Source organism: Lactuca saligna, chromosome 1 (genome assembly GCF_052625555.1).
Source record: "Lactuca saligna cultivar CGN05327 chromosome 1, ASM5262555v1, whole genome shotgun sequence".
NCBI lineage: Eukaryota > Viridiplantae > Streptophyta > Magnoliopsida > Asterales > Asteraceae > Lactuca > Lactuca saligna.
Window position 1 is genome coordinate 34,679,992 of NC_136417.1, and position 72,089 is coordinate 34,752,080.

The following is a 72,089-nucleotide window of genomic DNA, read 5'->3' on the forward strand; positions in this document are numbered from 1 at the left end:
TGATTCAAGTAAAAAGTTGATTACCCGAAACGACAAATAATGAGTAATCGATATGGTGATAAACAAAACGTGTTTTGTTTATACTCAAAGGTTTGAGGCCATATGGGATTAGTATTATTCTTGTGTTTCACTTTACATGTTTTGACTTCCAGAATAATTGAGTTTATTAAGAATAATCGAATTATTCAAACGGGCCACGGTCGTTCATATGTTGGAAGTAGATATGAATGAAGACTGTCGTGAATTGGTGTGTGGATTGTCTAGAAGAGTATTAGACATAAGCAAATGTTTGCTGCAACGTTCATGAGTGCTTATGAATATGATTTGAGCATTGGATTAAACCCACGCTCACTTGGATCACTATCTCGAGTGATTAGTGAGATGATAACATCTTATATTCTTGAAACCGAGATGTGTGAGTTGTATCTTGCGAATCGGTTGCACATTGATAATATGTAAACGCACTAGTAACTTGGTGTTATAAAACATATTGTTGTGTGTGATTTGGTTAGTGAGTGCAAGCAAGCATTGTATCAAAGTTTATCCGTTCCTTTTATCCAAGGTAGGATAAAAGCGATATCTTTGGGCCCCTCGATGGTTTAGTGATGACATACGTAAATGCTCGGCCGGGCTAGGGCTAATTTGATTTGTTCAGTTAGTCTGTCGTCATAAATCGGAAATCGAGATGTAGTACAAAGAGAATGATTAGAAATCATATCTCATATGATATCTAGAATGGAGGAATATATGATCCCTTATCTAAGGACACGCATATCTGATATGATCAGAGTTGACAGCGGCTTTGGAAAGCTACGATTGCAGATCAGGATCTGAATTCATACGCAAAATAGTTGTTAGACTTATCCAAGTGGGAGACTGTTGGATTAGTGTCTAAGTCCATAACTATTTTGGTATGTACTTGACCCGATGGTGCATGGTCCTTTTGGGTTGCCTTCACCAAAGCAACTTGATTGGAGAAATGAATAAAGAGAGAGAGGATAATATGATTTATTAATATGTTATAAGAATAATATATTAAAGGAGAAATCATATTTGTTTAATTAATATTGGTCAATAATTAATTAAGAATTAGTTTTGTGATCAAATGTAATTAATTAAACTAGAGGGGCTGATTTGTAATTATGTGATAGTTACAAAATAAGGTAAGGATTATCTTATTTATATGGTGGACGAATTTAAGGTTGGAAAGCCTTAGAATTCGAGTATGATAAGGATTCAAGGATTATCTTATTGGTTGCTTAATGGATAATCAACTAGATAAGGATAATGACTGAAACCCTATCTCTACACCTATATAAACACCCCTAGGGTCATGAATTCGTGTATCCCTTCCCAAGAGGTCCTAGATACGAATTCTAACCTCTCACCTCTCTCTTTATACCTTCTCCATTTGCTTATGGTGTTTGTGAGCCATTAGAGGAGTGACACTTGTGACTCTAAGCATTCCAAAGTCAATCCAAGGTGGAGTTGTGATTGTTATTGCTACATAACAATCAAGGTATGTTCTTAAACCTAATTACATATTAATATGATTACTTGTATGCTATAATTAGGGTTTATAGTCTTGGATTCAAAGCATGTACAATAGAGAAACCTAGATCCGAGCATTAGGGTTTGTATGATCACATAGGATGTCTTATGACCAAAACCCATCAAAGGGGACATGTGATAGCATATGCTTTGAGGCAGTTGAAGCCTCATGAGTTGAGATACCCCACCCATGACCTGGAATTGGGGGCTGTAGTGTTTGTCCTCAAGATCTGGTGGCATTATCTTTATGGGGTTCGGTGTACCATCTACACGGACCACAAGAGTCTGAAGTACTTGATGGATCAGCCAAATCTGAATATGCGACAGAGGAGATGGTTGGACGTGGTGAAGGATTACGATTGTGAGATCCTGTACCACCCGGGCAAAGCTAATGTGGTGGCTAATGCGTTGAGCCGTAGGGCGGAAAGCGCCCCGATCCGAGATATTTGTATGAGGTTGACGGTGATGACCCCGATTTTGGATACCATTCGAGGAGCTCAGGCTGAGGCTGCGAAACCAGAAAATCAGAAGAGGGAGCGAGTTGTGGGTCAGGTATCAGGATTTGTTATGGATGGTCGAGGGCTTATGGCTTTTTAGGGTCGGATTTGGGTACCGTTCTTGGGCGGTACACGTACTATTTTGATGGAGGAAGTGCATCGATCGAAATTCTCGATTCATCCCGGGGCTACAAAAATGTATTTGGATCTAAGGAAGGAGTATTGGTGGCCCTGTATGAAAAGCGATGTCGCATGGTTCGTTGAGAGATGTCTGACTTGTCGGCAGGTTAAGGCCAAGCACCAGCGTCCGCACGGTAAATTGCAGCCGCTAGATATTCCCGAATGGAAGTGGGAATAGATTACCATGGATTTTATCACCAAATTGCCGCGGACTGCAAGGGGAGTCGATGCGATTTGGGTGATCGTGGATAGATTGACAAAGAGCGCTCATTTTCTAGCCATCAGCGAGAGCTCTTCCGCGGAGAAGTTGGCGGAATTATACGTGAGGGAGGTGGTATCGCGGCATGGGGTGCCGATCTCGATTATCTCTGATCGTGATGTGCGTTTCACTTCCAGGTTCTGGAAGAAGTTTCATGAGGAGTTGGGTACTAGACTGCATTTTAGTACCGCATATCATCCTCAGACAGACGGTCAGAGTGAGCGGACGATTCAGACGCTCGAGGACATGCTCCGGGCATATGTGTTGGATTTCGGGGGTAGCTAGGATGCATATTTACCCTTGACGGAGTTTTCCTACAACAACAGCCATCATTCGAGCATTGGTATGCCACCCTTTGAGCTGTTGTATGGGCGGAGGTGTCACACCCCCATCTGTTGAGGTGAGGTGGGGCAGCGGGTGATAGGTAGCACGGAGATCGTACTCCAGACGACCGAGCAGATTCAGCAGGTCAGGCAGAGGTTGTTGACCGCTTAGAGCCGACAGAAGAGTTATGCAGACAGACGTCGGTCTGAGCTTGAGTTTCAGGTTGGCAATCTTGTACTCCTGAAGGTCTCTCCTTGGAAAGGAGTGATTCGATTCAGGAAGAGGGGCAAGTTGGGGCCCCGATATATTGGTCCTTTCCGTGTGATCGCGAGGGTAGGCCGGGTAGCCTACCGTTTGGATTTGCCAGCAGAGTTGGGACAGATTCACGACACTTTTCATGTGTCGCAGCTGAGGAAGTGTATATCCGACAAATCGGTAGTGGTTCCATTAGAGGATATTCAGGTAGATGCGAGCCTGAATTATGCCGAGAGACTAGTGGCCATCAGAGATCGGAAGATCAAGGTTTTGAGGAACAAGAAGGTACCCCTGGTGTTGGTTCAGTGGCAGCATCGAAAGGGATCAGAGATGACCTGGGAGCCGGAGCGTGAGATGCGTGAGTAGCATCCGGAGCTATTTGCAGAGCGAGACTTCGAGGGCGAAGTCTAGTTCTAGTGGGGGAGAATTGTAACAGCCCGGATTTCCAGGTATCTTTTATTTGCATATTTTTGGTGTTTTGTGAGGGGACTCGGCGAGTTGGAGCTTGAACTCGCCGAGTAGGGTCGCGGTTCTGGACGCGGGTTCGCGCCTGGACTCGGCAAGTCCAAGGGATGGACTCGGCGAGTCCGCGCTGTTTGGTGAAACCCTAATTTTTCGGTCCTAAGCTCTATTTAAAGGACCTTATGGCCCTTCATTGCGGCCACCTTGATCCTTGAGAGCACCAAAGCAGCTGAGAGCTGCTGTGAGTGAGATAAGAGGCTATTGTTCACCAAATTTGTGTGTTTTTGCAAGAAAGGAAGGGGGAAAGTCAAGCTAGAAGAGTTGGGAGCTTGGATCTACTTCCATTTCGCCAAGGGAAGCTTCTTGAGGTATCTTTTAGAGCTTATTTCCGTGTTTATGTTGATATGGTCAAATATAGGGTTTCTTATTGCCTTATTTGCCTTGTAATTGAAGTGTGAGAGGTCCCATGGAGACATGGTACCTAGATCTGGACCTTAGCAGGTCCAGAAAGTCCCAAATGATATGCTTTATGTCCTTCCTTTTGGGTTGGAGGCTAGGGTTGCCATATTAGTGGTCATTTCTCCAAAAAGAACCTTGTAAGCGTTGCATGGTGGCCAAGACTGTGACTTTACGTGATAAAAGAGCTTAGGAGGGCCAGATCTATGAGTTTATGGAGCGGATCTGACCTCAGAAGCAAGTTTGAGTCGATGCATGGCATGGACTCACCGAGTCTGAAGAACAGACTCGGCGAGTAGCATGAAGATTGTCCTTAACCACTTAGTGAGTGGTCCTGCCGAGTTATGGTTGACTCAATGAGTCACGGGGAGAGAGAGAGGGACTGTCAGTAGGACTGAGTCGAGCTGGAACTCGCTGAGTTGTCCTTGCGACTCGGCGAGTTGAGTCGCGGTGGCCCTGCGATTCATGACCAGGTGGAACTCGTCGAGTCGGGGGAGCACTCGATGTGTCAAAGGGGAAATCTTTGCGAGTTGGTGAAAACGCTTAGACTCGCCGAGTCGCTCTAGTTCACTCACCGAGTCCGGTCAATTTGACCGTTGACTGTTGACCAGAGTTGACCAGTGTTGACTTGATAGGGATAGTCAACCTTAGTGGTAAAAGTATTAATTAGATATATACGATGTTATATGGGGATTATAGCTCGGGGGTTCGAGCACGAGTGATTTCCAGGGTTCGTGAGTTATCGAGACATACGAGGTGAGTTTTCTCACTATACTGTACCCGGAAGGGTTTGACTGTGTGACCGGAAGGTCGGATATGCTATGAGATATATGTGATATGTGTGATAAGTTATTCGTTATATGTACCATGTATGTTATGCTTGATATGGGCCGGAAGGCGAATATGTTTATGGGCCGGAAGGCGAATATGTTTATGGGCCGGAAGGCGAATATGTTATGGGTCAGAAGGCGTAGTGCTGTGGACCGCAAGGTTGATGTGGGTAGGACCAGAAGGTTTACACAGTCGGGACGGAAGTCCCCTGAGACACATGGACCGGAAGGTCAGGGCCTGGAAAGGCGTATGTGCGTAGGTTGTATTTTGGGGAACTCACTAAGCATTTATGCTTACAGTTGTTGTGTGATGTGTTTCAGGTACTAGTGAGGACCGTGAGAAGGCACCGGCGTGATCGTACACATTATCGGAAAAACGTTTTATGATCTTTGGGATGTAATCTATTATGACAATGTTGTTTACATTTGGGATTTGAAATATTAATCAATGTTTTTGGTGTTTACAAAAATGAAAAATTGGTTTCAAATTTTACGTTGTTACATTTATGCTAAAGGCCAAAGTGCGGACCAGTTATATGTTGAAGGCAAAAAGGGGCGGGCCAGCTTTGAGCTGAAGGCCAAATGGCGGACCACCTTTACGTTGAAGGCTGTTATGTGTATGCATTGTATATGTATTGTGGTATATGATATTTTGGGGGAACACACTAAGCCTAACGCTTACCCATTTGTTATAATTTTTTTCAGGTACTTCGTAAGAAGGGCAATGTTTGACTGTACACACGCACATTCGCAACATGTTTCCGCATAATGTAATTATAACTCTGATATATTTTAATAAATAAAAATGAAAAATTTGGGCTGAAAATCGGGACGCTACATGGTGGCTTGGGAGGTTGCCACTAAACCAAAGGAATTTGGTGGTTTAGGTGCAGGGTGCCTTGATTCGATTAACTTGGCATTTCTTGCCAAATGGTGGTGGAGGTTAAAAACCGGTATGCTTCTTTTTGGTTTTCTTTCATCAAATTCAAATCTATTCATGAAATCATAACATTAAACTTATTGATGGTAATTTGATGGATAAAAAATATATAAAAGGTGTTTGGTTGACAATTTCTCAAATTAACAATGATTTTGAAATTAGAGGTATTCGGCTTTATAGGATTTTTAAGAGGGAGGTGGGAAAAGGGGACAATACTTTCTTTTAGAAAGATTGTTGGTATAGCAATATGTACCCAAGGTTCTAAAAAGCACTCCATGGCTTCCCCATGACTTCAAGGCTTATACTTGATGCGATGCTTTAATGAAATGTCGCCTTAAGTCATACATTTAGATAAAAATGAATAATTGTAGAATATGTATATAAAATTATTAATTATATACAAAATTGCCGCCTTAAGTTACGTCTTACAAATGACGTGGCTCGCCACGACTCGTAAAAGCTTAAAGCTTGACATTGCCGCCAAGTCACGCCTAACATTATTTAGAACCTTGTATTTACCGGAATATTTATGTAATTGTTTTGTGGAGGATAGAATTAAAACAATTAATGGGAAGATTATGCATTATAATTGGGAGTGGTCGAGTCAACTTAGGAATGGGAAGAAATCTCAACAATTTTCTTATCTTCAAAATCAGGTGTTTGTCTTCACCTTTTGCAATAAACCTCATATATGGATTTGGAAGGGAGATAATGGATATAATTTCTCCGTTAAGCTGTTAGAGAACTGATGGCGAAGCAGTTTAGGAGTGGGAGTTTGGATTCGTTCAAATGGGTTAAATGGATTCCCTTAAAGATCAATTGTTTTGTGTGGTGACTTCTCCAAAATAGGATTCTGACTTCAGCAAACATAACTGGGCGTGGGATTAGTGTGTCGTCTACGTTATGCCCTTTTTCTTGTAATGTTGAGGATGACACATATCATGTTTTCTTCTCTTGCCCCTCTTTTACCTCAATTATATAGTTATATGGTAGTGGTTATTGAGTTGGTCTTCCTTTTTTGGGAGGCAACCTAATTCGTGTGATGATGTTATTGGTTTACTCAAGATGAATGCTTTTAATAAGAAGATGAATAAGTTGTTGTCCTTGATTTACACAACGCTTTGAATGACCTGGAAGGAGAGAAATGCTATTATTTTAGGAACAAAAGGCAGATGATCATGATTACGACTATGATATTAGCTTAAATACTTCTAACCGGATCAAATGTATGTCGGCATGATTTGTCTTCCTCCCTAGTTTAACTTAAACTGTTTCTTGTAAGTCGCTTGAGCTTATTGCTTAAGTGTTGTTTTTTTTTTTGTTCTAATGAAGCCGCTTGTTCCAAAAAAACCAAACACCCTTGTTGTCAAACATCTTTGACAAAACCCTGTATATCCTCTCTTCCATTATTGAAATCGATGATTCGATTCGTATATATGAAGGAACCATGTAACCCCCTACAAATAGAGTTCACAGATGTCCCTTCATTAAAACACCTCTGGTGAAACCCACATTAATCTAGTTGGGTCTAAACGATGTAGTTTTTGGTTTTTTAGGGTTTATTGTAACTTCTCTTTTTAGGGTTTTCTTTCCCTCATTTATAATTTTTATATAATCAGTCTCAAACCTACAAAATCAATTTAGAATATAATGTGAGAAGTTACAAATTATTTTTTATGATCTGTAAATTTTTTTTATTTTTTATTTTTGTTAACCACCAATTCACCATTCAATTTTTTTCATAGCTTTTTGGGTCTATTCTATTACCTTTTTGTGTTGCTGAAGTAATATGGTATCACACGTGTCCAATTAAAAAGATATCAAATGTCCATTTGAAATTTATTATATAACATGTAGAAAAAATTGCAAATATAAGGAGTGTCCATTGGACACTCCTTACACCAAGGTAGATTAGCCCTTGCTTGAAGATGAAGATGACAGTGACGCTGATTTATTCAGCATATCAAAACAATCATTTGTTAACTTCGACGATCAGTTTTTTTGCCACTCGTGTCCCACATGAAACTAGAGATATTTTTCTATTCATTTTTTTAATGGCTTTAATTTTGTGGAATAAGAATTAAGAAAGGCGGATCTTTGTTCAAAACCCATTTTTTCTGTTTCCTTTTTCGGCAAGAGAGATGAACTTTGGATTCAACAACCCAAATCAGAGTTTATCGGAGATGTTGAAGATTTTTGTTATGAACCTTTAAGACTTTTCTCTACAAATTTCAAGGTTAATTTTTTTTTTCCTGAGATAGAAATGAGTTTATATGGTTTTGGTTAATGAGTTATCACGACTCTTTGTTTCTGAGATTTTTCTCGATCTTCAGAAAAACGATGCCAAAATTTCCGATGTTTTTATACCATATTTAATTTAGGTAGAAATAAAGGGGATGTTGGATTTGATTTAATTTTCATTTTCGATAGAAAAATTAAAAACATCGTTTATTTCCAGATTCGGGAGACAATGGTGACAGTTTTGCCGGAGAAGATGTAGATTGTGGTAGAGGGGATAAGCTGGGGGCAGGGTTGATATGGGCGGGTCATGGGCCATTATTATATAATATTTAAATATTAAAAAAAAGAGAAAATATTAAATATCATTAAAGATAATGTAATTATTTTAAGCTTATTAGTGCTCCAGACAGAAACAAAAATAAACTACAAGGGTACCCCGGATGAAAAAAGAAGATAAAGATTAGACATAAGCCAAACGAGAGGGACAATTTGTGTAATTTACCATTATTAAATTATTAAATACTGCTATAATCCATAAACGTTGTATTAGTCAATAAGATTCTTTTATCAAGTGAACTATTGGATATTAGCATTAAAAAAGCAAAGGTAAGTGGAGCTGTGGAGTGGAGAATACGGGCCCATCTGGTGTGTATCCTCGCCGGCCGCCCATCGCCATCGTTTAAAGGGGCTGTGACAATATAGTAGCAATCGTTTGCAGAAAGCATAATATTGTGATGAACTTGAAAGGGTTGAATCATCCCAATATTCTCACTTCTCGGTTTACGTGAGGTAAGATGAACTCGAATATATAATATTTTTTTTTGTCTTACATTGCAATTTTGAATTAGCAGATTAATAAGATTAATCTAGGGCTTAATATTTTGAGAGTGTTTAAGACTTCAAGTGTGTTTTATGCTTGTATGGTTAATGGTCTATACAGTTCACAGTTGCCTTAATTTTTATGAAATGGAGATATGGAATTTTGTTTGTAATTGAAATATGGGAGTATTCTGTACTGTGTACACGTCAAGCGCAACACCATCGAAATTGAAATGTAATTTTTCAATTTCAAATTGAAATGGAATAACATTTTTTTTGCGATTTTTAAGGCAGCTGTCCAGTTACATCAACTCTATTGAAATTGAAATGGATTTTGTAAATTTTCAATTTCCGGGCATCTATGCCTTGCTATTTGCTAATTTGATATTTGTCATTTGTTTTATATGTGAGACAGTGGCAGTGAAATATTTTGAGGAATATAGAAATGAAGGGCTTGGCTCTTGTATGAAAAAAGCTAGACGAACTTTTTTCTATTCACAAATTGGGGGATTTTTTTTTTTTTTCCTTCTTCTCCTGTCACGAATCACTAAAACATCTTGTGTCATTCAAAAATTCTCCTCCCTCCAAATTCATTTGTTGCTCTGATTTCTACTTGATAAACACAAACACCATGTCTTCATCCTTTTCCAAACACTTTGCCCGCTTACAAATCCCACTGAAAGATATAGATTCCGCCACCAACAGCTTTTCTGATACAAATCTGATTGGAGAGAGTGCATTGAGAAAGGTTTACAAAGGAAGACTCTTGCGGTCTGAACAACAGATTGATATTGTCGCGAAGAGGCTACTTGGTAAAGATGAATACAAGAAGGCTGTATTGCAGGTGGAGATTTCGACTCTTTCTAGTCTTAAGCATGAAAATCTGGTCTCTGTTGTTGGGTTCTGTGATGAGAAAGATGAGAAGATCATCATATACAAGCATGAGGCCAACGGAAGTCTTGAAAAACATCTGAAAGACCCGTCTCTTACATGGATGCAAAGATTGGAAATATGTGTTGGCGTTGCACGTGCATTAAGTTACATCCATTATGATAAGGAACGCAATTTTAGCCTCATACATTGTAACATCAAGAGCTCCAAAATTTTACTAGATGTCAACTGGAATACCAAGTTATCTGGTTTTGAATTTTCCAAGATAATAACAGCAGCTCGAAGAAACCGACTTAACCTTGCAAATCTTAATGGCACGAAAAGGTATATAGACCCAAGTTATAAAAAGACTGGATTCGTATCTCACAAAACGGACGTGTACTCGTTTGGGGTTGTATTATTTGAGGTGCTCTGTGGAAGGAGAGCATACATTCCTTCACAACAATATGGGCAAGAGGACACCGGCGGAAAACTGGAGGAGATTGTAGGGGAGGACTGGGGCTCACCTCAGTTCACAGAGGAATCGCCTTCATTGTCCAAACACCATTCCGGTGTGACAAAACAGGATGCTGTGGAGGCGGGGCCGGGTCAAGACGATACATCAGACAACTTTTTTATGCCGCCGTCGGTGGTGGATATTGGCAGGCGAGATACATCACAAACCTTTCCTATGCAGCTGTCGTTTGGGGGAATGGTGCACATGAGGCCAGAGTCGTCAGATTTTGTGAGGATGTAGTTTGTGGGAAATACTTTTAAGAAATTTTACCCCTTGGCCTTCGCAAGTCAGGAGCAAGAGTTGTTAGCTCCATTGGCCATATCCCATTATGAAAAAGGAAAGCTAGAGGATATGATCGATCGAGATCTCTGGAAGCAAATGGAAAAAGATTCGTTCAAAATCTATTCAGAAACAGCCTATAGCTGCTTAAACGAGGAGCGAGCAGAACGTCCACACATAGATCAAATCATCATAAGACTTGAGAAAGCCTTGGATCTGCAAATGAAACATGAAAAGAGCGTACGGCCATTGTTTTTACTTCCTTTTTGTTTCATCTGTCTAGCAGATCAATCTGCATATACATTCTTTTATATCCCAATTCACTGGTTGCAGTTAATAATAAAGCCAAAATTAGAAGTTGCTGCTGAGGTTGAAGGTCCATCAACCACTAATTTCAAGGTAATTACTTTCATTTGAAGTTATTTCTTTGGTAACTAGAAGATATCCTAAAATAATTTCAAAATGATTTACAACTAGGGTGATATTACCCACGCTTTCTGGGGGTCGTAATCTATAAATTTTCTATTTGGTAGGGACCATTGTTGTATTTCTTTTTAAAAAAACACATGGACCATTTCTATAAAAAAAAAAAAAAAAAAATCTGAAACAGGACGTTTTCTGTAAATTACAAGGATAGTTTTTGTAATTTATTTTCTAAATAAGGACCAAACCTGCAAACATATTAAAGTCTTAAATACATGATTTTTTTTTTTTGCACAAGGACCTTTTCTATACATTACAGGGCCAATTTTTGTAATTTATTTTCTGCACCAAACTACCAATATATGAAACTGTTGTGGCCAAAGTATGATATGTAAAAGTATACTATTCATTTGGCAACTCAAATAGTATATATATTAATAATATGGAAAAATGAAATTCAAAATATTATGTACAAGGAATGCAATTTGGTTGCTAGTGAAGTCCCAAAAATTATTATGGGAATGAAAAAAATTACAAATAAGCATTTTGTCATAGGCCATTACTATAAGTGATTATTTACTTATTGTCCTTTGGGACAATAATAAGCATTTTTAATTGTTTAAATAACATATAAGAGTAAATTATAGAAATCGTTCCAGTGGTTTAGTGAAATTCACAATATAAGTCCAAGTTTCAAAAATCATGCACCATGCGTCCTCATGTGTTTTTTTCTTTTACAATTGGTCCTTCAGTTTATAAATTCCATTAGAAAACTCTGCTAAATGCATGTAAAATGACCAATAAACCCCTTATTTTGTCTATTCTATCAATTTTCTTAATCATTTTAGAATATTAAGGGGTTCAACACCCACCAACCCCAGCCCTTTGCCCGCCATCTTCTGCCGATCACTTCAAATCCATGTCATCTCACGATTTTTAATATATAAATTGATTCCAAATAATAAAATGCATTTCATTTCAATTAATCAATATAGGAACTAGAACAAACATGTGGGCACACACACACATACATCTACAGTTTATCGGCTTTTTCGGTTTTGGTGCTGCCTAAATTGATCCAAGGTACCACATAAGCTAACAAGTCTTTTCTGAAAAAAAAAAGTATTAAATAAGCAATCCCAAACACCTATACATATTCTTCTAAGACATGTATTCTTAAATTATTGGTGTTTTCTACACAATGATATTTTGCCAGTAAATAATTTTTTGTCATAAAAGTTTTGATTTCAAACTTCTATTTAAACGCTTCAAACCACTATCAGGCGACCTAGTGGTGATCACTTGGGTTATTAAGCCCTCCAAACTAGAGTGGTCTATGTTCAAGTTTCACAACCCTTCAACACTGAAGTGGTCGGTTGTTTAAAAAATAAAATAAAATAACACTAAGAATACTTGGGCGGCGTCTTTTTAGTTTTAGTGATATAGGTCTAAAGACACTCATTTCCCTTGGCGTACAATGCTGTAGTTTTGGTTTCAAATTTGTATTTAAAAACACATCTTCTTTTAAATTTCATTCTCAGACTTAGTACTCTCCTAATTTCCCTTGTCACACATTAATTTAACACTCATTTCCCTTGGCATATATATAATGTTGCAGTGGAAGGGCATGGAACACTTGATGATTGGATATAATGATATAGAGGTGGCCACACAGAAATTTACTGAAAACCGCATTGGGTACGGTGCATTTGGTGATGTCTACAAAGCAGAGCTTGAACATTTTGATAGTGAAAAATATTCCTCGGCGGTAGAAGAAAAGGATTTAAGTAGTCTGCCCAAGATATGCAGCACTGTAGCTGTAAAACGCCTCTTCAAAAGAACAGGCACACAAGCAGACACATCGTTTGCTGCAGAAATTAAGACTCTTACAAGTTGTAAGCATCCCAACATAGTCTCTCTTCTTGGATTTTGTGAGGAAGATTCTAATAAGATGCTCCTGGTCTACGAGTATGTTCCCAAGGGAAGCCTTGATGACAATTTGCGAAGTAAAGATAACATGATTAATCTTAAATGGGCAATGCGTCTGCAAATCTGTCTTGATATTGCAGAGGGACTAAATTACCTTCACACCCAAAAAAGGATAATACACCGAGACATAAAGAGTGCCAACATTCTGCTGGACCATAAGTGGAGGGCAAAGATTGCCGACTTTGGGCTCTCCAAAATCATTCCCGAGAGTCAAAAGGCCAGTTATCTCCATACAAAAGTTTCAGGTACACCAACGTATTTGGATCCAGAATATAAGAACACAAAGATTTTGAAAGCAGCATCAGATATCTATTCTTTGGGAGTTGTTCTATTTGAGATTGTATCCGGAACTTTGGCCTATGATACAAGATACACCAAGGAAAATCCCTTGGGGATTGCACACTTCGCCCGACAACACTTCAATAAGGGAACACTAACGTCAATGTTAGATCCTATTGTAAAGGAAGAGATTGATGAAAACAATTTTACTTTAAGTAAAGGGCCCAATCAAGGTTCTTTGAATACATTCCTAAATATCGCGCATAAATGTTTGGCAGAGACTCAAGCCGACCGTCCGAAAATTGGATATGTCATAAGTAAAATCAAGGATGCAATGATTCTTCAAGTAAGTAAATTTTCTCTTAATATACAGTAATATATGATCCTTCATGCTTTAGGCTCCTCAGCTCCTGTAGTGTTACACTAAAAAGATAGAATGTAAGCTTAACTACCGAAGCTTGCAAATCGAATCAGAGAATGTTGACTCTTGTAGTATGTGATTAGGTTTAGTGCGTTGTAAGAATTCAGTAATTCCCGAATAGAAGAAGACAATATTAAAACTCGATGATAAGAAGATTACAGGGTTAACATATTTGGCTGTGACTAGGGGTGGGAAATAGATAATTAAAAAAAAAACTATCTAATAACCCTATTATAAAAACTAAATAAACAATGTTTCCAAAATGAGGCCCTACCCTCTCTTTGTTATGAATCATACTTGATAAGTATGCAAGTTAATAGATAATAAGTATTTTATATTTTAGGAAGTTATCTTGTTTCCGTTTTTAATTTTGGCAATTAGAATCTTTTATTATTTGAGTTGATTTTAGAGCCTTTGTTTCCTGATTTGGGTCTTTTGTTTATCCCTATTTAAAGGGCAGTCATTCATAAAATAAGATAGGCTGGAATTTGAAAAAAATAATAGAGTAATATTAGGTTAATAGCTTAGTTTAGTCTCCTACAAACAGGAGGCTAGGTTGCAGGGGAGTTCACGGCTTTTTCAGGCACTAGCACCGGTCCTGTCACGAGATCTAGATCCCGGGTCATAACAAATTTGGTATCAGAGCCGCTCGTGATGTCGACACAACAGGAAGAGCTGATGAAGAAATTGGAAGCGTTCATGATCCAACAAACACAAAGCAACAATGATTTGAAGACAAGTACCAATGATTTAAAGGCGGCTATGACAGCCTTGCAGATCAAGCAAGCAGTGATGGAAGAGAGATTGCAAACCCTAACCCAAAACAAATCCAACAGACAAGAAGAAGATGAGAGCGTGGACAAGATGTTTGAGTCTGATAGATTTGATGACCCATCAGAACAGGTGCGTGGAAGAGGACATGGCGCCACCTTTGGTGCCAATCCAAATAGTAAGTTTTCGTACCAAGGAGGCTTCGCTGGAAGAGGTAAGGGTTTGATCCAGGAAGGTGCAGGAAGAGGATCAAGCAAGGCTTTTGAGTCATGGCGGACAGGTGAACCCCAACCTTTCAAACACTGTTGGGACTCCTTCAAACCAGAAGGGTCAAGCAAAAGGGATCAGGGGGGACCAAAAAACTGGGGAGGGATGGAAGATATGGGATACCGTGGGGGAAGAATACCAAGATGGAGTTTCCCACATATGATGGGAAGGGTAATCCAGTCGAATGGCTTCAAAGATGTGAAGACTTCTTTGAAGAACAACAGACCCCTACTGAAGCTTGGGTTAGGCAGGCCACCTTTTCACTACAAGGTCGGGCTAGTGGGTGGTACCATAACCTACGAAGAATGAAGACCCGCTTGAATTGGTTTGAGTTCTCAGAAGAGTGCAAAATTAGGTTTGGACCCCCAATGAGCATGAACCCGTTAGGCGAGTTAACTTGATTAAGGCAAACAGGCACGGTAGAGGACTATTATGAAGGATTTGAGTTGCTGCTAGGGCAACGGGTGTGACTCTGGAGCAAAGTATTTGGCATTTTTGTGCAGGTTTGTCTAATGCTATCCGTTATGAAGTAGAGTTTGCTAGACCCACCACACTATACTATGCTATGAACCTAGCCAGACAGATTGAGTTCAAACTCACGGAGGAGGGACGACCAAGGAGTTTTGTAGCACCTCTATTAACCGGGAATCAACCCTCGATAGGAAGCAAAAACCGAGAGTCAGCAGGTGGTGGAGCCGAAACAGTGAAATCTGAAGTGCGGAACCCGGTTTTGAAACGGCTTACGGCTACAGAGATGGCGGAAAGGTGAGCAAAAGGATTATGCTTTAACTGTGATGAGATGTTCTAGATCGGCCATAAGTGTGCGAAACTGTTTGGTATCATGTTGGAGGATGAAGAAGATGTTACGTGGGATGATCGTGCTGTTTTTACCAACACGTACCCAGGTTTTGAGCTTGTGGACAAGATCAATGCAAAGGAAGGGAGTAATGTTATGAATCATACTTGATAAGTATCCAAGTTAATAGATAATAAGTATTTTATATTCTAGGAAGTTATCTTGTTTCCGTTTTTAATTTTGGCAATTAGAATCTTTTATTATTTGAGTCGATTTTAGAGTCTTTGTTTCCTGATTTAGGTCGTTTGTTTATCCCTATTTAAAGGGCAGTCATTCATGAAATTAGATAGGCTGGAATTTGAAAAAATCAATAGAGTAGTATTAGGTTAATTAATAGCTTAGTTTAGTCTCCTACAAATAGGAGGCTAGGTTGCAGGGGAGTTCACGGTTTTTTCAGGCACTAGCACTGGTCCTTTTTTTTATTTTTTTATTTTTTTTATAGCTGTGTGTGTCTCTCTCGTATTCACAATCCGTACCTACAAAACAAAGACACAGGTTTGCTTGCTAAAGGCTTATGAAAGTAGTGTTAGTAGATAAGTTATAGTCCAACCCGGTTCTTATATGTTAGCCCAAGCATCGTATTTGGTGTATATATATTGTTGTATCATGTACATTCATGATTCAAGGAAATATACCAACTATTATGGTATTAGAGCTGGTCAATCAAATCTCCTAGAATCTCTATAATCAAATCTCCTGGAATCTCTATAATCAAATCTTTGTCAAACTCATTATGAAATGTATGCCAAGTTGGCAAACACACGTTTTTACCTTTTTCCGCTTCAAATATACTATTGTTGATGCTCCGTTTGATTTAATGATTTAATCCATTCCGATCTATGGACACCCTCCATTGCTAGATTAAGCGGCCTAAAATACATCATTTTTCTAGACCATAATTCACATTACTTGTGGGTCTATCCTTTAGGATGCTACGTTGATGACATATCAAAATTCATACATTTTCGAGCCTTTGTCCTTACACAAATTGACAAAGAAATCCGTACTTTCAAATTTGACCATGGGGGAGTGTTTGACAACACTCTTCACCAAAACCATGCAGACCATGCTTATTTTTGTCGCTTCCCAACAACCGCCAATTCACCGGCCGAATGTCAAAAATGCATTCCTTCACGGCCACCTCTTCGAGACATTTTCATGCATCAACAACCCGGTTTCACAAATCCGGCTTTCCCACACCATGTTTGCAAATTACAAAAGTCTCTAAAGGCCTAAAACAGGCCCCACATGCTTTGCTTTGGCCAAAACAAAACCGGCCCTTCTCTCTTCATTCTACGCCGGAGGCAACAGCTTGCATGTCTACTTTTATATGTAGATGATATGTTCCTCACGGATTCTGTCAAGTCTCTCATGTTATGACTTACGATTATTTCACACCTCAGTGCCGAGTTTTCCATGAAGGACTTGTGGCCATTGATGTACTTATTAACCAAAATATACACCTTCTGTATATTTCCGATCTTATATTTACTGTGTAATTAATGTAAATTAGTACTTCCTTATTTAGCCTAGATTTTCCCCAATTTCCTCCTGTAATCTCTCTGTACATTGGGTATTTAATCCCCTCCTTTATCAGTGAAAGGCATCGATTCTTTTGTAATTATATGGTATCAGAGCCAAGTGCTCCTTACCCCAAAATCTCTCCCTGCCGTCTCAGCTACAGCTGGACATCTTTACTTTGTTTCTGATCATCCTCTCTATTCACGATGTCAGACAATCAAGACCCAACTCCTGTCAAATCTCTCCATCCCGTCTACACGGTCACGAACATACAGAACAAGATTCGCACCCTTGATGGTACCAAGGTATCATACTCTTCATGGGTTCGCTTGTTCAAACTTCATGCTAGAGGTTACAGAGTCCTTACCCATATCGATGGTTCCGACCCTCCATCCAAGACTGACCCGACCTATGAAAACTGGTCAGAGATTGATGCCATCGTCCTCCAATGGATTTATGGAACGATTTCAGATGATCTCCTTGCGCGAGTACTTGAACCGGACTCTACAGCATATGAAGCCTGGTTCAAAATTCAGAATATCTTCCTCAACAACAAAGGATCTCGTGCTGCTGCTCTTGAACACGAGTTCACAAACCTTACCCTTCGAGCAATGTCGTCCCTTGAAGCTTATTGCCAACGTCTCAAAGATCTGGCAAGTCAACTGAATGACGTCGATTGCCCTGTCAACGAGAAACGTTTGGTTCTTCAACTTATCCGTGGGTTGCCATCTGAATTTGACACAGTCGGCGCCTACATCAATCAAACCCTACCTCCATGGGATACCGCGTGCTCCATGCTTCAACTTGAAACCCAGCGACAACGTGCTCGAGACTCGCACTCATCCATAGAGATCGTTGCTGCTGTTGAACACAACCCACCAGCAAACTCTAGTTCCCGACGTGGCGAATCTGGAAACAGAGGCCGCCCTAACCAGCAGCGCAACACAAATCGTCGAGCACCTGTCTCTGCATCTCCTTCTCGACCTGGTTATACGTCTTCTGGTCGGACAACACAAACCCAGTCAAATAATCGCAGAAGCCCTATGTCCAATCAAACACGCCCTACCTGGGCCGGATACCCACCATCATTCTAGGCCCACCCATATTGGGCTTCACTACCACCTTGTCCATATCCCACTCAAGTTGGATGGGCTTCTCCCTGGCCTACCTCTTCTGCCCAGCAGCAACCACGACACCCACCAGTTGAAGCCAATCTTACAGAAGTAAACCCACTTGAACCTTCGGAACTCGGGGCTGCCTTTTCAGCTATGACTCTGAACCAAGAAAATGATTGGTACATGGACACCGGATCTACATCTCATCTCACAGCCAACGAAGGTAAAATCTCGGTCCATAGTTTGTCTTCTATTAAATCTGTGTTTGTAGCAAATGGAAATCAAGTACCAGTTATTGGATCAGGTCATACAACATCACCCCATCCATCCAAACCTATTCATCTGAAAGATATACTCCACACACCTCATACCGTTAAAGACCTTATATCCGTTCGTAAATTTTGTCGTGATAATTCATTTTCTGTTGAATTTGACTCCTTTGGTTTTTCTATAAAGGATTACAAGACCAAGAAGCACCTCTCTAGACACGAAAGCTCTGGCGATCTCTACCCCTTAACCAAACAAGTCAACGCTCCAGCTTCATCCTTTTATGTTTCTTCTAGTTCGCCTCTTTGGCATTTTAGACTCGGTCATCCGGGTCATCATGTAATAAATTTTCTGAGTCAAAATAAAAATATTTCTTGCAATAAAAATGATCGTTTATCAGTTTGTCATTCTTGCCAACTTGCTAAACACAAACGCCTACCATTCAAACATTCCACATCTTTTACTCTCAAACCATTTGATCTAGTTCACGTTGACCTTTGGACCTCACCCATCCACAGCAAAACTAATTTTAAATACTACCTCATCATCATTGACGATTTCAGCCATTTTACATGGGTGTTTCCCTTAAAATACAAATCAGAAACTTTTCCCAAAATCAAAGCCTTCTACAAATATATCCACACTCAATTCAATATCAACCTCAAAACTTTCCAATGTGACAAGGGCGGTGAATTCGACAATCACCACTTCCATAATTTCGCTTCCACCACCGGTCTTCACATTCGATTCTCGTGCCCACACACCTCTCAACAAAATGGCACAGCAGAACGAATGATCCGTCGCATAAACGAAATCATGTTGTCCTTACTTACCCATGCTTCTTTACCACCTTCCTTTTGGGTCGAGGCCCTTCATACCGCTACCTACTTGCACAACATACTTCCTACTCCATTACTTGACAACCGAACTCCTACCTCCGTCCTCTACCTCAAACATCCAACTTACGACCACCTACGAACCTTTGGTTGTGCCTGCTTTCCCAACCTAACCGCCACCCGCAAACACAAACTCGCACCTCGGTCTACACCTTGTCTTTTTCTAGGTTACCCAGCCCAATACCGAGGATATAGATGCCTTGACATGTCCACGGGTAAAGTCATTCTCTCCCGACATGTAACCTTTGATGAAACTTCTTTTCCTTATGCATCTGACACACTAAACCCACCACACAATTACTCTTTCCTTGAAACAGAACCCTCTCCTCTCCTCTTCCACCCAGCAACCACATCAATCTCCGCTCCCACCGAAACCACTTTTTCCTCTGCCTCTTCCAACCAAACCCCCGACACTACTTCGTCCCCACCTACCCCTGCCCCACCCTCATACTACCCATTTACTTACTCCCGGTGAACCCAACCAACCCCTCCACCTCCGCCACCCCCACCTACATCCTGTCATCCCATGACCACCCGCTCCAAAGCTGGAATCACCAAACCAAACCCACCACTCAACCTTCACACCAACACCAACACCAACACCTCCACCATTTCAACTCTTCCCAAATCCCACAAACATGCCATATCTGATCCAAACTGGTACTCCGCCATGATCGATGAACATAGAGCTCTAATAGATAACAACACATGGGAACTTGTACCTCGTCCCCCCGAGGCTCATGTCATACGTTGTATGTGGATATACCGGCACAAATTTCATGCAAACGGGACTCTTGCACGATATAAAGCACGCTTAGTCGTTAATGGAAAATGCCAACAAGTCGGAGTAGACTGCAATGAAACATTCAGTCCCGTAGTAAAACCTTCCACAATCCGTATAGTTCTTAGTCTTGCCGTTTCCCGATCATGGCCTATACACCAACTAGATGTAAAGAATGCATTCTTACATGGGAATCTCAACGAGACTGTGTATATGTTCCAACCCCCTGGTTTCACGGACACACAACACCCAACACATGTTTGTCGGTTACGAAAATCTTTATACGGGCTTAAACAAGCCCCGAGAGCTTGGTATCATCGCTTTGCAACATTCATTCACACATGTGGTTTTAAAAGTACCAAAAGTGATACCTCTCTTTTTGTCTTCCAACGAGGCACAAAAATGGCATATCTTCTTCTTTATGTGGATGACATCGTCTTGACCGCTTCTGATGACACAACTCTTCGACACTTCATCACTCTATTATCCAAAGAGTTTGCTATGTCGGACCTTGGGCCTCTTCATCACTTCCTCGGCATCCAAGTGAAACATCAAAATGGAGGATTATTTCTTACCCAAGAACAATATGTGGATGATATTCTTCACCGGGCGAACATGCAACAATGTAAACCTTGTGCCACTCCTGTTGACACTAACTCTAAACTCAGCACAACTGTCGGCGACCTAATGCAAGACACGACTCTATATCGCAGCCTCGCTGGAGCATTACAGTACTTAACCTTCACTCGCCCCGACATTGCGTATGCTGTCCAACAAGTATGCCTCTTTATGCATGCCCCTCGCGATCCACATTTTAACTTTCTGAAACGTATTCTACGATACCTCCAAGGCACCCGTAATCATGGACTCCATATTTCTCCCTCCAAATCTACAAAACTCACTGCATACTCCGACGCAGATTGGGGGGGATGTCCCGACTCTCGACGGTCCACATCCGGCTATTGTGTATTTCTCGGTGATAATCTCATTTCATGGTCGTCCAAACGACAACCAACTATCTCCCGGTCCAGTGCCGAAGCCGAGTACAAAGGCGTTGCCAACGCCGCAGCTGAAACTACATGGCTACGCAACTTACTCCTCGAGCTCCATCTTCCGCTTCGCCAGGCAACGATTATTTATTGTGACAACATTTCAGCTGTATATCTTACTCAAAACCCGGTTCAGCACCAACGCACGAAGCATATTGAGATTGACATCCATTTCGTTCGCGAAAAAGTTCGCATGGGTTCCCTTCGCGTTCTACATGTCCCTGCTGATTACCAATACGCAGATATATTTACCAAGGGATTACCCCGTCAGCTATTCACCCGCTTCCGTTCCAGTCTCTCTATTCGGCCAGCCAACCATTCGACTGCGGGGGAGTATTAACCAAAATATACACCTTCTGTATATTTCCGATCTTATATTTACTGTGTAATTAATGTAAATTAGTACTTCCTTATTTAGCCTAGATTTTCCCCAATTTCCTCCTGTAATCTCTCTGTACATTGGGTATTTAATCCTCTCCTTTATCAGTGAAAGGCATCGATTCTTTTGTAATTATAGTACTTTCTCGGAATCTCGGCGAGCAAATATAGAAAATTGTAACCCGTGCAAGAATCCGGTTGATCCAGCTGTCAGATTGATAAGCTGGAAAACCAGTTTCCCACCCTTTTCACTACTCCAGTCTTGCGGGGGCATTGTAGTACGTAACATTTACTGGACCGCTTTTGCTGTTTAGCAAGTGTGTGTTTACATGCACAATCCCTAGGAATGAAACCTTCACGCACTCAAGTGCATCCAACGCTACATCCCAGACACTCTAGACCACAAACTTCCATTACTTCCTTGGCTCTAACAAATTACTCGTTGACAATCTAGTATTGTGGTTCGCCAAACGACAACACACCATTTCCAGAGCGTTGAGGCCAAGTATCGGGGCTTAGCCAAAGCTGTGGTTGAAACTGCATGGCTTCACAATCTCCTGCGAGAACTTCATCTCTCAACTTGTTATGCTGCTATTATCTCCTGTGACGATGTTGATGCCATATACATGTCAGCAAATCTGGTTCAACATCAGCGAATCAAACACATCAAGCTTGATATAAACTTGATCAGAGACAAGGTTGACATCGGTCATGTTCGCGCCCTTCATATATATCCCGTCCAGATATCAGTATGCTGACATATTCACCAAAGGGCTTCCATCTCCTTAATTTGTTCACACATAGTTTCGTATCAGTTTGATTGTTACTTCTATATCCCCCTCAAACTGCTGGGGCATCTTAGTAGACAGCTTATAATCCGTCAAAGTTCTTGTAGGTTAGCGCATGTATATCCCAAGCTTTGTATTTGGTGTATATATATATATATATATATATATATATATATATATATATATATATATATATATATATATATATATTGTTGTATCATGTACATTCATGATTCAAGGAAATATACCAAATATTAATCAGAAGAATCCTTTAATTTTTATTGCTAAACTAATTTAGTTACTTTGATTTCAAAATATTTCAGTTTGGGACGAAACATATCTAAACACATTAGTGCAAGCAATAACCATACATAGAACCAAAATAGATTTTGATACGAATTAATTCCAATTTGTTTTGAGTTTTTAAATTCATTGGGGTCCCAATATTATTTATAGGAAAACCACAGGGATAATCTCAAGATTTCACTTGAAGACATAAACTTGGCCACTAATAACTTCAGTGATAACAACCTCATTGGAAGAGGAGGATCTGCGAGAGTTTACAGAGGGGAAGTTACTCGCGCTAACCGATGTCATACAGTTGCTGCAAAACGATTGAATAGCGATGGTGGTCAACACAAAAATGAATTTATGACGGAACTTGAAATTCTTCAGGATTATAAACATGAGAGTGTCATTAGTCTTGTAGGCTTTTGCTACGAAATTGTCGAAAATATTATTGTTTATGAATTTGCATCTAGAGGAAGTCTAGTTATGCACTTGAAGGACTATGCCCTTACATGGATGAAACGGCTTCAGATAAGCATTGATATTGCCAGCGGGTTGGATTTCCTTCATGGATCTGGAGGTGATAGACAAGAGGTGGTGATACATAGAGACATCAAAAGCTCAAGCATTCTACTCACTGATGATTGGAAAGCAAAAATTTGTGATTTTGGGCTTTCATTAATAAGTCCAATAAATAGTGAAATGGACTTTGTCACCGACAATGCTTGTGGCGCAATAAATTATCGTGACCCAGTGTACTTGAAACTCGGCTACTTAACAGCGCACTCTGACATCTACTCGTTTGGTGTAGTTTTAATTGAGATCTTATGTGGAAGATTAGTACATGAAGACAACAGTATCCAAATTGCAGATCTAACAGATTTGTATAAAAATCATTATGAAAATGGAACACTAAATGAGATCGTGTTTGGAGGTATAAAGGAACAAGTTGTGCCAGAATCATTGATTACATTTCAAAATCTTGCTTATGAATGCTTATATCATGAAAGAGAAAAGCGACCAACAACACATGACGTGCTACTACGACTGAAGAAAGCATTGGAATTTCAAGTAAGATTACGTTTTATTTGGAATTTCTTTTCATTTATTGTGTTGACAATGTGTAAATAAATAGGTATAAAGGCATAACTAAATTAAAAGTTTGTATGAATATTAAACAATATTTTTTCATAAGCAACAAATAAATAGAGGGTATGAGTAATATTATAAAGACCATTTGTTGGTTGAATTTATTATTTTCATCGTAAAGTGAAAAAAGAAAAAGAATATATGAATGAAATTGAGTTGCTTATTAAAGTGCAAATAATTGTGTGGTGCTAGAATTGAAATATTGATTTTCTTATTGATAAAAAATATACAGGAAGATTATGTAATATGGAAGCCCAAATTGCCTAATGACTATGAAGAAATATTCAAGATGTCAAATTCTTGTGATGTCTACTCTACCGAAAAGAAAAAGGAACTCTACAACATGCTCTGCAAAGGAATCCTTCTTCAACATGACAAAGTGGTAATTAGCTCCTTCTCATATCCATCCATGTTCTGTTTTCTGTACAATCCAAGCATTTTTTGTTCTTTAAAATTCATGAAGGCCGATAGACATTTTCGATTTTCCAGTTTATGTAATTTTACTCGATCGTTCAAATGTCCGTATCTTAAAGCACCACAAAATAACCCCCCAAGTTTAGAACTAAAGTACTCTTGCTTCTGATTGTTCACAATTAGGGGCACTGTCAGTTCCAGCACCGATTCCGATGTGAATTGTTTTGGTTCGGTTCCTAAAATATGGAACTGATAGGGACCGGTTTTGATTTTGGTTTTGTTTCTTACTTTTTTGAACCTTTACCTGTTGGGTACCATTTGGAACCGATTTCGAGATACTATGTGTTCTCTTAATGTTTTATTATCTACAAACTTGACTCAACTTTTGCATTTCTTTAAACCGGTCAAACGAAAACTAATTATGTTTATACAAGAATACTTGTTAAACTAATCGTCATTTTTGTTAAATGTTAATAGGATTTAGTAGCAAACGTGATTTGATAAAGATCCCTACAGGTTGATGTATTGGTTTCAAGAGACTTCATATTAAATAATAAAAATGATATTTTGTTATCTCCTAAAAATGGATACTTGAATTTATATTGCTTGCTAATATATACTAGCAATATAATGTTTCTGTCATTTCCTACTATATAATATAATGCTAAAGACAGTCCATTGTATTTGTGATAGATATATCTTTAGTCACTCTTGTCAATTTGGAAAGCTGGGCTTTATATTTCTTGTTAGTAATGATACAACTTCTCATGCAAAATAGAAAATAGTGATCCAATTAATAGTACTAGTTAAATTTGTAACTGTGTGCCAAACGCCTCCTTAGGTTTTATAGGTTGAAATGATTAATGCTTATCATTTATAATAGTTTTATTATTATTATTATTATTATTAGTATTTTTGGTTTGAACTTTGTAATGGATTTGGTTTTTATGGTTTCTATTGTTATATTTATGGTTTGTAATTAATGACTACATTTAAAAAAACTTTAAGAACCACACACCCAGTACCTGAATGGGTTCCAAATTCTAAGGACCACTGTTCTAGTACCCACTTATGCTCACCATAAATGACAATTGCTTTCCATGACATCCTTTACACAAAATATCATTCATTATTTACGCTATTTTCAATTCTTTTAATTTAAATGAACATTTCCATACGAATCGGCATGTACTTACAAATAATAGAAACTGAGTTTGATTTATTTTGTCTTGTATAACAGTTGTTTTCACTAGGAGATAATGGAGAAAGAAATGAAATGATATCAGCACGAAAGTTTTCATACAAACACAGTCTGTCACATAAGTGGCAATCTATTCCAGAATCAAGGTTCCACTCTCTTTCTCAGTGTCGATGTGTTTTTATGTGTGGGTGTAAAGATGCACCCTCCTTAATTTCATTGTAGTTTTGGATAGGGATTCGGATTTAAACATTAATATGCTACGAAATATGCAGGTTTCCTAAAGTAGCAAAGATGTCAGATCTCTCGAATCTAAAGATCCGATTAAAGATAAGACCTCAACTTTTAGCTCGTGGTGTCAATTATAGTGTTCGTCTCTTCTTTAAATTTTGTGGTCCAAGAAAATCTCTAGCTAAAGGGATGTACGTGAACTTGAAGTACAAATTGGGGATCGAGACCTTACATGCATATTTTGCAACTTGGAGAGAAGATGGATGGATGATGATTGAATTGTGTCGATTCTCAATTGACAAGGAAGATATTGATTTTGAGTTTCTACTAGAGAGCTTTTCACGATGCTATTGTGGAAGTCGTGCCATCTATGTCGAAGGCATTCAGTTTCTAGCCATTGACAATGCAAGTTTCAAAATATTCTTTGGTTCCCATTCTATATGCTTTGTTTGTATACTGTAACAAAGGATTCACGGACAACATTTTCACGTTCTAGGTTACATGTTTATAACATCCTCGTACAACTTGTGTGCAGGTGAAAGATGAAGAGATCGATGAATTAAAGAATGTCCCAAAAGTCTTGAAATCAGACTTAAATGTGGTCCAGTTGCAAAAATTGCCAACTAATTGTGAAGAAATATTTAATGATGGTGAAAAGATTCTTTTGCTGGTGAATGGAAAGAAACATCTTATGCTTTCAGCGAAGGCGGCTCTTTTGGAATATCCTAATGCAATGCCATTTCAAATGAAACCATCAACGCAATCCAGGTTTGTGATTTGAATCCAACTTAATTATGCCTATAAAAGTTTAGAAATGCTTAGCCTTGTTTAGCTAAATGTAAAAAAATTGATCATGCTAACCAAGATGTCATAATTGGAAGTCACAGTATTGTGTATTTGATAATAAAGTACCAATGTCGCATCAATACCTTATTGAGAAAAGTTATATTTTATCCAAGTGATTTCAAAGACTTCAATAAAAGGTATGTATGTAATGACATGTTATATGTATCTGCAGATTCGGAGAGGAGATCGAGCTCCTACCACAGCAAGTACTTCGTATCAATTGCAGGATAAAAAGCGAATGGTTATCCGGAGATACGGAGTATGTGTGCTACCTTGTATTTAAGATTTCAGAAAAATGTATTGGGCTGCATTGTCCTGTGAAAGTACATAATTTACTCCATGGAAACAACAAAAAGCCTGAAATTCTTTATTTTAGATGCCCAAGGCCTTGGAATTTACATGATACAAATCAAGCTCCAAAACAACGGGCCGACGGATGGATGGAGGTTAGGGTTTGGAAATTGAACTCAAAGCACAAACTTGAAAATGATCATTTTCATGTCAAATTGAAACTAATTATTTACGAGGGGACTATGTCAGGCCTTATCTTATGTGGTCTGGAATTTCGAGCAATGTAAGAATATATACAGTGAAATGATGAATGCAAACTCACTCAACAATACATTTGTGCATTCTTACGTATATATTATTTTTTATATAATAAATAAACATGTAGCAATATAATCGCAACAATCTTTTTAAGATTTGTAATCTTACAAATTAAATTAGGGGTGTTATTCGGGCCGGAACCAGACCGGATCTGAATAAACTGAAAACCAAATAAGACTAATTAGAGAAATTGATCGAAAGTCAGATTGATTAATCCAATACAGGTTTGTTCTTATCCGAATAAATTGAATTGAATAACATTTACAATATGACTAAGAACCGAAAAGAACTGAATAAACCGTATTGTATGGTACTTAAAAAAAAAAAAAAAAACTTAGAGGATTGTTTTTGTAATTAGTTAAGATATTAGATATGTAATAAGATATACTTTCGGATGTATTAAAGTATTTATGTCTTTGGGTTTTACAGCTTTTTAAATAATCTAATATTTTATGATGTTAATGTTAAATGCTAACTCATATCAATTCATCTATAAAAAATATAACGATTGATATATGCATGCATCCAAGAAACGAACCGGATCGGTCCGATTCCTTTAGAACCGATTAAACAGTTATTTGGATAACCCAGACTGAAATACCTGAAAACCAAATAGCTAAGTCTAAAATACATATTCGAGAACCGAACCGGATAGTTTATTTGGTTCTAATTCGGTTCGGTTTTTGTTGCAGTTTAAGTATTCTGTTCAAACGCTAAGCCCTATTGATATACAAGTTATAAAAAAGTTATTTTATTGGAAAATGTAAGAAACAAGGTCATCTTATTCGTCATGATATTAAGTAGATGTGTATGCATTCCTCCTATAAGTAGGACCATATTGGAATAATATTCAACATCTCCTACAATGTCTGAACCACCATCCCACTCAGAGTTTAGGAAGGTTAAGGCTTCAGGGGTAGATGACGGGCAAAACCGTGGTTGTTCCGGTAATACCAGTAACAACCGATCGTTTGAAGATGTGGCTCCAAGACCTGAGTCTTTTATCGAAGATGAAGATGTACAAGATCCCTATGTTAACCCTCCTTCACGTAGTAAGGTGAATCCTCACGCAAAGACTTCAGGTACCGAAGATTTGATAGTCAAAGATGGAACCACTACTAAGCTACCACCTGGGCTCTCAGATCTGATTCGTCGTGACGATAAATAACTGTGAGATGTTCTAAATTTCATTGTTGCGATCTTAATTGGAGAGTTCTACCGTGTGTTTCTTTGATGTACTTTTCCACATATGTCGCGTTTTTTCAGAAGTTCATCGTTGTAATTTTAAGGTCTCGTTTCTCTTTTCTCCTAATCTCGTCAAAATATATCAAAAAATCAACTGATGTGTATTTCTTCCTTGATTAGGATGGACATAAAAATTTAAAGTTGATGAACACTCAGTATGAACTCTTTGATTGAAACAGCTCTCGCATTTAAAGAATAAACCGAGAATATCCTGATGCGATTAATATATAGTTTGGACATTTACAACTAGACCCTTCTTTTTTATTTATTTTTATTTTTTTTATTCATTTTTATTTTTTATTTTTTATTTTTTATTTTTTATTTTTGTATATATATTGCAAATTAATCCTCAGCAGCACCAGCTTCACGCTTTAGGGCTTCAGGCTGCTTTCACTTTCTCTATTAGTTCCCGTTTGATAAGCTAACAGCAACTTAGGCCCACTTTTACTAATGTTTGATACATTTACCTATATAACCAACTAGGCTTGGCAATTGAGTTGGTTCGGGTTGGCGGGTCAGAATACATTAACCCAACCCAACGCATATAATATATGGGTTGGTGGGTGGTGGATCACGGGTTGTCGGGTTGAAAACATCAACCCAACCCAACCCATATAACCCGTATAAGTATATGGGTTCGTGGTTTGTGGATCAGTGGGTCGAACCCAATCCGTATAACTTATTTAATAAGTAATACATTTTAAAATGAAATTAAAAAATACAAATAAAATAAAATCATAAAGTCTTAAATATTCAACATAAAGTCATAAACAGAAGTGACGACGACGAGTGGTGTGCGTGCGATACCGCAACAGTCGATGACTCGATGCCTCAATCAACGAAGACGGGAGACACGGAGTCGTGAGTTTGGAGACTAAAGACTGATTTTTTTTTTTTTTTTTTTTTTTTTGAGTTGGGGATTCTTAGGGGCTAGGACACGCTAAGTCACTCTTGGAAAACCAAGACACACCCTATAGCTGATCGAACAAATCATCGATCCTCGGTAACGGATAACGGTTTTTCACCGTTAGCTTGTTTAGCTCTCGGAAATCAATGCACATCATGTGTGACCCATCCTTCTTTTTCATGAACAAGATCATAGCTCCCCACGAGTAACTGCTTAGACGGATAAACCCTCGGTCTAGCAGCTCTTGAAGCTGCATAGATATCTCCTGCATCTCAGGCGGTGCTATCTGGTACGATACCTTCGCTATCGGAGCGACACCCGACATGAAATCAATGCAAAACTCCACTTGCCTCTCCGGAGGCACTTCCGATAACTCATCGAGAAAGACATCCTAAAACTCCTGTACAACCAGCACACTTCCCACATCTGTCGTGGTCTCAACCCTCGTATCCAAGATATATGCCAGAAATCCCATACAACCTTGCTGCATAAATGTCCTAGCTCTCGCAGCTGAGCCGAGGGTCGGCCCTGCGAGGCCCTCTCAACCATGAATAACCCTCACTAGCTGGCGCTCATAATCGATCATGGCCTCGTTGGCCCCCAACCAGTCCGTCCCGACAATCACCTTTAGCCCTCACAACAATATCGAGACTAGATCAACACGAAACTTCTCACAAGAACATTCATGACACAATCTCGATACACCCTCGTAGCATTCATGGTGCGGTCATCTGTAATCTCCACCTCAAGCGAGGAATCCAAAGTTCCTGGCACATCCCAAAACTTCTTGCTAAGCTCAAGAGACACAAACGACCGGGTAGCTCCCGAATCGAACAAAACGTGAGCATATATACCATTGACCAAAAAGGTCCCTATATATAAGCACAATATACACATAAGCAATGCAATAAATCTAAAGCGGGAAGATAAAATACGTACCAAGCACAACGTCTGGCGCTGTCTGAGTTTCCTCGGTGGTCAAATGAAATGCGTGGCTCTTCATCGCTGGAGCATCCGCCTTAGCAGGGTGCCATCAATAATCCTCATCATATCGGGCGCAGGCGACGCCACTGCTCCTCCTCCTTCCTGCAACCTAGGATAATCGGCCTTTTTATGGCCAGCCTGATTGCAGTGGAAACAAATCAATCCCTTCTTGGGGCAGTCCCTTCTCAAGTGACTTGGCTGGCCACATGCATAACATCCTGAGCCCGCTATCCGAGAAGCCACACTGTGCAGTTTACTGTACTTGGCACACCGGCCCTGACCCTTCTGGCCCATACTAGAAGAATCTAAGGTCTTAGGCTTTTTAGCCTAACCTACTGCTGCCTGTGCCTGCTCAGGCTTCTGCTTGGTGCGAAAGTCCAACTCTATCTCTCGCTCACGGGCCTTCTCCACCATCTTATTCAGGGTATTGCACCATGTGAAGCTCACAAACTCCCAGATATTATCCCTCAGCATGGAATGATACCTTGTCCTCTTCATGTCCTCATCCATAGCATACTGTCAGATCAACAATGCTCGTTCCCAAAACTTGGCGGTAATCTCCGCCACAGTTTCGGTGGTCTGTTGTAGCTCTTGTAACTCCCCCACCAACTGCTACACCCTAATAGCTGGTGTAAACTCCAAATCAAATACCAAACAAACTTATCCCATGTCATCTCAGCGACACCGGCTACTACCACCTAACTAGTCACCTCTCCCACCAGTCTCGGGATCTGTCTCTCAACATACATGAATCAAAACCCACCTTTGTCGCATCAGGGCAAGAACTCATGCACTGGGCGTTCTCTATATCCACCACCGAACTTCGACAAACAATGGGGTCCTTGACCCCAAAAAACTACGGCTCCCCGCACGCCTTGAACTCTTGGAATGAGGGAGTTTGGGCCCCAAATTGACCCGCATCAATCTCGACACTGAATGCCCTGAGCCTCTCCTCCATGATCTATATCATACCTTCCTTGACTATCCTAATGATAACCGGGGTAGCATGAAGGATGCTTCTCGTAACCTCGGCTACGATGAGCTCACATAGCCTCTTGTCGATGGGCCCGGTACCATCGCTCGACCCAGATCCAGATCCCAATCCTGACCCTCTAGCTCCATGTCGTGTCACCACCATACTGAACTGCAATGCCATAAATCATAATGATCAGGATGTACAAATAAGGGATCTTTCCACACCAGTCCTCCTTAAAGCTTTCAGATCTAACATTGGTTTGGGTACAAGTCATGTGCTTTTATTAGTACGGGCCCAATACTACCTTCCACACCTACCTGTACCTTCCCCAAGGCTCTACCTAACAACTCTAATTCGTCCCAAAACAAATCATATCCCACAGACTACCACATATCTCAAATCCTAGGCAATCCTAAGATTTTCTCTATCTACATCAACCACACCAATCATAACAGGTTGCCTTTATGCATGCAAATTATACATAAAAAAGGATCCAATAGACTTTCGAATAATAAATTCTACCCTGGGACCACAACCAGACGAGGAATAGGAAATAAGGCCAAATCAATCATTCTAAGGATATAGGCTCCTAACAATATACAATTTTTAAAGGATACACATAGCAAGATCCACACAATTATCACAACTCAAATATCAGTATAACATGGCTAACATATTGGGGAACTACTTACTTGGCTCGGCCGATCACGCACGTTGCACTCCCCTCTTTTCCATTCTTTAAATTTTTTAACTTAATTTATATTTTGGAAAACAATTTTACCAATTCCTTAGTTTGAGTCCCGATATACCTGAGGGTGTGCCTAAATCCCTCAAACCAAGGCTCTCATACCAACTTGTAACGACCCGATTTCAAAAGAAAATTTTCATTTTTGATTAACCAAAATACTGTCCACAAACCATGAAATCCCAAATATAATTGTTTTCAAAATTCATATCAAATACAATTTTATTTCAAACTTGGTGAATGACCCCACGTTGCGGGGTCAGATGTGAGATTTTTTGTTCAGTTTTATCATCAATAAAAACGTTTTCAAGTAAAAGAATAACAAAGTAATAAATAAAGTAAAATAATAAATGAAATTACAATTAAGTGATTTACCAAGACAAAATGAGGTAATTAGGCAACACGATATCGGTTGTTGGTCCATCGTGGCTTATGTGTGCTATGTTATGAGTTGTTGTACCGTCTAATTACAGGTTTTAGCCAATCTCCTTGCTCGCTGGGAATTTATAAAGTTAATTTGTATGGATAAATGTAATCATGTTAACTCTCACCATTGTTTACAAACAAACCATTATTTTTTCCTATAAGTGTACAAACCACCATTTATAAAAAGTGCCATTAGTCTTAGAACACTTACTTATTTTCATGTCTAAAACTACTAACTCTCACATTCAAATCAAAAGGCTCTCTTTCTGTCTGTTGAATGAAAAATGGACTCTTTCTCTTTGCAAACACTGACTAAGTCATAGATGTAATTTGTCTTTTTATGGCAATAGCCATTAATGCCCACTTTCTTATTTCCCCATGCATTACATACTCCGTGGGAAATTCCTTCCTATGAAGACCAAAAGGAAACATCAGGTTGCGAGTTTTTATTTCACAATTAAACAATTATGAACTGCTTTTGGTAATAATATGCAAAATAAAATCATAGAATGCATTTTTGTAACAGCCCGGAATCCAGTTTAGCTTTATGACCCTTCTATTTTGGAGAGTTGGCAAATTAGTCCCTTGAAGTTGAAAAGTGGATTGGTGAGTACGCTGGGCGTACTGGGGTGTACGCCGCACGTACTCGCACGCTTAATTTGTACGCGGGTCGTGCGCTTAATTTTTATGGGCGTACCCAAGGTTACGACGGGCGTAACCGGCCTAGATGCAAAACCCTAATTCTTGGCTTTTGCACTATAAAAGGAACATGTACTCCTTTGCCCTAGCCACCATACACCCTTGAGTGAGTCCTTGGAGAGCTGAGATTCGTGCTTTAGCTTGTGTGTGTGTTTTTGAGCTTGAAGTTGTCTTTTCAAGGTGAAGAAGGAGAAGAAGGAGCCATTGTTGGAGCTAGAAGTTGAAGAACAAGTGTGGATTCGAGTTCTACAGTGGTTGGAGATCCTTTCTGGGGTAAAAAGCTCAAAGCTTTCCTTGTTCTTCATAAGTTTTACTTTTCGGACCATTTTAAGGTTTTTTGGTTCAAAGTTGGAGTCTTTATGTGCAAAGAGTCTCCATAAGCTTAGATCTGACCTTTTCTAGTGTATAATGTGTTGAGGAGTCATAAAAATCTAGTCTTGGACGTGGATCTTGTGTCATGCATGAGTTATAGTCTCATTATGGAAAGAGGAAAGGTGTTTTGAGCACAAAGTGACCTTTACAACCATGCAAAGGCTTAAAGGTTTCAACTTTATGGATTAAGACATATTAGAGGAGTCAGATCTGAAGTTTGGATGCAAGTATTAACCGTTTAAGACCTGAATGTGTTGGATAAAGAAACTGGGCATTACGTTGGGCGTAATCCCAGTACGCGTCGCGTAAGGGGTTGCGTACCCTGTTTCTGGAGTGCAAGAGTACGCCCCGTGTACAGGAGCTGGTATGCCCCGCATACTGCTTACTGTTGACTTTTGTTGACTTTTAGGGTTTTAGGCAACATGTGGACTTTTGGGTCAGGGAGGGGTAAAATGGTCTTTTACCCTTCTGTGGAATTTTAGAAAGGAATATAGTATAGCCTTGAGAGCCGTTAATGATTTGGAATACTTACTTGATGTGATTAGGCAAGGCTAGGTCATTGTTGTGAGATTCAGAGATATCGAGCACGTGAGACACTAGACATCATACGAGGTGAGTCTTCTCACTATACTGTACCTAGAAGGGTACCTATGTGTGACCGAAAGGTCTGATATGCTATAAGATATATGCATTGTATGTTATTAGTTGCCTGTTTTGTATGCGTTATGCATGATATGGGCTGGAAGGCATTATGTTATGGGCTGGAAGGCATTATGAGGTAGACCGGAAGGTCAGAGAGTTATGGGCCGGAAAGGCGACACGGGTAGGACCGGAAGGTTTACCGGGTTGGGACGGAAGTCCCCTGAGACACATGGACAAGAAGGTCATGGTCTGGAAGGGCGTATGTGTGTAAGTGGTATATTGGGGAACTCATTAACCAATTATGCTTACAATTGTTGTGTTATGTGTTTCAGGTACTAGCGAGGACCGTGGGAAGGTGCCGACATGACTCGTACACACACCCGCAGACGGATTTGGATATGGTTGATCTTGGGATTTGACATGTTTTGTATTATGACTACGTTACATTGGATTTTTATGGTTTGTTTTGAATGAAATCATGTTTTAAAGAAATGAAAAATTGTTTTGAAAAATTACGTTGTTACAAGTTGGTATCAGAGCCTTGGTTTGAGGGACTCGGATGCACCTTTGGGCATATCTGAACTCAAATTGAGGATTTGAGAAATTTTCAACGATAAAAACAAATTTTTTTTTTAAAAAGCAAGAAGTTTTGAAACAAACAGAGCAAAGCAGTGTGTACGGTCAACCAGCATCCAAACGGTGAATCCCCAAAATACCCTTACATTATGTGTTATGAGATATGTTATGTTATGTTATGCATGCTAGAGTAGGCTAGGTTTTCATATTAGGACTAGAGTGGCCTGATTTGTGATGCCTTAGCCTAGGAGAATTCTGCGGTTATGAGATGCTTTGAGAGCGAGTAGGTAGCCAATGCATAGAGAATAGAGTACTTGCGATCCGAGATACAAGGAGAAGGACTTGGGGTGAATGCTGATACGGTGTGGTCAGTAGTATAGGGCCCATACTACTGAAGACACCAGATCAGTGACCAACCTAAGTAAGAATCCTTTGGGTATTAGAGGACGAGTAGGGTTGCGTTATCGAGTGCGAGTATGCTCGATCGAGTCTCTGATATTTTTATGTTGTATTTCAGATGCATCATGGTTGGGACACGACACACACCTAAGAGCAGTGGGGTCAGTGACGAGGAGATCCGTTGATTGATTCATGAGGAGGTGGCTGCTGCCATCCGGGTTGAGATTCCAGAGATGTTTGGGGACATCAAGACCATACTGATTGAGACCTTTGACGAGCGGTATGTAGCGGTGATTGAGGCTGCAGCTAATGCAGCTATTGCTGCTGCCAGACCTCAGGGAGGTGACTTGTTGTTGTTTTGGGAGTTCAGCAACACGAAGCCACCAGAGTTTGATGGGACGTAGGACCCGATTGCGGCGATGAGGTGGATCTATGACATTGAGGGATGTTTCTATACGTGTTCTTGCCAGAACACTTGAGGGTGCGGTTTGCTTTGAACCAGCTTCGTTTGGGAGCAAAGGATTGGTGGAAGTTCGTGACGACGAGCTTCACTCTGGCAGAGATTTCTGAGGTGACATGGGAGAGGTTCACTGCCATGTTCAGGGACGAGTATGTTCCCCCGGTGGAGAGGGAACAGTTGGTTCAGGAGTTCTTGACCCTCAAGCAGGGTAATGATTTGGTTACTGTTGTTACCCGGAAGTTTCATGAGAGGGAGATGTTCTACCCTGAGCAGGTGTCGACTGAGCAGGCACGGATGAGCCGATATTTGGGCATTTTGAGGAGGGACATTCGAGAGTTCATGTCGAACTCGACGTACCGTACATTTGCTGAGCTTCAGGCAAATGCCCGAAAGCGGGAGATCGAGTTGGAGACTCAGGCTAGGGAGGAGACCGAGTCCTAGAGGATGGATTGGTGACTGGCTCAGTCTCAACCGGCAGCCAAGCGGGCCAAGCCCGCTGATTCGAGGATTGGAAACCAGAAGGGCCGCACTTGCGGGAAGTGCGGCAAGGGTTATGAGGGAGCTTGTCGATCGGGTGCTTGCTACAAATGTGGCAAGGAGGGGCATATCGCCAAGGATTGCCCCAAGGGATTTATGGTTTTCTTTCATTGCAACCAGACTGGTCATCGGAAGGCCGAGTGTCCACAGTTGCATCAGGGATCTGCATCTGCTGCTAGAGTTACCGAGGTTCGATCAGTGAAAGCTAAGGCTCCGAAGGCTCGTGGGAGTGCTTTTCCAGTTGACAGCGGAGGAGGTCCGCGCAGCACCCGACGTTGTGGCCGGTATGTATTCTTCTCTCTATTTATTTAAGTCTGAGATATTATGCTTATATTATGTTATGCGTAGGTACTTTTCTTTTGAATTTTGTGCCTGCCTTAGTGTTATTTGACTCGGGAGCGAGTCGGTCTTTTGTGTCGTTAGCCTTCAGTCGTCATATCAGTATTTGTTGAGAGGCCATGAGTCGACCTCTGCGAGTTTCTATAGCTAACAAGCGAACAATATATGCCACAGATGTGATTCGAGGATGTATCCTTGAGATCTTCGGTGTGGAGTTCCCGATAGATCTGGTCCTGATTGTGATGGGGGACGTGTGTGTTATAATGGGTATGGATTGGTTGAGCCGATTTGGAGCTGTTATAGATTGCGAGCATCAGTTGGTGACGATACGAGAACCTAGTGGGGTACCCGTCCTGAGTCCGCATTTTGTTCGGCTGCTAGGGCGAGACAGAGTTTACAGCAGGGCTGCAGAGGGTTTGTGGCCTATGTGATGGAGACACGAGTGGCCGCTAGGAGGCCAAGTTTGATCGATGAGGTCCCAATTGTGCGGGAGTTCCCTGATGTTTTCCCCGAGGAGTTGCCGGGTGTGCCTCCCGAGAGATAGGTGGAGTTTCGTATCGACTTGGTGCCAGGGGAAACACCTATTGCCAAGGCACCTTATCGCCTTGCACCGTCCGAGATGCAGGAGTTATCCTCGCAACTTCAGGAGCTGTTGGGAAAGGGGTTTATTAGACCGAGTAGCTCACCTTGGGGAGCGCCGATCCTTTTTGTCAAGAAGAAGGATGGTTCACACCGGATATGTATTGATTACCGGGAGTTGAACAAGCTGACGGTCAAGAAACGTTATCCATTATCGAGGATCGACGATTTGTTCGATCAGTTGCAGGGAGCGTCTTGGTTCTCCAAGATAGACTTGAGGTCGGGTTATCATCAGGTGAGGGTTCGAGATGAAGATATCTAGACGACAATGTTGAGAACTCATTATGGGCATTATGAGTTTGCGATGATGCCTTTTGGGCTCACCAATGCCCCAACCGCGTTCATGGATCTCATGAACAGGGTGTGCATACTGATGTTGGATCGATCGGTGATTGTTTTTATCGATGATATATTGGTATATTCGAAATCCAGAGAGCAGCATGAGGAGCATTTGAGGGAAATCCTCGGAGTTCTGAGATCGGAGAGGCTTTACGCCAAATTCTCCAAGTGTGATTTTTGGTTACGGGAGGTCCAGTTCCTAGGGCATCTCGTTAAGCAGTAGGGGATATTGGTCGATCCGGCCAAGACTGAGGCTGTGATGATTTGGTAAGTACCGAGGTCACCTACTGAGATCAGGAGTTTCTTAGGATTGACAGGCTATTATCAGAGATTTATCATGGATTTCTCCAAGATCGCCATGCCACTCACCAAGTTGACTCGGAAGGGTGTTGCATTTTCTTAGGGTCCGGAGCAGCAGACCTCGTTCGAGACACTTCGCCAGAGATTATGCGAAGCCCCAATGTTAGCCCTTCTAGAAGGGATGGAGGATTTCGTGGTATATTGTGATGAATCGATATCCGGGTTGGGAGCGATGCTTATGCAAAGGGGGCATGTGATAGCATATGCATCGAGGCAGCTTGAGCCTCATGAGTCGAGGTATCCCACTCATGATCTGGAATTGGGGGCTGTAGTGTTCGCCCTTAAGATCTGGCGTCACTATTTGTACGGGGTTCGGTGTACGATATACACGGACCACAAGAGCTTGAAGTATTTGATGGATCATCTCAATCTGAATATGAGCTAGAGGATATGGTTGGATATAGTAAAGGATTATGATTGTGAGATCCTGTACCACCCGGGCAAGGCTAATGTGGTAGCCGATGACCTGAGCCGTAGGGCGGAGGGCGCCCCGATTCGAGATATTTGCATGAGATTGGCAGTGATGACTCCGGTATGGGACACCATTCGAGGGGCCCAAGCGGAGGTCTTGAGACTAGAGAACCGCAAGAGAGAGCGAGTGATCAGGTAAGTATTGGAGTTTGTTACTGATAGTCAAGGACTTATGACTTTCCAGGGTCGGGTTTGGGTACCGTTTATGGGCGGGATGTGTACCGTCTTGATGGAGGAGGCGCATAGATCGAAGTTCTCGATCCACCCCGGGGCCACTAAGATGTATTTGGACCTGAAGAAGGAGTATTGGTGGCCCTATATGAAGAGGGATGTTGCATGGTTCGTAGAGAGGTGCTTGGTCTGTCGCAAGGTTAAGGCCAAGCACCAGCGTCTGCATGGTAAGTTGCATCCATTAGAGATTCCCGAGTGGAAGTGGGAACAAATCACCATGGATTTTATCACCAAATTGCCGAGGACTGCCAGGGGTGTCGATGCGATTTGGGTGATCGTGGACAGGTTGACGAAGAACGCTCACTTTCTATCTATCAGTGAGAGCTCTTCTGCTGAGAGGTTGGCAGAGTTATACGTGGGTGAGGTGGTATCACAACATGGAGTTCCGATCTCGTTTGTTTCAGACCGAGATATGCGTTTTACTTCCAGATTTTGGAAGAAGTTTCACGAGGAGTTGGGTACGAGGCTGCATTTTAGTACCGCATACCACCCACAGAACAACGGGTAGAGCGAGTGGATGATTCAGACGCTCGAGGACATGCTTCAGGCATGTGTATTGGATGTTGGTGGAAGATGGGACACTTATTTTCCCTTGGATGAGTTTTCCTATAACAACAGCCATCACTCGAGCATTGGTATGCCACCTTTTGAGTTGTTGTATGGAAGGAGGTGTCGTACCCCCATTTGCTGGGGTGAGGTAGAGCAGCGTGTGATGGGTAGTACAGAGATAGTGCTTCAGACAACAGAGCAGATACAGCAGGTTAGACAGAGGTTGTTGACCGCTCAGAGTCACCAGAAAAGTTATGCAGATAGGTGACGATCCGAACTCGAGTTCCAGGTCGGTGATTACGTGCTCCTGAAGGTATCTCCTTGGAAAGGAGTGATCCGATTCAGGAAGAGGGGCAAGCTGGGAACCCGGTATATTGGGCCGTTTAGGGTGGTCGCAAGGGTGGGCAAGGTAGCGTATCGCTTGGAGCTACCCGCAGGAGTTGGACCAAATTCATGATACCTTCCACGTGTCGTAGCTGAGGAAGTGTATTGCTGATGAGTCGGCAGTGGTACTATTAGAGGATATCCATGTGGATGCAAGTCTGAATTATGCGGAGAAGCCGATCACAATCTTAGATCGGAGGATCAAGGTTCTGAGGAACAAGGAAGTGCCCCTGGTTCAGGTCCAGTGGCAACATCGGAGAGGGTCCGAGCTGACCTGGGAGCCAGAGTCGGAGATGCGGGAGCAGCATCTGGAGTTGTTCACAGCATGAGACTTCGAGGGCGAAGGCTGGTTCGAGTGGGGGAGAATTGTAACAACACAAAATCCAGGTTAGCTTTATGACCCTTCTATTTTGGAGAGTTGGCAAATTAGTCCCTTGAAGTTGAAAAGTGGATTGGTGAGTACGCTGGGCATACTGGGGTGTACGCCGTGCGTATTCGAGCGCTTAATTTGTATGCGGGTCATCCGGGTACGCTGGGCATACCCAAGGTTACGTCGGGCGTAACCGGCCCAGATGCAAAACCCTAATTCTTGGGTTTTGCACTATAAAAGGAACATGTAATCCTTTTCCCTATCCACCATACACCCTTGAGTGAGTCCTTGGAGAGATGAGATTCATGCTTTAGCTTGTGTATGTGTTTTTGAGCTTGAAGTTGTCTTTTCAAGGTGAAGAAGGAGAAGAAGGAGCCATTGTTGAAGCTAGAAGTTGAAGAACAAGTGTGGATCCGAGTTCTACAGTGGTTGGAGATCCTTTTGAGGTAAAAAGCTCAAAGCTTTCCTTGTTCTTCATAAGTTTTGCTTTTTGGACCATTTTTAGGGTTTTTGGTTCAAAGTTTTAGACTTTATGTGCAAAGAGTCTCCATAAGCTTAGATCTGACCTTTTCTAGTGTATAATGTGTTGAGGAGTCATAAAAATCTAGGCTTGGACGTGGATCTTGTGTCATGCATGAGTTATAGTCTCATTATGGAAAGAGGAAAGATGTTTTGAGCACAAAGTGACCTTTACAGCCATGCAAAGGCTTAAAGGTTTCAACTTTATGGATTAAGACATATTAAAGGAGTCAGATCTGAAGTTTGGATGCAATTCTTAACCGTTTAAGACCTGAATGTGTTGGATAAACAAACTGGGAATTACGTTGGGCGTTATCCCAGTACGCGCCGCAAAGGGGGTCGCGTACCCCGTTTCTGGAGTGCAAGAGTACGCCCCGCGTACAGGAGTTGTTGACTTTTGTTGACTTTTAGGGTTTTAGTCAACATGTAGACTTTTGGGTTAGGGAGGGGTAAAATGGTCTTTTACCCTTCTGTGGAATTTTAGAAAGGAATATAGTATAGCCTTGAGAGCCGTTAATGATTTGGAATAATTACTTGATGTGATTAGGCGAGGGTAGGTCGTTGTTGCGCGATTCAGAGATATCGAGCACGTGAGACACTAGACATCATACGAGGTGAGTCTTCTCACTATATTGTACCTGGATGTGTGACCGGAAGGTCTGGTATGCTATAAGATATATGCATTGTATGTTATTAGTTGCCTGTTTTGTATGCGTTATGTATGCTATGCTTGATATGGGCCGGAAGGCATTATGAGGTAGACCGGAAGGTCAGAGAGTTATGGGCTAGAAGGTCGACACGGGTAGGACCAGAAGGTTTACCGGGTTGGGACGGAAGTCCCCTGAGACACATGGACCGGAAGGTCATGGCCTGGAAGGGCGTATGTGTGTAAGTGGTATATTGGGGAACTCACTAAGCAATTATGCTTACAGTTGTTGTGTTATGTGTTTCAGGTACTAGCGAGGACCGTCGAAAGGCACCTGCATGACTCGTGCACACACCCGCAGGCGGATTTGGGTATAGTTGATTTTGGGATTTGACATGTTTTGTATTATGACTACGCTACATTGGATTTTTATGGTTTGTTTTGAATGAAATCATGTTTTAAAGAAATGAAAAATTGTTTTCAAAAAAGTTACGTTGTTACAATTTTCTTAATAGTAGTTTATTTTCTGTGTGTTCTGGTAACAAAACTTGATTATACTATCCTACTTTGTATGTTCAAGTAACAAAACTTGAGTTTATTTTGCAAACTATAGCGCCTTCCTTTCATTTCTGTCTATTATTTGACTACTATAGCATAGAAAACAAAACCCATTTTCAGATTAACAATATTTAAAATAAATTATCTTTTTTTTTTCGATGTTGTTTTGAGTGCAAATACCATTTCAGAACCATTCTTTACAGATTCCAAGGAGATCTTCACAAAGAGATTGTGAGACCACAAACCTAAATCTAGCTATATCCCTATGAATCATGTAAACGAAAGCCTATGGTTGAATTTCAATTCAAAGTAGTGCTATACAATCAACTATGTATGTCTTAATAGAAAATATTATGATTGTTGATTACCCTTCGTAGGGGGGATTTTGTTGTCCTTTCCTAGCGATGAATACAAAATATCATCCAAAGCCATCACCATGGGTAGCTATTGGAAGGCACCCACACCCCTATTTGTGACCCAAGCCCATGGTAACGATCACATTTCCATTGAATATATTTGTTGCTCTCATCGGATTAAAACTTATTTGACCATTTAGCAAAAGCCTTTTTCTTGGATTTGCACCAGTTCTTGTAGAATCTACTTTTGATATATTCACTTAGATGTTGGGCCCAAACAACGTCACATGTTTTCTTCTTGTGCAGCTCTACATAACAATGTGACTCAGAAAGCGATTACCTTGAATGGTTTGGTTGGGTCATCCTTCATTCTGATGAGTCATAATAAACTTATTTCATCTCATGAAGAAAAATATCATATTAAGAGAAAAAATGCCAGAAAAAAACAATATGAAATTAATTCGGATAAGTCAACCTTGAGTCATCATCCAGCAAGAATAAGGTGGTCTAGGAATTATCTGAATCCATGAGCATTCTCATATTTTGATTAACTTGAATTGTAACAAAAAAAAGTAGTTAATAATATTAATAAATATGTTAAATTTGTGTTAATTAAATTAAAACATACATCTGGAGAAAGGATATGAGTGGTTTAATTCCAAGTAAAAAAAGCCTTTCAATCCAATCTTACAATACTTCCTGAAGACGGCTAAAATATGTATTCACAACAAAAGCGCAGCCATTTTGCAAGCCAATTCTAAGAAACAAACGAACAAAATACAAAACCAAAAAACCTTAAAGACAAATATAAAAGCAATCAAGAACAAAAAACTATGTTGGATATTAACCTTCTTAAGGTGTCTTTTACTGCATAATCCCCAAAAGTAATCCCATTTGTAGAAGTTATCAACTACTCCTATTTGAGGGCTTACGGTTCGTCTACAATGTGGATACTCGAACTAAATTAACCTACAAAATTCGAAATTGAAAGGAAAAAATGTATCAAATCTTCATTGAAACTTGGATGCAATTAAACAGCGAATGGGAAAGTAACCTGAATGAATGGTTGCTAAAGAGACCTAGGGATCTTTTGCTGGTATGTAACATCGACATTGGCTTTTTACTACTACATGTAATCTGCAATCAAATTGTTTTGTAGAAGCAGGTTAAGACTAAATTATTTAGTCCGTGTATGTAGCATTTTTTAGGTTTAGGTCCAAAAAGAAATCTTCTTGCAATTTTTGTACCTATTGGAAGGTTTCATATCAATTTTGATGCGTGAATCATTAATTTTTTTTAAAAGACCATTTTACCCTTGGACCAAACCTGAAAAAGACAGTATAACAAAGGACCAAATTATAATTTAATCTCGAATTTATTATTAAACTATATTCTAAGTTATAACGTATTTTATTTCGAGTTTTGCCCCTTGGGCGAAACTCGAAATAGACCGTATACCATATGGACTAAATTGTAATTTGATCCTCATATAAGATGGTTTGCCTTGTTGAGGTGCTAAAAATTCTTCATTTCTTGTACAAAGTGTAGATTCCAATGAGTACAATGTTGTCAATGCTAGTTTATTATTGTCTTCAACGTGAACATAGTAAAAAATAAATGTTAAAAATGTTAAATTTTCTTGATTGTTTTAGTCAACCACAATATCAGTTCTAAGTAAATAAATATACAAAGACCACAATCAGGATGTAAATGATTTTAACAATGAATAAATCCTACAGCTACCAATCAATTACATATTCAATAAGTTAAACCCCAATCAAGACAAATAGAGATTGAATTTGGTGAATAGAATACTTTCTTTAAATAAGGAAAACCCCAAATCAAGATAAACACTCACACATAAGGATATAGAGTTTGGTGAATAAATTACTTTTTTGAAATATCATAACCTGAATCAAGTGAAACACACATATGTAAAGATAGATTTTTCAAAGTAAAAAAAAATACCAGTTTAAATAAAAAGGAACAAAAGAACAACATAAACACATCGGGGAAAAAAGTGAAGAATCAATGAAAATTGAAAACCTAAACAATAAACATGAAAGAGATGACCAAAAAGTAGCAAAAACTTTACCTTTTCATCGTACATGTTTTTTAATCTACACTTCTTCATATCTTCCGTTCTAAAGCTCACATGCCACCTTTTGACTCATCTTCTTCGCTCATATCAACAACCATATCAGTCACAATATCAGAATCTCAAGCTAAATACACTTCCTAAAACCTCTTCGTCTGCTCTACATTAAATCAAACATCATCAAGAACTTAAAAGTCGAAAAGAACAACAGTTTATCTGAAGTCAATTCGCAATCAATCGAATCGAATAGAAAAAAACCCACTAATACAAACACATTTTTATCAAAATCCCAAGTGGGGTCAACTGTTCAACATCAAAATTAAAAAAATTCATCCAATTTGATGAGCCGGACGTTTAATCGATGGAGCAAGGAACCATTTGTCCTCCTTGCATCCAACCTTTCTCTTCTGTTATTTTGTCGATCATCACCAAATCAATTCCGCTAAATTGGAAGTCTGATCAAATCTTAAAAGAGAGATACAAAAGTCGGTGGTATTGTGGCAGATGGGTGAAAGAGATGAGGATAGAGGGTGAGAAGGCGGTGGAGAAAGAACGGGAAGAACCGATTTGTGTGCACTTTGTTCTTTGTTTCAAAAAAATAAAAACGAACGACTGGAAATTGGGAGAGGAAAAAGGAATATGGAATAATAGGGGTGGTAGGTGAGTCGGTGGGGAAATAACATAAATCAGAAGCTGAATGGGTGAGAAAGCGGTAAAGCGAGGGTAAAACACCACGTGTCCATCAAAGGAAATACGTGACAAACACGTGTTCACAAAGATTGGACAAAATGACATAAACTGCCCAGAAGATAAATGCAGAGCAAGAAAGTGAAAAGAGCACATGCCACTATAAACAAAGGACTATTTCTACCCAAAATACCAAGAGTTCACTATTCCTAAGTTGAGACAATTATATATATATATATATATATATATATATATATATATATATATATATATATATATATATATATCTTCAGAGTGTCCCATAAAAACGCCTGAGAGAGAGAGAGAGAGTGCATGCCGCGCCATCAAGCCTTGCTCTTGCCCGTAGGCTCGGATGTACCTGAAACAAATCCACAAACTGTAAGTTAATGCTTAGTGAGTTCCCCAGAGCATACCCTACACACAATCCACATAACACATATCATATTAGCTATAAAAGCTACATATATCACATAAGCCATGCATACAAACATATAAGGATGCCATGAGCTCTCCCCCACATGGTCTTATACCAAGGTGCCATGGACTCCCCCCATGGTCTTTAACCGACAAACCATGGGCTCCCACACATGATCTTTCATTCGACTGCCATGGGCTCCCCCATGGTCTTTAACTATCAAGCCATGGGCTCCCCTACATGGTCTTGTCCAAGTGCCATGCCCCCCATGGTCTTCCATGCAATATCATATAATCACTAGCATGCCACTTATCATATAGCTAACTATCATACCACATATCTCTACTATATCTAGTGTACCACATATCACAAAATGGACCGACCTTGGTGCCTTAGACCCATTGGTATGGTGAGGAGACTCACATTTGTTTGCTGAATCTGAAAGCTACTCTCCTAACAGTCCGTAACCACCCATGCTAAACAATAACAAACACAATCCAATTGAATAACCCAAACCCCAAGTCCTTTCATAATGGCCCAAAAAGTCTTCCTTTGCTAATGGGCCTAAAGTCTATGTCCAAAATCATTAATGGGCCTCACAGCCCAGTAAATCCTAACCATAGGAACAATGGCCCAAAATAGATATGTTGGCTCACCAACTCCAAAATGTGACCATGCTCAATGACTAATTAAGGCCCAATGGCTTACAAGCCCAAAATAAGTTCGAGTCCATTTGATGTGTGTACGCCTTGCTTACCACCCTGGTACGCACAACGTACTGAGTCCCTGAGCTGTAAGCGCTGTGTACTCTAAGTTACGCCCAATGTACAAACATATTATGCACATTTTCCATTAAGTGCTTAATACTCGATGTTATAACGTCTAAACTTTAGATCTGATTTCATTAAGATGTCCTAAGGCATAAAGTTGGCAACTTTATGCCTTTGCATGTCCCATATGTTCCCAACAACCCATTAAGACCTTTCCAAGACTCTTAGGTGCTATTTGTTTTTTTGAAGTTAAAATATCTGCAGTCTACTGACCACATTTACAAGCTTCTGCGGCAGAAGAGGTGGACCAAATGTCTGTAGTCTGCAATAAAAAGACTGTTTGTTTTTAACGTCTGCGGGCTGTTAAAATAAAATGAATTTTTAAACTTAATTTCATGTCATAAACATTAAAATGCATTTTTAACAAAAAAAAAAAAGAAAAAAGAAAAAAGAAACTGCACGGTGGCCCATGTTTTTTTTGGTTTAGGTTAAAATGAGGTCTGAAGACCTTTGAAGATAGTGGCCCATGTCTGCACCAGGAAGACCTCGCGCAGACGTTTTCTGATCTGCGCACTTTCAAAAACCAAACAATCTGCGAAGGCATATGTCTGCGCGGCGCAGACAAAAATGGTTGCGCAGATCTTCAAACAAAAAACAAACAGCCCCTTAATCTATGCATGAGGTCAAAACACGCATCAAGACTCCATTTTTTGTGCTATGAATGAACCAAAGGACTTTAGATCTATCCTCCTTAAGCTCTGGAGTTGCTCAAACTCTCAAGAGGTGGTTTAAGAACACAAAAAGGGACTAAGGAGAAAACCATAGCTGTAGAAATGGAAGTTATAACCAATGTGAAATCTTTTTACCTCCTTAAGCTTCATAGACTTCTCAAAATGTAAGATCCAGAAGCTCGTCTTCGTTTAAGCTTGTTTCCTCTTCTTCTTTGTAGCTAACACATAAAAAGGATGATGTTTAAACACTCAAAAGCTCAAGAACACACTCTCTAATGATTTTAGGGTTTTCAAGGATGTTTGAAGGTGAAGGAGTCTGGTTAGGGTGAAGCTCAAATGAGATAATGATGCTTATATAGGTCTCAAGTCTGCAAATTAGGGTTTAAACATCCATCATGTACCCCCCTCGTGCCCTTTGGTACGCCCATCGTATGTGCTAGCCCTCCGCGATCATCCATGCATGGTACGCTAAGCGTACCCATGAAGTATGCCAAACGTACTTAAGGGGATTATTATGCAATATTTAAAATTTCAAGGGATTCAAAGGTATTACCTGATTTGGAGTGTTACAAGCTATAGGCCCTGCGAGGTGGTCCAGTCAGGCTAAAGGCTCATTTATGCATGTTGTTGTTTGTTATGTTTATGTGGAGATACTTTGGGGTAACTCACTAAGCTTTGGCTTACAGTTTTAGTTTATTGTTACAGGTACTTCTGATGATCGCGAAAAGGCGAATGCGTGACTATACACATCCTCATGTTTTATGGCCTTAGGATTTGGGATACTCTGATATTGATAAGCACTTTGAAAATAATGATTTTGTAAGCATTTTATGTTTATGAGTTGTTTTGAAAAGTTTAAAATTGTTATGATTGTTGAGACGTTACAGTAAAATAAGCAAAAACAGACAAAAAGACAATTCTATCATTTTACATAAATTCCAATTCCATTTCCTGCGAACCAAATATAATCTGGAATTAATTCCAATTCCATTTCCTGCGAACCAAATAGTACATAGAATTGGATTCAAATTCCTAACATATTATTTTTCCAATTCAAATTCAAATTCATTCAGCAACATTCCACGAACCAAACAACATTTTACATTCTCTTTGTGTTTATTTTCTTACTTAATCATTTATTCTTCCTTCTTAATTATTGCATTTAATACCTTGGTTATTATTGTTCGAGACTTGACTAGATCTTTTTCCCGACTTGATTAAAATTCCATTAATGAATTTCTATTCCATTCAAACGAAACAGTGAAATATGATGGAATTGAATTTCAATTTCTTCCGATTTCATTACATTCTAGCGAACAAAACCGTCATTAGTAATTATTCAACGAAGCATCTGTTCATTGTGAGTTAATTATATAATTTGATTCCTTTCATATTCACGTCGTGTTAACCATGATTGTCAAAATCGCGATCCTGATCGTAGGATCGTACGATCCTACGATCCTAAGTATGAAAAACGATCCGGATCGTAAAAGGATCGTATTTTGGGTAGGATCGCAGGTAGGATCGTAAAATCGTAGGTAGGATCGTAGGATCGAGATCCGATCCGATCCTACCTTCCTTAAAAAAAAAATTTCAAATGAATTTTTTTTACCATTTTATGTCTTTTACCCTTTACCAATCTACCATTTATCATTTTTATTGTGACTTATGATTAATATTTTAAAGTTTTTATACATTTTGAACGAAAAATTAAATGTTTGAAATATTTTTTATGATTAATATTATAAATTAGAATTATATTCTATTTTGTGGGATCTTAGGATCTCGATCCCGATCTTACGATTCCGATTTTGCAAACCCAAAAACGATCTTAGGTAGGATCCCGATCTTGACAACCTTGGTGTTAACGTCTTGATTCTTTTTATTTTTATTTTTATTTTTATTTTTATTTTTAAACATTTTCTGGTCTCATAAAAAAATATATTATCAAAACTAAAACTCGCATAATATAAGGAAAAAGAAACTTCGGGTTAAACATCATTTTATATTAATTTTTACTCCACAAATATTATTTTATATGTTAATCTACATTTAGCATTCTAAATTATTTATATCCATTGAGTTTTTAGTAAACCATTTTCTAAGATTTCGTAAAACGCGTTTTCAATATTATATAAAAATAAAATTATTTATCAATATAAGTTAAAAAAAAACATTTATTTCACAAGTGAAAATGCAACCTTACTAGATGTGCATGTATTGTTCCTATAAGTAGCCCTCTTAATCTGGGGACTGGAATCACGTTCAACAATTCAACATCTCTTCCTCCAATGTCTCGAGCACCATCTAGGAAGTTTTGGCCTTCTCAGGTAGAAGACAGCCAAAACCGTGCTGGTTCTGGTGGTACCAACAACAAACCACCATCTCGCTCAGGAGTCAGGAAGCTTGTGTGTTCTTCGGCAGAAGACGTGCAAAACCGTGGTGATTCCGATTATACAAATTACAAACCATTATCATTTCAAGATGTGGCTCCAAGACCTCCGTCTTTGACCCAAAACCTGGACATAAAAGATCTTGCTGCTACTCCTCCCTCCCTTAACGCTGTCAATTCTCAACAATCGACTTCAGGTACTGAACATTTGAAAGTTCATGATGGATCCATGACTAAGCCGCCGCCGCCGGCCGGAGCACTTACTCATGGTAACTAAAATTAATTGTTTGTAACTTCTCGACATAAAGTTCACTGCCGAAATCTTAATTAAAGGAGTTTGTGTTTATTTGAAGGATTTTCCCCCACATTTTGTGGGGTTTTTTGTTGTAATTTTAAAGCCTGGTTTTCCTTTCTCTATAGAGAAGAGAGACCATGAGAAAATTCAGTTAGTAATATGTACGGAGGAACAAGGCGAGGCTAAGTTCAAGAGTCAAATAGTTGCAATTCCTATATCAATTGTCTTGAAGAATTTAGCATATACATATTACTGTGTTTAAATTCAAGTCAAACCTTGAGTTATATCATTCCTAACCTATCTAAACATGTTTGGCATATGATGCTTCTTTCTTATTCTTCTTCTTTGGAGATTACAAACTAGTCACTACATCCAGACTATATTCCCAACCCAATCCATACATTTCTTAAAAATAAACAAATAAAGGAAAAAGATAGTATACATGCAATCCCCTACGATCCAGTTTAATCAATCCTCACACATGGGTCACGCCAAGTGTAACACAATATTGTTTTTTATCAAAACTATCTTAAGAGTTTAACTTTAGGTTTGGGATTGGAATGTTGCACTTTCCTATATTCTTAAGACCGGAGGGTGTTGGAGGAAAGCTTCTTACTTTTTGTGAGTCATACCCCATTTCCTTCACTTCTCTTTCTCTCACTTTTTTTTTATTATTAAATAAAATTAATTTTTTTTTTATGATTTATAATTTTTAAATTAATACTAAACATAAAATTTAATTAAAAATAAAAAGCATTTTATTAATTAAAATAAAAATTACATTAAACCTAATATTTAAATAAGTAGAAAAAACGCAAAAAAATAAAAATAAAAAATAAAACAACCCACAACATAGAAAACATAATTAATTAATATCCTAATTTTATTTAAACCAAAATACGTCACTCGGAATCATCGTCGTCGCCCTCATCGTCTTTGTCATCGCCTTGATCATCTTCGTCATTCTCCCAAGCGTTACTCTTGTCGTCGGAACACTCTCAACGAACATATCAGAATCCTCGTCTGATTCGTCAAACAAATCATTGTGTGAAAACTCTAACGGGGGCTGAATATGAGCCCTATAAATGTGCTCCACCAAATTAGCACGAAGGGCGTGATGAATGTCACGATTGTGTACTTCTCTTCTATTTACCCTATACTCTTGTGTACCAACGGCTACTCCTTCGACATTTGGAAAAACTTCATTTTCGTTATACTGACATATCGCTCTTCCTTTGTCTTCAAGAATCATATTATGCAATATGATACATGCATACATTACATGCTGTTACCTTTTCCCCTCATATGACCTTGCCCCGGCCATTAGTACTTGCCAACGTCTCTTAAGTACACAAAATGTTCGCTCCACATCCTTCCTAGCTGACTCTTACGCCTCTTTAAACTTTTTCCTTTTCTGGTCGTTAGGACATGTAAACAATTTCACAAAAACAGACAAGGGAGGATATATACCGTCAGTAAGATAGTATCCATGCTTATATGCTACCCTATTTGCTTGACAAGGTACATTGTGCGACTTTCCAAGGTAGATATCGTTGAATACCGGCGACTGGTCTAGCACATTGATGTCATTGTTTGCACCAGCTGGACCAAAGAATGTTTGCCATATCCAAAGATCATGTGATGCGATAGCCTCTAGAATGATTGTCGGCTCTTTGTGGTCGCTCTCATGTACTAACCACGCCATGCATTGGGGCATAATGACCAACTCCAATGCATGCAATCGATATTATCTAGCATTCCAGGGAATCCATGCTTGCCTTCATGCACCGTGTACAATTGGTGAATATCGTTGATAGTTGGTTTGCGCAAATATCGTTGCCCATAAACCAAATAGATCGCTTTGCAGAACTTGTACACATACTCCCGCATGGTACGCTCTCACATCCTAAAATACTCGTCCCATTTGTTTGCGCCCATGCCGTATGCTAGCTGACGAATTGCAGGCGTGCATTTTTGAATGGGAGAGAAACCTTTTTTCTGCCTTGCATCCATTTTCCATTGGAAATATGGAAAGCGGCCTTCCAAATCGCCAACAATACGTAAGAATAGTTCCTTCCTTATCCGGAACCGACGTCGAAACTTTACAGCGTAGATAGCCTTATCTGCAAAATAATCTTCTATAAGGAGATCGTGTCCGACTTCGTTATTTCTACGCAACGGCGAATTTCTTAGCTTAGGTCGTGCACATGATGTTTCGCCTAGTCGGTTTTGATAGTATGCAACCGTTTTCGCCGTGATAGAACTGATAAATTTAGCCTCCTCTACAGCTGTCGCATCGCATGATGAAGATGATGACATTTTGAATAATATTTTTTGGAGAGAAATATAGGTTATCGGTAAAAAATATGGTAGAATGTTGTAGTATTTATAGGTTAAGAAAAGGGAAAGAAAAAGAATATATATATATATATATATATACACACACACACACACACACATACATATGTAACAGCTATATAGCTGTTTGGAATAAAAAAAGAAAAAAAAGCAGCCAATCGTTTCAAGAGAGAAAGAGCAGGACTCTCTCCCCCCACCCTCTTCCCGTACCCACGATGCGGTGTTTCTTCGTGCGGGAAACGATCCCGCGTTCTCCCCACTATCCACTCCGTCCGACCTAAGAGATGGACTCTTACATGTCGTTTGGTTCGCTGGAATCCATTGGAATTAGAAGAAAATTTGAATCTAATTCCATTACTTTCTTTTGTTTGGTTCGAGCTTTCAAAAGGAATTGGATTTCTAAATGAGTCAAATTTTCCTTCCAATGAGGGAAAATATATTCTATCCAAAAACTTGAAGAATTAAAATTCCTTTCAAATGAGAATATTGAATCTTACCATATTACTCATTTTACTTTGGGAACCTATTCGTACACAACACTTCTTCTCCGTACAGAACAATTTGTGCTTTAAAGTGTTGTATTGTACAACTCTATAATGCATAAATTGTTGTGTATGACAAAAAATTGTTGTGTACGAATCACTTCCCTTTTACTTTTAACACTACACATTAAACCTATCTGTCGCCACCACCACCCATCACTACCGCTACACAACATCACCACCACCACCACCACCTCCACCGCCACCCACCATCACCTCCACTGCCACCCACATCACCACCATTGGTAACTTCACTACCACAACCTCCACCCACTAGCACCGTCACCTCCGCCATAACCACCACCACATATCACCGTCGTCACCACCCGATACTCACCACCTCTACCACCACCCACCACCACCACAACCACCCACCATCACCACCTATACCACCACACTACCTTCCACCTCCACTACCACAACCATACTATCACTGTCACCACCATCACTATCATTTCCACCACCACCACCACCAACACCTACGCCACCACCTTCATCACCACCTCCATTACTACCACCATTTCCACCTTTACCACTAATCATGACCGCCACCATCACCATCACAATTACTACCTCCACCATCGTCATCACCTCCGCCACTACCCACCATCACCTTTGTCTCCATCATCACCAGTATCTCCATCGTCAGCATCACTGCCGCCATCACCATCATTTACTAATTTTATAATTTATATAATATACTTTTACATATAAGTTATAAAAAAAAGTAAAAATAAGCAAAAAAGGACAATTTTGTCATTTCATATTATTTCAGTTCCATTTTCTGCCAACCAAACATAATATGTAATTGGATTCAAATTTCATTATTGCCAACCAAACAAAATATGGAATTTGATTGAAATTCTTGGAAGATTCCAATTCCTTAATATATTCTAGTTCCTTCAAAAACATTTTGCAAACCAAACACCACCTTAGATTTTTCTAAATTCTAACATAACATACTATTTTGACGTATAATCATATTAGTTATCTTTGGTTAGTTATTGGAGGTTAGCAAGGCATGAATTTAGAAGACTTATATATATTGATGTAATTGATACAACTAAACACTACAAGAATAACTATCTATGTGGACGAAACCTATCCAGACGACAGAAGTCGTCGCTACAAGCAAGGCTACACCGACAACATGTCGTCGACATAGTTTTTGCCAACTTTGACCAATTGAGTTTTTCCGGAAACGTTATGCAGACGACATGTCGTCTACACAGTTTCGGCGGGAAACGAAAACTTTTTCGAGGTATTGTTATAGTTTATGTTGAGGACATGCCGTCGGTATAAGTCACGAAAAATGTAATTTACATTTATTTTTATTCCATGGTGCAGAAAGAAGAAATGATACCGTTTTGGGTGAGCTATACCGACGACATGTTGTCGCCATGCCGCGCTGGCAATCCGCGTGAAAAGTGTAACCCTTGTTTCAGGTATCATTTAATATTTCACTAAGATTTTAGGGTTTTAGATTGGAACTCGACGAGTTGGGGAGATCCAACTCGTCGAGTAGAAATCATTTTGGACGCGAGACTTAGGGTCTACTCGAAGAGTTGGAAGGCCCTAACTCGACGAGTAGACACTGTAGAGGAAAACCCTAATTTTCTGGGTTTTGTACCCTATATAAAGAACTTATGGATCATTTGTAGCCTCCCCCATCGTCCTTACAACCTAGAGAAACCCTAGTTAAAGCCTTATACCGTCTTGAGTGTGTGAGAGAGCTTTGGAGAGTGATTTTTGATGGGTTTTGGTCATAAGAACATCCTATGTGCTGATACAAACCCTAATGCTTGGATCTAGGTTTCTCTATTGTACATGCAAGTTATCCAAGACTATAAACCCTAGATCTAGCATATGATAATCAATATAACATAATAATGGGTTTAAGATATTAACTTGATTGTTATGTAGCAATAACAATCACAAATCCTTCTTGTAATGACTTTAGAAAGCTTAGAGTCACAAATATCACTCCTCTAATGGTTCACAAACACCAAGAGCAATAGGATGAAGAGGAGAGAGGATGGAGGCTACCAAAACTCATGTGAAACCCTAGCAAGAAGCTTAGCCACGTTTTTGGTCCTTAAGGGATTTATATATAGTGAGGCAATTAGGGTTATCTAACAAGGAAACCCTAATTTGGATGCTTAAGCCCTAAACAACCCATGGAGCCCTTTCCTTAAGGCATTGGACGATTTCATATGGGCTTCCCCCATAGAATTCGTCCACCTCATAATATAAGGCAATCCATGGCCCAAATTGTAATTATCTTATAATTACAATTCCAGTCCCTTAAGTTTAATTAATCTCTTTTAGTCACAAAACTAATTACCAATTAATTATTGACTAATATTAATTAAACAATATGATTTCTCCTTTAATATATTATTCCCACAATATATTAATAAATCATATTTAATCCTTTCTCTCCATAATTTATCCTATCAAGTTGCTTTGGTGAAGGCAACCCAAAAGGACCATGCACCATCGGGTCAAAGTACATACCAAAATAGTTATGGACTTAGACACTAATCCAACAGTCTCCCACTTGGATAAGTCTAATAACTATTATGCGTACGACTTCAGATCCTGATCTGCAATCGTAGATTTCCATAGCCGCTATTAACTCTGATCTTATCAGATATGCGTGTCCCTAGATAAGGGATCATATATTCCTCCATTCTAGATATCGTATGAGATATGATTTCTAATCATTCTCTTTGTACTATTTCTCGATTCCCGATTTATGACGACTGACTAATTGAACAAATCAAATTAGCCCTAGCCCGGCCGAGCATTTACGTTTGTCATCACTAAATCATCAAGGGGCCCAAAGATATCACTTTTATCCTTCTTTGGATAAAAGGAACAGATAAACTTTGATACAATGCTTTCTTGCACTCACTCACCGAATCACACACAACAATATGTTTTATAACACCAAGTTACTAGTGCGTTTACATATTATCAATGTGCAACCGATTAGCAAGATACAACTCACACATCTCGGTTTCAAGAATATAAGATGTTATCGTCTCACCAATCACTCGTGATACAATTCATGGAGTGATCCAAGTGAGCGTGGGTTTAATCCAATGCTCAAATTCATTTTCATAAGCACTCATGAACGTTGCAGCAAACATTTACTTACCACACACCAATTCACGACAGTCTTCATTCATATCTACTTCCAACATATGAACGACTGTGGCCCGTTTGAACAATTCGATTATTCTTAATAAACTCAATTATTCTGGAAGTCAAAACATGCAAAGTGAAACAAAAGAATAATACTAATCTCATATGGCCTCAAACCTTTGAGTATAAATAAAACACCTTTTATTTATCACCATATCGATTACTCATTATTTGTCGTTTCGGGTAATCAACTTCGTACTTGAATTACAACACTTGTCCCATGCTCCTAGCATGCACACAATATTTACCTATGGTTCTTACTTTGTGAAATAGATCAAATTGAGCACATTTCCAATCATTCTCATTTCACAACTCCAAATCCTTTTTCATAAGTTTAAGAATATCAAATTCTTGTTACTTATAAAATATGCTAGATTCTAACATTCTATGAAACGATCCTTTTGTAATGTCACTGCACCAAAGTCACAAAGACTATTGTCAATGATATTACAAAGTCCTCTATCGGAGATTGTTACAAGACAATTCCTTAGATATAATGTCTCTCAATCAAAGTACATTCCTTTGAACATCCTTTTGCATAAAGGTTTCTAATCTACTCATAGATTTTTCAATATTCAATTTCCAATATGGACACGCTTCCATATTTTCCATATGACAACTTATTCTTAATAGAATCTTATCTATTCATAATAATGTCGATATGGTCTATCTAATATCATGCTTCCAACTACTCACAAGCAACCAATCCTCGTCGAACTTTGGATTGTCCTTTGATAGTTGTTTAATTATTTTAGTCAAAACCAATTCTAGTCCCTTTTTCCTCTAAATGCGCTAGACATTTGGAAAATTTTAGAATGGTCAAACATTAAAGCATTTGCAATCGATCCTATACCCGAAGCGACGACACATAATGTTTTATTTGCTATGTTCTCAAAATTCGAATTATAAAGAGGAATGCTGTAATCATAATCGAAATTTTAAGAACACACTATGTACCTTTGACTAAATTTACTAACATTTCTCAACCTAAGCCTTTAGATTTGAAATAAAGCATAATATTCTCTCCCTTAATTATAGCAAAACAACTTTACAACCCTTACCACTTTGCAAGGTATAACTCTTGTTTTCTATAATTAATATTGCCAACTTGCAATACGTGCCTTAATAATCATACAATCATAACATTTATGCTCCCACTATCATGATGATTATTATAAAACATAACACTTATGCTCCCACTAGCTTCGACATGTATTTATAAACATCTTAACTTTCAGAAAAACAATACCTATTGAATTTCTTAAGTCCATGTTTATAATACTTAATGCTTTGATAATCTTTTATCAAGGCCTCTTAAACTTATACACCTTTTCCTTAGATAGCTCATATGTGTGTCTAAACAATTAAGACTAGTTGCCAAACCTCACAATTCAAATCATGGAAAGGGATACCGTAACCATAATCGAATTCGAGAATGCAATTTTACAATCACTATCTTCTTAAAATCTTTCTTAGTGAATGCATTTCCTCACAATCATTTTCATGAATGAGGAAATCTTATGACACTTAGATTTAAACGGTGTATGTGTTCCTATCCATGTGAATTTGTTAAAAACCAAAGTTTACGACAAATTCAAACTCATATGGACCGAAGTTTCTTAATCTTGATTTCTTGCCTTATGGTAGCACAGTTGCCCACCACGTCTTCCAAGTAGTTAAGGAGCTCAACTTTTCCTATCAATGTACCTTTCATTGATCAAGGTGCCTTGCCTTTTATGCGTTCAAAATGAGAACTCATAGAACTTACATGCATAATTAACTCAATTAGAAACAGTACAAAAACAAAATAATGTCAACACGATAGGTTGTAAACCTCAACTCGTGTGCTAGTGATGATCGATAAGGTTTATTTGATTTGTTCTTGAAACCTTTCAAGACCATTAAGACTCCCGCTGACTCCTTGACATATAAGATTCTCTTGTCAATAACCATTTCTTGACAAAACAAATATTGAAGAGTTAGTGTAGCTTTTATCAAAACACTTCATAAATTGGTCCTAGTTGGCCTTTGTCTTATCCAAGACATCACAACTTTCCACATTTGATGAATGTTATAAACCTTCTTAATACTTTTCACTTATTGCCACAATCTTAACTTTATGACTTGTTATTCACTACTAGAAAAAAGGCCTTTTACGATGCTCATTGCGCGTCGTAAAACGCTCAGACGACGCGCAAATGCGTGTCAAGGAAGGCCCTGTCATAAAGAGAGACGACGCGCTTTTGCGCGTCGTCTATAGACGATGCGCATTTATGACGCGCATTTACGACGCGCGGTTATGACACGCAATGCGTATCAAGGAAGGCCCTGTCATAAAGGAAGACGAAACGCATTTGCGTGTCGTAACCTTACGACGCACGTGTTTATGACACGCAATGCGTATCAAGGAAGCCCCTGTCAAGAAAGGCCATGTCATAAATGAAGATGACACACATTTTTGCGTATCATAATTTTAAATGTTTAAAAAAATATTATTTATAGATTTGCTTATTTTCAAATTAAATTTGTATTTAATGTTTAATAATAGATAATAAAATATCATATACAAAAATAGAATCCATTGCATAAATTTAATGTCATACAAATAATCGTTCCATATGTAAACAAATATCTACCAAAAACATCATGTCAAAAAATTGTAATACATTTATGTTAAGGGGATCGATCTAATTGTACATTGTTATTAAGAGGTTTTCCCTAACTATATAACATAATACTAAATTGCTATTAAGGGACACCTTATGCAATGTAATGCTATACAAACTAAAAAGATATACACAAAGATGATAAACATCAAATTCCAACTAAGTAGAGTTGAATCTTGCCTTTCATACTTCTTTAAGACTAATATTGAACCCCTACTCCGATAATTCTTGTGACCTGATCAAATAAAAGTCAAAAAACTAATATGTTAATACAATTATTAGAAGAATCAAACTTGGAATGTTAGTTGTAAAAGATGAAATTACCCTTTTCTCCATCCAAAGAATTTGGGATTTGGAATAAATACACTACAATATGAGTTACCTAATATCAATAATGACAAACACAATGACAAGAATACCTGCATACAAATGGTAAATATTATCTGTAAAGCTATCAACAATGATAATCACAATGACAATCTTTGATCATATAAACTAGAGAGTATATCATCACAATTCCATCTAACACCACCCATTAGAACACGTAAAGCTACTCAACCAACATATCATGTCATGTAATGTATTTTTTGTCAGTATATCTTCACATAGAAAACAAAAGTGAAATAAATAAAAATAACAACCTTCTCATTTACTGAAAATGGATATTGTTCACATATATGGGAGCCATTTTCAGAATTACCATCCCGATTTACCTGAAATCATTCATGCCATTTTAACTCAAATAATTTATTTATAGTAAAAAAAATATATTTATAATTATAGTGTTTTGATTATATAATATATACCCATCTGTCACTGACTCCTCATTCGTCATAAGAATGAACAAATATTTTAATTAATTACCTTGAAATGATAATAATATAAATACTATAACACCATGGCATGGTATATTTGAATAATACCTAGTGTAGCATCCAAGATAAGACGTTGACTTGTTGCTTGAGCAGATTTTGCAGTGTATGCTTTAAGGGCATCATCCCACCGTTGCAGCTTTTCATACCTTGTATTTGGAAGCAACATAAACAATTAATATTTTGAGAAAATAAGACAATGTAAATGATTTCAGGGTCCTGGAAATATACCATGATTCCTTCAGTTGTAAATCCATACAACATCCCATATATAGTTATTACTTAAGAGAGTGAAAAAAGGAAAGTGAGCTAGTTTCTATATATGCTTACCCTCCAAAAAGATAGAAGTGAAAGTATCCAAAAGAAAGCACTTATCCACCTTGATTCCTTATATGAAATCCACACCTAATCAAAAGAAGCAATCAAACATTATTGTTATAACAAAAGTCGAAAAATCTCCTTTTTACTATAGTTGGAAAGTATATAATAAACAAAGACTTACTGCTACAATGACAATACAAAAATAGAAATCGGTTGTTGTTGCTATCATGCACCTGTGAGCATTTACAACTATGTATGAGCATTTACTATTACACTTTTTTACATAAATTAAATAAAAGGGAAATTTTAAATGGTACCTTGATAATACATTGGCATTGAATGTAGATCCATCAACGATAAGCACATAAATAAAAGTTCCCAGCATCAAGTAGCCTAGTGCAGAAATGATTATATCTGAATAAAGTGTTGTACTGAATGAACCGTCGGAAAATGAGTAACTGAACATTTTACCCTTCTGTATAGAAAGGAGGGTAAATAACAGATGATTTTATTTAAGAACATTTCTAAATCAGAGTTTACTTTCTATAAATAACAATACAGATGACAATATATTTAATTACAATAAGATTAGCAACTTAGATTGATCATGAAATTTAATCATAAATACTATTAATAGTAGTTTTAACCGGACATAGTAGTTAAGAATTGTTTTGATTGTGAATAAACTTCAACTCGAACAAATATGTTGACCTAAGAAGGTTTTACACTAGTTTTGATCTTAAGAAGCTATTAGACTTCAGTTTTCAAAGATGATTATAAGAAAAATATCGTTCAAATAATATTTTAATACAAAGTAAAATGATTTTGGAGGTTGTAAGTGTTTGAAATGTTCGAATACGTAAATGAAAATGGTCTGAAAATTCAAATTCAAAAAACCATTAAGCAAAGCTTTTTCAGATCAAAACTAATGTAAAACCTTGTTAGGTCATCATGAAGGGAGAACATGAGAAGAGTTGTCTGGAGGGTAAAAAAAAGGGGGGGGGGGGTAAATAGGTAAACAAGTAGTGTCCAAATACATTAAGCCAAGTTTTTTGCTTAAACCAGTAAGCTATTCTGTCCGAATTAAGTCAAAAAACAACAGTGATATAAATAGTTGTCCATATTACGTGCTTAGCCCATTAAGCTCATTAAGTCGAAAAGAAATAACCCCTGAGATGATAAATGAAAAATATATTTAAAAAAAAAAAAAAAAAAAAACAAGTTCTGCAAACCTTTATACGCCTGAAAGCTCGAATCTGGGCTTTGAGAACATGTAGTTGCTGCTTTGTAAAGTGTCACACCCCCAAACCAAGGATGGCGGAAACGTCCGGGGGTGGAGGACTTCATGTAGAGTATCACAACAATGAGTATAATAGTGCTCAAAGTAAAAACAACCACCATAAATATAATTGCAAAAGTTACACCAAAGTAAATGTTTACATCTTTCAAAAGCAATTACATTATGATGACAAAATAATTTGTTGACGGTTTAACGTCCCATCCTCAAAGCGATGAAGTTTTCCTGTTTCACTGATTCCCTGAGAATACAAGTAGTTTTAAAAGTGTCAACACAAAGGTTGGTGAGTTCATAAGAGTTTTGTTTGAAGTAGAAACCGTTTTTCCTTGTAAAATCGATTTAGTTTGATTTCCAGAAAATCCAATATTTTCTTAGTTAAGTATGAATAGAAATAATCCTGCATGATGCATTAATGAACCCTAGAGCAATCCGTAGAGTTCCTCTATAATCGTCCAGCGTATAAAAGTTATATAAGGGTTAACTTAGATAAAACGTTGAATGTAGTGGGTCTGCCCCAGGTCCACAACCCAACGAGGAACAGGAGATGAGGCGGGCACCACCAATTCTAGGCCAATCATGACTAAATTCTTATATGACTCAAACATATATGCTCAGCAACTATAGCTGAAATCTAACAATTCTAAAGGAAATATAGTTTTAATATCATAATAACTTTGTATAGAGACCCGACGTTTTGTATTTGTACCCATAGAGATAAAAGGTGATTTTAAATCGACATAAAACTCATTTAGGTTTTAAAAATAAAATCCCGTAAACTTATGGATTGTTCCCTATGTGAGCCGTTATAATCATACTATGACTATGTGAACCTGCCACGACGTTCTCAGTGTCGCGAAAAATGAAATGACATTTGTCACCCGTAGACCTGCAGATCCCACTGTAGCTAGCAGCGAGGTGTGGGGTGTCAATCCCAATATAGATCTATATACAAGTATCACGTTCTCCCTCCAGGAGATTCTGATTATAACTACCAGGAATTATATCCCGCACTCGGACGTACGGGGAGAGAGATAGAGAAACTCACAATATAGGATAACAAGTTTACGTGAAATGTGTGTGAAAATAAATATTTCTTGTATGAATGTACCCTTCTTGTACGAGTGCGTAGAGTGATGTATCATAAACTATACCTATTATAGTTTATCTAAAATGTATGTACTATGTATGAACTCTTTTATGGAAAAGTATTAGTGTAGTGAATTTATCGAACTCTTTTCATAGTTTAATAGTGCGTGTTCCAAAATGAATGAATAATATTTAATATGAATGTTTTAGTTTCAGTCTATAATGATAAACTAGCAAGAAAACTCATTCAAATATTAGAACTTATGATTATACACTTTGCTCAACATAATACAAAGTGTTATGATATTTACATGCTGTTGGCAAAATTTAGCAATTCTGCCCTGTTTTGGAAAAATCATAGAAAAATCATACGAAGTCGAAAACTAGATCCGTAAATTCTGAGAGTTCACAAAATGTGTCTAGTTTGCTCATAATTTTTATCACAATTTATAATGACCTCTAACTTGGGTGAAAAAGTCCATAATCACAGACTGGTCCGGATTGTTGTTTGAAATGATAGGCAGTTTTGTAAAAATCACCATAAATTGTAGAAAAATCGTATGGAGATGTGCAAGTAGCCATTTTAAAGCTAAAAACTTGATCTATTTGCACCTTGTACAGTTTTGAAAACAAAAATAGTTAAGATGCCCAAAACAGTCCGTGAATGGAGTTGAACTTTTCTGATGAAGGCTGTTAGAAAAATCTAGTTATGTTCTTAGTGTCTTAACTTGTATTCCCCCCCTGAAAACTTGAGAAAACATGAAAATGTAGGGGTATGAACTCACCTTAAGTGATTTCAGTAGGTAAGTGTTGAAGAAGGAAAGTGTTCAACCCAAGAACACTTGAAGAATCACTTGAAGATTCGAAGATCTAACACAATTATGAGAGAGTTTGTCTAAGATATCCATGATTTGAGTGGTAATAAACGAGATAATCACAAAGAGAATGGATTATGCTTACCAAATGTGGAGGAAAAACTCGAGATCAGCCCTTGAATCTCGAATTTCTAGAGAGAGAAAGTGAGAGAGGAAAGAGTTTGATCTTCTTGTGAAATGAGAGTAAATGAGATGATGTGAGGAGAGAGGATGAATAATCAGCCCTCAAAAACGTGGGAGGAGGGATAATTGAGTGTAAGGGAACATTGAAGTGACATAGGTAAGGTGGGGAGGTATGGCTGGTCATAGAGTGGGTGTGGGGTGGTTGCTTGTGATCATACGTCTTTGGACTCAAAAGTCAAGAACAATGTCTTATAATAGTCTATGTGTGTGTATCTCTTTAAAAATTCTGCAATTTCATCATTTTATGACCCCCATTTGCGAAGTTGAGTATTTATTTCCAAAAATGCGAAACTCCAGGGACAATATTTGAAATCTTCTGTTTTCTTCCCCAATTCGCATTCTACTGTGAAATACTTCGCATCTTCATTCTTACACCCTTCGCATCCCTTCGCATTAATCACCTTCGCATTTTATGACCCCCATTTGCGAAGTTGAGTATTTATTTCCAAAAATGCGAAACTCCAGGGACAATATTTGAAATCTTCTGTTTTCTTCCCCAATTCGCATTCTACTGTGAAATACTTCGCATCTTCATTCTTACACCCTTCGCATCCCTTCGCATTAATCACCTTCGCATTTTATGACCCCCATTTGCGAAGTTGAGTATTTATTTCCAAAAATGCGAAACTCCAGGGACAATATTTGAAATCTTCTGTTTTCTTCCCCAATTCGCATTCTACTGTGAAATACTTCGCATCTTCATTCTTACACCCTTCGCATCCCTTCGCATTAATCATCTTCGCATTTTATGACCCCCATTTGCGAAGTTGAGTATTTATTTCCAAAAATGCGAAACTCCAGGGACAATATTTGAAATCTTCTGTTTTCTTCCCCAATTCGCATTCTACTGTGAAATACTTCGCATCTTCATTCTTACACCCTTCGCATCCCTTCGCATTAATCACCTTCGCATTTTATGACCCCCATTTGCGAATATTAACCCAATTGACTTTGAATTGACCAGAATATGACGGTTGTCACATCATCCCCCCGTTAAAGGGAATTTCGTCCCGAAATTTGCACTTCGAATGGGGATCCAGGAATTTAGAGGAAAGATGGGGATAACTTTTCGTAGTACGAGAATTTGATTATGGTAAGGAATAACTCGCCCGATGTCACATGATTACTACTATGCATGCTTTAATCGATGCTAGATTTAGCATATAAAGAAATTCGGGATTTAAATGTCGATGTTAGAAACACGTACTGATATTTGCGGGCAGTTCCGGAGTGGTTTCTCCCTCGGTGACATTGTTCTGTCATGAGTTTGCAAAAGGAAAACTGATCAGATGGTAAGTTCCTACTAGTAAAGACAAGTCAGTTGTTATAGAATTTGATTTTTCCAGCATTTTTCTTCGATTTAAGAATTCCTTATATATAGTTCATAAAGGAAGTCCATATGAATGAAGTTCACGAGTTAGTGGGTTTTGTGGTCTCTCTTAGATTTTTCACGAGTGTGCTCAAGGCGATTGGTGCGGATCGTATGTATTCTTGCATTTCTATCAACCTCTGCGATACTATAGAGAGTTGTTCTACCCTGAATCTCGTTTCGGGCAACTCTATGGACCAGGATTGGAAAAATTGTATCTGCTGAGCTTCCTTCGTTTATGTTGTAGAAACTTCGTTCTCTATTAAACAACATATGTTGGTCTTGTTCTTTGCTCCCGGTTTCCAAGCACTCTTCCCAAGGAGGCGTCAGGCCTTGATAGCCGGTCGAGGGTTGGGATTCGGAACAAGAGTCATCGGGGTTAAGTTCTCCACTTCAGCGTCGGAGTCAGAACCATCAGCATAGCCTTCAGCTTGGTGACCATCTACAGGGGTTGGGTAATCATTCTCTGGCTCCTCTCCGAGCCATTTGGTATTGTCGTGGTTAGGGTAGTACGGTCGTCGTGTGGATGGAAATCCAACCATGATATCTTCGCGAGAAATGGGGATATAAGAAATAATTAAGCAAACGTACTAATTAGCTAATTATACGATGATCTTTATCAGGTACTTCAACAAATTGTTTAGTGCATACTAATTATATGTATTCGGGACAGGATAGACCTTCGAATAAGCGACCCTAACTCTAAATCCCCAATCCAACGAGAACAGGAAGTAGAGCAAAGATCCACAGATTCTAAGTCTATGACGTCCTGGATACATAAAATTTTAATGTATCCACTAAGCAACTATTGACCTATTGATAAAGATCTATTTAGTTCTCACATATGTAATTTTAATAATGCCAAAATACCCCTATGGTATTTCATTGTGGTAGTGTTGGTAAATTTTTAGACTTGTTGCCACATCACAACCATTCTTGGGCATATGCTAATCACTCCTCGGACCAGCATAGTTGATCAGGCTATGCTATTCCCAAGACTGATCATACATCCCCAGGCTTACCTGTGATGTCCAACAATCTTTACTTTTGTTTTGTCCTAAAATGATGCTGACCTTAGTATGTATGCATGCATGTATACTTTTAACAAAAGTTATTTATTCTTAAAGGTATAGTGGTTTTGAAATCTTAAAATCAGAGACCTTAGTCCCAATGCATTTATAGTTTGTATATCTTATGTGGTTCGATATACTTAGTTCACTATAAACAATGCTCTGATACCAATCTGTCACACCCCCAAACCAAGGATGGCGGAAACGTCCGGGGGTGGAGGACTTCATGTAGAGTATCACAACAATGAGTATAATAGTGCTCAAAGTAAAAACAACCACCATAAATATAATTGCAAAAGTTACACCAAAGTAAATGTTTACATCTTTCAAAAGCAATTACATTATGATGACAAAATAATTTGTTGACGGTTTAACGTCCCATCCTCAAAGCGATGAAGTTTTCCTGTTTCACTGATTCCCTGAGAATACAAGTAGTTTTAAAAGTGTCAACACAAAGGTTGGTGAGTTCATAAGAGTTTTGTTTGAAGTAGAAACCGTTTTTCCTTGTAAAATCGATTTAGTTTGATTTCCAGAAAATCCAATATTTTCTTAGTTAAGTATGAATAGAAATAATCCTGCATGATGCATTAATGAACCCTAGAGCAATCCGTAGAGTTCCTCTATAATCGTCCAGCGTATAAAAGTTATATAAGGGTTAACTTAGATAAAACGTTGAATGTAGTGGGTCTGCCCCAGGTCCACAACCCAACGAGGAACAGGAGATGAGGCGGGCACCACCAATTCTAGGCCAATCATGACTAAATTCTTATATGACTCAAACATATACGCTCAGCAACTATAGCTGAAATCTAACAATTCTAAAGGAAATATAGTTTTAATATCATAATAACTTTGTATAGAGACCCGACGTTTTGTATTTGTACCCATAGAGATAAAAGGTGATTTTAAATCGACATAAAACTCATTTAGGTTTTAAAAATAAAATCCCGTAAACTTATGGATTGTTCCCTATGTGAGCCGTTATAATCATACTATGACTATGTGAACCTGCCACGACGTTCTCAGTGTCGCGAAAAATGAAATGACATTTGTCACCCGTAGACCTGCAGATCCCACTGTAGCTAGCAGCGAGGTGTGGGGTGTCAATCCCAATATAGATCTATATACAAGTATCACGTTCTCCCTCCAGGAGATTCTGATTATAACTACCAGGAATTATATCCCGCACTCGGACGTACGGGGAGAGAGATAGAGAAACTCACAATATAGGATAACAAGTTTACGTGAAATGTGTGTGAAAATAAATATTTCTTGTATGAATGTACCCTTCTTGTACGAGTGCGTAGAGTGATGTATCATAAACTATACCTATTATAGTTTATCTAAAATGTATGTACTATGTATGAACTCTTTTATGGAAAAGTATTAGTGTAGTGAATTTATCGAACTCTTTTCATAGTTTAATAGTGCGTGTTCCAAAATGAATGAATAATATTTAATATGAATGTTTTAGTTTCAGTCTATAATGATAAACTAGCAAGAAAACTCATTCAAATATTAGAACTTATGATTATACACTTTGCTCAACATAATACAAAGTGTTATGATATTTACATGCTGTTGGCAAAATTTAGCAATTCTGCCCTGTTTTGGAAAAATCATAGAAAAATCATACGAAGTCGAAAACTAGATCCGTAAATTCTGAGAGTTCACAAAATGTGTCTAGTTTGCTCATAATTTTTATCACAATTTATAATGACCTCTAACTTGGGTGAAAAAGTCCATAATCACAGACTGGTCCGGATTGTTGTTTGAAATGATAGGCAGTTTTGTAAAAATCACCATAAATTGTAGAAAAATCGTATGGAGATGTGCAAGTAGCCATTTTAAAGCTAAAAACTTGATCTATTTGCACCTTGTACAGTTTTGAAAACAAAAATAGTTAAGATGCCCAAAACAGTCCGTGAATGGAGTTGAACTTTTCTGATGAAGGCTGTTAGAAAAATCTAGTTATGTTCTTAGTGTCTTAACTTGTATTCCCCCCCTGAAAACTTGAGAAAACATGAAAATGTAGGGGTATGAACTCACCTTAAGTGATTTCAGTAGGTAAGTGTTGAAGAAGGAAAGTGTTCAACCCAAGAACACTTGAAGAATCACTTGAAGATTCGAAGATCTAACACAATTATGAGAGAGTTTGTCTAAGATATCCATGATTTGAGTGGTAATAAACGAGATAATCACAAAGAGAATGGATTATGCTTACCAAATGTGGAGGAAAAACTCGAGATCAGCCCTTGAATCTCGAATTTCTAGAGAGAGAAAGTGAGAGAGGAAAGAGTTTGATCTTCTTGTGAAATGAGAGTAAATGAGATGATGTGAGGAGAGAGGATGAATAATCAGCCCTCAAAAACGTGGGAGGAGGGATAATTGAGTGTAAGGGAACATTGAAGTGACATAGGTAAGGTGGGGAGGTATGGCTGGTCATAGAGTGGGTGTGGGGTGGTTGCTTGTGATCATACGTCTTTGGACTCAAAAGTCAAGAACAATGTCTTATAATAGTCTATGTGTGTGTATCTCTTTAAAAATTCTGCAATTTCATCATTTTATGACCCCCATTTGCGAAGTTGAGTATTTATTTCCAAAAATGCGAAACTCCAGGGACAATATTTGAAATCTTCTGTTTTCTTCCCCAATTCGCATTCTACTGTGAAATACTTCGCATCTTCATTCTTACACCCTTCGCATCCCTTCGCATTAATCACCTTCGCATTTTATGACCCCCATTTGCGAAGTTGAGTATTTATTTCCAAAAATGCGAAACTCCAGGGACAATATTTGAAATCTTCTGTTTTCTTCCCCAATTCGCATTCTACTGTGAAATACTTCGCATCTTCATTCTTACACCCTTCGCATCCCTTCGCATTAATCACCTTCGCATTTTATGACCCCCATTTGCGAAGTTGAGTATTTATTTCCAAAAATGCGAAACTCCAGGGACAATATTTGAAATCTTCTGTTTTCTTCCCCAATTCGCATTCTACTGTGAAATACTTCGCATCTTCATTCTTACACCCTTCGCATCCCTTCGCATTAATCATCTTCGCATTTTATGACCCCCATTTGCGAAGTTGAGTATTTATTTCCAAAAATGCGAAACTCCAGGGACAATATTTGAAATCTTCTGTTTTCTTCCCCAATTCGCATTCTACTGTGAAATACTTCGCATCTTCATTCTTACACCCTTCGCATCCCTTCGCATTAATCACCTTCGCATTTTATGACCCCCATTTGCGAATATTAACCCAATTGACTTTGAATTGACCAGAATATGACGGTTGTCACATAAAGCCTGGGTGTGGTTGGCCTTGTGGTGTTTGTTGTTTCTGAGATGTTAAAGGGTTTTCCAATCCAACACCATTAGTTGAAGCTGCAGGAGGCTGTGGAGAAGACCTATTCATCTGCTGCCTAGCATGCTGTAACTGCAACAGATGATCTGGACCTAGGCTCATGTTAGCAGGTGACTATGGGGGAGACATAGAAGTGATAAGCCCCAACTCAGTCTGAAATGCTTTTAGCTTAATTGCTTTATTTGAGTCTTTTTATTTTCTGTTTTGGGGTCTAGGGGTAGTTTTGTCCTTTTGGGTTTTTTTTTCTTATCTGCTATTGGCTATGCTGGGAAAAAAATAACAGCAAATGAACAACAACAACAATCTCTGTGGATTCAACAACAAGAAAATGCCCAGGAAGAGCTGAGGATCATCCGAACAGAGTTGCTAGAAATGGTGAAGATAATGAAGATGCATCGTGAGGACCAGATAAAGAGAGAAGAAGAGACAGAAGCTAAAATAGTAGAAATGAGAAAATATTACTACTCAGAGGAAGGGATGGAGGCTGAGAAGGCAAAGACCAAGGTTAACGTTTGCTATGTAGAAAGCACAACTGGACATATGAATATATAATACGCAACATAAACATTTTCATGAAAATGATATAGACATATAAGTAAGAGTGATGATATTGATACCTTAATTACGCCATTTAATTTATATCAATAAATGATAATAACAAAAATAAAAACTGAATCAAAATTCAAACCAAACCTGTAATTGGAGGTTGCTGCTGCTGCACAAGACTAGGAGGTCCAGCTTGAACACCAACATGAGGCATGGAAAGATTAGCAGTTCTTGAGAGTAACCATTAATTAGTACACCTTTTATTTTTTATACTAAAAGAAAGACCAATTTGATAGCAGATTAGCAACAATGTAACTTGATAACAAAAAAATACACAAAGAAAAGGAGCCACAAATGGTAACACAAAGTACATAATTTATTATTGTTTCTTACCATTTCCAAGGCTCTCCATGTAGTTTCATCAACAGGGAAGAGTTCAAGTTTAAGTTTCATTGAAGACTATATATTTTGATGAAAAATTAGCACAGGGGGGATGATACTTTAGGTTTTGGGAATAGGATTCGAACCCATGTCTCCTGAAAGCCAAGATTAAATATTAAAAATTAAAGGAAATAAAAGTGTGAGTTTATTATTTGGTCAATTGGGTCAACTCACCACCCTGATCCTGTACAGTATCAGCTAATTTATCAGCATATTTGATAAAGTTGGAATTTCTCACAGGTGGGAAGCACCATTGGTAATGATTCAGAGAGTTTGAATGAATTCAAAAAATGAGAAAAGTTTCAATCCCTTTAACACTTTTTTCAATCTAACATGTCAGTTTCAACAACATTAACTATAAGGGTAGAATTGTCTTTTTACTGTATCAGGGGCATACATGTAATTTTTCATTATTTGGTTGTTATGAAAAAAGTTAATTAGTTTATTTCTATCTATGTAATAAGTTATGTAATGATTCAGAGAGATTGAAATAAATTCCGAAATGAGAAAAGTTTCAATCCCTTTCAATCAAACAGTAATCGGAAAAAATTAAAGACAATTCAAACTTTGCAAATGTTTTGTAGATGAAACATTTTGATGAGTAGCTGGATAAACATACCTCTGGGTTCCGGGTTTCAGGCCAAATTAAAAAGTCTTCACCAACCCATGACCTAACAATAGTCAAATTAAGTCTTTGACAAATCTCCATGTATATTACACTAAGTAAAATCGCTGCCAAAAGGGTAGTTTATATATATAAACTATTAAGATTAGGTTCAAAATTCAGATCTGAAGCAAGTTTATAATATGAAAAAAGACGAAAATATACCACTGCCACATTTAGAGCTTAAAACAGAATGCAAGTATGAACATTTTGAATCGTGCGGTTTTTTCTGTTACTTCCAGGATGCTTGCAGCTGCCCTTGCCACTAGTCTGCAACTCTTTGAAATTAGGAAATCTTAAATGAGCAAGCTTGGACTTGAATGTTCGTGGTGGTACAACTGTTGCCCCAGGGGCCCATAATGTCTTTAATAAATCTCCAAATTCCATTCCAATCTCACCCTATCATCATACCCATAGGCCATAGCCATAAAAAATCAATAATCTTCTACTGTTTGTTTGCTGCTATAACTATTCTTGCAGAAATACAAATGAACAAAACCAATCATTTATATGGGACATTTAGGGCTAATTACATTAATGATGACCAACACCAACTGATCTGTTATGGAGTATAAGAAGGGCATACATCAAAACAAACAAATTACAAAACCATGTAAGTAGGGTAAATTCAATTTCATTCTTACTTTTTTCTATCATGTAGATGGCGTACAAGAAGGGCAACACCAAATGCCCCCTTTCCAAATTGCTCAAGCACTTCGTATTGATCCATGTAGATACCAATGCATTTCACTCTGTCATATATACACAGTTATAAAACCATGTAAGTATGAAATGTCTTAAAAACTTGTTGTGAGGTTCAATATAAAGATCAAATCGTGAAGATACTTTGAAACAACACATCCACAGTGAACAGGCTGCAAGATTTTTTTAAAAAATAATAAAATTGCTGAGCAGAAAAAATCAAGTTCTTAAAGATTTCAAGAATGTCAGATTTGAGATTAATCCCACCAACCGGGTTTGTTCAGGTGGAATATTTCACAGTATCTTACTTTATCAGGTGGAATCACAACCAAAAAACTAAAAGACATCATCATCACTACCAAGTTCCTGCCACTTCCTTGATCAAATAAGCATTAATATGCATCAACTAAAAACACAAACAAACCTAATCAGCCAAAAAGATGAACCAATGAAAGAGATGAGAATAAAACCTTGAATTTTGGTACAGTTCACACAAGTCTGCCACCAAGTGATTATAGAAATTGATTTTAGGGACAACATTCTTCAAATTACCTACTCTATAAATGAAAAAAAACCCCCTAATATAGTGTTAGAAAACCCTGAGCAGCCTAATTCGATTGTAGACTTGATTTTTTGCCAATTGAATCGTACAATAGGGACGTGAGTGTGTATCTGATGGTATCTCTCCAATCTGCCTTTGCTAAATTCTACCATTTCCTCTGTGTGCGTGAAAAGCCGTAAATCTGTAAATGGTGCCCTACGATTGGAGAGATACCACCTTGAATCGACAGATGACGTGATTCTCTCATCTGTACGAACTCAAAAGGAGAAAAGTATAGGGGGGAGGATATCGCACCTAGGAAATCAAACAAGAATGAGAATAAGGGAGAAGGAATGAAGAATACCTGAGATGCATAAAGAGTATAAGTGGGGATCGTGGAATGAAGAGGAGATCGCGGTCTCCTCCACAGGGATGTGAACGAACCCTAACAAATCAACTCCGAAAATATAGGCATCTTTCACTTCGATCGATTGAAGATAATGAAATCGACTGGAGACATTGAAGCGAACGATTGAAGATAGTTGAAGAGATAAGAGTATAACAATATCAAGAAATATTACCTAAAACTTTGAATCAACAATGCCATGAAATTGAACCGGAGGGTGAAGAAGGTGCGACTTCATCCAAGTTCTCATCGTCTGAATCAATTAGGGATTTAAATCTGGGTTTTTTTTTTCTATTGGGTGTTTTAGGGATGATGTGCTAGGGTTTTTCCAGGATGATGATTTAGGTAGGGTTCAAAATCGAATTGAAATATCGGGGCTTTATATGAATGAATGAAATATGAAACAGCGATTTGATTT

At 38.5% G+C, this 72,089-nt stretch overlaps 2 protein-coding genes across 2 annotated transcripts; both read left to right on the forward strand.

The window, feature by feature from the left end:
• The first annotated feature begins 7,860 nt into the window (after window positions 1–7,860).
• On the forward strand, window positions 7,861–27,100 carry LOC145032460 (receptor like protein kinase S.2-like). The gene is made up of 11 exons (XM_078981276.1): window positions 7,861–7,990; window positions 8,213–8,784; window positions 9,230–10,720; window positions 10,814–10,879; window positions 12,522–13,517; window positions 22,738–23,640; window positions 23,951–24,100; window positions 25,373–25,479; window positions 25,606–25,966; window positions 26,097–26,329; window positions 26,580–27,100. The coding sequence occupies exons 3-11, from the start codon at window positions 10,553–10,555 to the stop codon at window positions 26,983–26,985; spliced, it is 3,390 nt and encodes a 1,129-aa protein (XP_078837402.1). The 5' UTR covers window positions 7,861–7,990; window positions 8,213–8,784; window positions 9,230–10,552; the 3' UTR covers window positions 26,986–27,100.
• LOC145004717 (putative serine/threonine-protein kinase PBL28) lies at window positions 9,446–10,441 on the forward strand. The gene has a single exon (XM_078963700.1). It carries the CDS (start codon window positions 9,446–9,448, stop codon window positions 10,439–10,441), a length of 996 nt encoding a protein of 331 aa, XP_078819826.1.
• Window positions 27,101–72,089: the final 44,989 nt, after the last annotated feature.

Coding starts and splice junctions, on each gene's coding strand:
- LOC145004717 (XM_078963700.1), top strand. CDS start 9,446: ATGTCTTCATCCTTTTCCAAACACTTTGCCCGCTTACAAATCCCACTG.
- LOC145032460 (XM_078981276.1), top strand. CDS start 10,553: ATGATCGATCGAGATCTCTGGAAGCAAATGGAAAAAGATTCGTTCAAA. Junction 24,101..25,372: donor TTCTTCAACATGACAAAGTG/GTAATTAGCTCC, acceptor CTTGTATAACAG/TTGTTTTCACTAGGAGATAA. Junction 26,330..26,579: donor AAACCATCAACGCAATCCAG/GTTTGTGATTTG, acceptor ATGTATCTGCAG/ATTCGGAGAGGAGATCGAGC.